This window comes from Gossypium arboreum, chromosome 1 (genome assembly GCF_025698485.1).
Source record: "Gossypium arboreum isolate Shixiya-1 chromosome 1, ASM2569848v2, whole genome shotgun sequence".
NCBI classification, from domain to species: domain Eukaryota; kingdom Viridiplantae; phylum Streptophyta; class Magnoliopsida; order Malvales; family Malvaceae; genus Gossypium; species Gossypium arboreum.
Genome location: NC_069070.1, coordinates 20615037 through 20687125, shown reverse-complemented (window position 1 = coordinate 20687125; position 72089 = coordinate 20615037). Strand labels below are relative to the sequence as shown.

General features: G+C 31.5%; 3 protein-coding genes across 7 annotated transcripts; 2 read left to right on the top strand and 1 right to left on the bottom strand.

The window, feature by feature from the left end:
- Positions 1-29874: 29874 nt before the first annotated feature.
- LOC108480812 (ADP,ATP carrier protein ER-ANT1) lies at positions 29875-32800 on the top strand. Its single transcript, XM_017783922.2, has 4 exons — positions 29875-30010; positions 30230-30516; positions 31661-32011; positions 32284-32800. The coding sequence occupies exons 2-4, from the start codon at positions 30250-30252 to the stop codon at positions 32593-32595; spliced, it is 930 nt and encodes a 309-aa protein (XP_017639411.1). The 5' UTR covers positions 29875-30010; positions 30230-30249; the 3' UTR covers positions 32596-32800.
- A 5948-nt stretch (positions 32801-38748) lies between these two features.
- On the top strand, positions 38749-45068 carry LOC108482186 (truncated transcription factor CAULIFLOWER A-like). Of its 5 annotated transcripts, none has more exons than XM_017785304.2 (8): positions 38749-39197; positions 43011-43089; positions 43258-43322; positions 43405-43504; positions 43863-43904; positions 44236-44277; positions 44391-44482; positions 44803-45068. In XM_017785304.2, the coding sequence occupies exons 1-8, from the start codon at positions 39013-39015 to the stop codon at positions 44885-44887; spliced, it is 690 nt and encodes a 229-aa protein (XP_017640793.1). In that variant the 5' UTR covers positions 38749-39012; the 3' UTR covers positions 44888-45068. The 5 variants fall into 5 exon arrangements, with proteins under 5 accessions (XP_017640793.1, XP_052883823.1, XP_052883820.1 ...); XM_017785303.2 differs by having other exon boundaries at positions 38753-39197; positions 44385-44482; XM_053027863.1 differs by lacking the exon at positions 43405-43504 and having other exon boundaries at positions 43258-43359.
- Positions 45069-67034: 21966 nt separating this feature from the next.
- LOC108482306 (dof zinc finger protein DOF5.4-like) lies at positions 67035-68686 on the bottom strand. Its single transcript, XM_017785429.2, has one exon. The coding sequence runs from the start codon at positions 68412-68414 to the stop codon at positions 67479-67481; it is 936 nt and encodes a 311-aa protein (XP_017640918.1). The 5' UTR covers positions 68415-68686; the 3' UTR covers positions 67035-67478.
- Between the last annotated feature and the right edge of the window lie 3403 nt (positions 68687-72089).

Below are 72089 nucleotides of genomic sequence, written 5' to 3'. Positions count from 1 at the left end.
GTTGACCAAAGTTTGGAAAATAGCCTATGTATATTCCCACAGTGCAGAGACACGACCATGTGTCTCAACCGTGTATGGAACACGACTTTGGGACACGGTGTGTGGAGCCTTAAAGCATGAAATTTCCAAGATTTTCGTAAGTTCTCGGTTTAGTCCCAAACCCTTTCTAAAGTATGTTTTGGGCTCCGTAGACTCAAATAAGGGACTATGTGTAAGAGAATGAACGCTTTGAAATATGAATAAAATTTTATGGCTCGTATTTTAGTTTAATGTTTGTATGTTTGTCTGGTAACGCCTCGTACCTTAACCCTCCTCGGATACGGGTAAGGGGTGTTACACTATTGAGTTTGTCTAGCTGCGGGCTTCTGTGTATCCGATTATATTCCAAGTGTTCAACGGGTAATTTGACGAAGTATTCGATAATGGTCCCAATGAGACAAGCCATTGGTGAGTATGTTCTTAAGTTAAATTACAAGTTGTACAGGTATGTACACTAAACTTATGTGTGATGCCTTGATATATGAAGTATATAGTATTGGTGAATACTATGAAAATGACATGATGAGGAATACGTCTTGATACTTGATGACATTGAGATTAGGGATCTATGCCTATGAAGCATAATTATGTGTTCTTCCCATGATGGATGAAATGATATTGTATGGATTTAGTGGATAATAGTTGTGATTGAGTAAATTTAGCCTTGGCAGTTTTGGGTTACTATAGTGATGCAACTTTGGAAATTCACCATAAATTGTGGAAATTGAGTTAGGGGCTAAATAAAATATGAGATTAAATCTCAATGAGTTTAGTTTCACATAGAGGAAACGGTACATGCAATTGAATTTTATGTTATGAGATATTTAAATTGTTGTGAGACAGAGTGTGAATGACTTTGAGATCCCCTGTTCCTATTTTAGAAATTCACTAAAAATTGTGAAAAATAATTAGGAGTTATAATTTACATTTATAGATTACTTATTGAGTATATTTTTAATATAAATAAACGGCATAGCCCTTTGAATTTTGTACAGAGAGAAAATTGATTCGTAACGAACAGAGGTAAGAGTAGCCGAACACTGAAATAGGGAAAACTTTAATGAATAAACTGTACTAATTGGCTAAGTAAACAATTCTTAAAATTTTATTGGAGAAAGGTATATAAGTCTAGTTTCAATAAAATTAATAGAACTTAATTTGGAGTTTTGTAGATCCAGATATAAATGATTTAGTAACTGTAACTCGATAAAATAGCTTAACCTGAACATGTGTAATTGTACAATTATAGTGTTTTATCTTAAAAAGCATGTTAGTAATTGCTTATTAATTTCATATGGACTTACTAAGCGTAAAGCTTACCCCTCATCTCCATTTCTTTAGTATTGGCAGGTCGGCTCAGGGTTGGAGATCGTCGGAGGCATAATCACACTATCAAGCTATCACTTTTGGGAGAATTAATTCAAATATTAGAAATATTAAGTGAGTGGTATGTATAGGAAGTTAGTTTTATGACATTTATTATTATTATGATTTGGCCTAACCTATTGATCTATGTCGAGTTATCGTACATGGCCATGGGATGTGGCCCATATTCGCTATGGTTTGAAAGCTTAATTAACCATGTCATGTTCTATGTTTCTGGTGTGATGAGGTTGATAGTCATGGATGTTGGTTAAAGTGAAATATGTTTAAAATGAAAGACTTGTTGTTGCGTGAAATTTTCTAGGTTTTCGTAAGTTCTCGGTTTAGTTCCGAAACCGTTCCAAAGTATGTTTTGGGCTTCATAGACCCAAATAAGGTACGTTATGCATGTGTCTGAACAGTTTTGAATTAAATGAAATTTTAGGGCCGGTTTTTGTTTGTGTCCATGTTTAAGTCCAGTAATGCCTCGTATCTGGTCCCAGCGTCAGACATGAGTAGGGGGCATTACAGTGGAGGCCATGGCCTAAGCACACAGGCATGTGACTTAGCCGTGTGACCTCAATTTAGTTGATGATGTCATAAACAGAGAGTTACACGGGCTGAGGACACGGGCGTGTCCCAAGCCACACGGCCTACCCGTACAGGCGTGTGACCCTTCAAAATAGGAAAAAAATTTTAAGTGTTGTATAAGTTCCGAGAGTTCTCAGTTAAGTCCCAAACCACACCAATGTATGTTTTGGGTCTCTAGGGCCCATATAAGGGATGATATGCATGTGAATGAAAAGTTTTAAATTTGGGCAAAATTTTATGGCCCAATTTTGTATGATTGTGTGAGTTTATGTTCGGTAACACCTCATACCCTATTCTGACGTCGAATACGGGTAAGGGGTGTTACAAAAGTAATAAATAGTTCAATCTCTACCAAAATTTTAAACACTAAAGTAGAATTTCCTTTTGTACAAAAACCCAAAATAAGAAATCTCAACTTATTAAAATCTTTATCCATTCATAATTGGCAAATCAATAATTTAATTAATCATAAACAGAAACAAATCTCTTTTACGAAAGAATAAATATGTTTTAAAAAATTGACTAAACAATTAGAAAAAAGAGAAGTCCAAAAAAGGATAAATCAAATTAAAGAATAAATAGAATCAACAATTTGTTCTGACATTCTTAATACTTTTGGGAATAGGAAAAAACACCAAGTAACATTACCATGTGAAATAATTTTGATGAAAGAAAAATACCCATAAAAGCAAGTCCAATACAAATGAAAAAAGAAATGGAAGAATTTTGTAAAAAAAGAAATACAAGATCTTCTTAATAAAAAATTAATTAGGAAAAGCAGTTCTCCTTGGAGTTGTTCAGCATTCTATGTTATAAAAAATGCAGAACTTGAAAGAGGAATGCCAAGATTAGTAATTAATTACAAACCTCTCAATCAAGCCTTAAAATGGATTAGGTACCCAATACCAAATAAGAAAGATTTGTTACAGAAACTTTGTAATACAAATATTTTCTCAAAAATTTAACATGAAATCTGGATTTTGTAAATCCAAATAAAAGAAGAAAGATATAAAACGAAATTTACTGTACCATTTGGACAATATGAATGGAATGTAATGCCTTTTGGATTAAAAAAATGCTCCATCTGAATTTCAAAGAATAATGAATGATATTTTTTACCAATATTCTCAATTCACAATAGTATACATCAATGATGTATTAGTGTTTTCAGAAAATTTAGAAAAACACTTCAAACATTTATCCATCTTTCTAAAAGTCATAAAAAATAATGGTTTAGTAGTTTCTAAATCCAAGATAAGTTTTTCTCCAAACCAGAGTAAGGTTTTTAGGTCATTACATTACTGAAGGAACCATTACCCCAATAGAACAGTCTATAGAATTTGCTAGCAAATTCCCAGACCAAATCCTTGATAAAGTCCAATTTCAAATATTCTTAGGAAGCCTCAATTATGTCATAAACTTTTATCTAGGCCTTAGAAAATTAAGTAAACCATTATATGATAGGCTTAAAAAGAATCCACAACCATGGACAAATGACCATACCAATATTATCACCCAAATTAAAAAACAAATCACTAAGCTTCCTTGTTTATATTTAGCTGATCCAAATGCCCCCAAAATAGTAGAAACAGATGATTCTGAAATAGGATACGGTGGGATCCTAAAACAAGATAAAGGGGGAAAAGAGCAAATAGTCCAGTTTACTTCCAGACACTGGAATCCAACTCAGCAAAAATATAGTACTATTAAAAAAGAAATTTATCAATTGTTTTATGCATTACAAAATTCCAATGTGATTTATTAAATCAAAATTTTCTTTTATGAATTAATTGCAAATTAGCAAAAAAAATTTACAAAAAGATGTTGAAAATATTGCCTCAAAACAAATTTTTGCAAGATGGCAGGCAATTTTGAGCATATTTGATTTTGATATTGAATACATCAAAGGTGAAACTAATTCTTTGCCTGATTTTCTCACTAGAGAGTTTCTTCAAAAATGTCATCCAAACTCCGAGACAAAAGAAAAAGAAACATAGGAGAAACATCCAAAACCCAAATTTTCTCAAAACCAATTAAGTCATGGTATGAAATTTGCCATGAAGAAGAAAACAAGAGATCATCATCCTTATCAAAATCCTCTAAAAATACATTCGTTCAAGCTGCACAAGATCCAAATGAAATTGGATTTCAAATCAAAAAATGGATTGAGTCTCATTCTCAATCTCCAGAAATGGCATTGGCCTTTTCTCAAATGAAAGAGGAAACTCCTCTCAAGCAAATTGTTGGTGAAGCAGCAAATATTTCAAAAAATAAAGAGATTGTTTTACACAAACTAAAATCTCTTAAAAATATTTTAAAAGAGACATCTCTCCAAAATGTTTTTTCAAAAGAAATATCAATGTCTTCAAAAACTACTACACAAAAATCCTCACAATATTTTCCAAACAAATGTATTGAAAAAATTATTATTGTGGAGGAAGAATTTTTAGAAAAACCTTCACATATACTTGCAGAAGAACTTTTTAATGGATGGCATTTCAAGCCATTAGATTCTCAAAAACCCCAAAAGTATTATGAAAACATATTGGTTCAAAATGGATCAGTACTGTTCAAATAATACACAAACCCAAAAGATCCAAATTTTATTACATATTCAACAGCCCAAATATTAAAAATTATTTGACCAAGGGATTGGGGTGAAAACCCAAATTCTCTAAAGAAATTTTTAGTTACATTTACTACCAAAATTGACCACCACCCATATTTTACATATTAGGATTACCAAATGGCATGGTACAACGTCTTCTTAATGAACAATCAACTTGTGAGACATTTTTGGCTCATATATTTCAAATACGGTATCCAATTCAAATTCCCAAACTGATTCCAAGAATTATGGAATTGGTAACCATTATCCTTCGAGATCCTACCAAAAAAAATTCAAAACTTATGGCCCAAATTCTTTGACAAATTTCAACCTGAACCAAACCAAAAACACATTTACAGAACAATCCATTTTTTCTCAAAACTGTGCATTTCTTGGATTGTTTCTTGGAATTATTCCTATGAACAATATCAATGTACTAGAATTCCATTATTAGTTCGAAACTATAGAACTAAATGGTGAGACAAGTTTAATGATGAAAAATATGATTCAAAATATTTGGATAATTTTTTCAACAAGAATCTGAAATTATGTAAGTCCGCAGCCTCGGATCAAACCGCAACAAAATTCCTTCAAGCAAAATCGATAGCTAGTGAGACCAAGAAAGAATACAAAAAACTCATGGCTGAAATGCTCAGCTCAATGGATTCTGAATCCGAAGACGAGAAATCTTCAACGTCTTCAATCAAAAAGGTAGGTCTTGCAGACGATACCACCTCAGTAACCATTACAAGGACCAAGAAAAAATAATGCAAAAGAAATAAATGAATGAAGATGAACAAGAAATATTCTCTAGCGAGAACAATAAATATTCCCAGCAAGGAAAGACAAGTGAATAGGAAATATTCTCTAGCGTGAACAGTAAATATTCCCTGACAAGAACAGTAGAAATCTCTAGCAAAAACAGAAATATTCTCTGGCGCATGAATAGTGGATATTCTCTATAGTTTGTGTTTTTGTAACCAGAGAATATATTCTCTAAAAAGTTTCAATTATGTAATGAAAGTTTCAATTATTTAATGATGTAAGGGATTGAATGTAACATCCAAAAAAATCAGAGGTTAGTAGAATCGAGTTTGTGAATCAAGAGAGAGTGGTAATGCCTTAATTTTTTTAGATTATCTATGCATTTTAGGAAATAAATGAGAGATTGGTTTGTTGGTGAAGTGTTAGTGAAATGTTCCTTGAAACCCAATTATAAATCCCTTCCCTCTCACCATTTTTATTATTTTGTAAATTTTTCCTTAAACACTAGTTTGTGACATGTCTTATTTTTTAAAATAAATATTTCAAAATTATATCAAGAATGAGTTATTTTTTTGATGGTCAAACATTAGTGAATTTATCCTTCAGGTCCTAACTTCAATTTCATTCTCATGCAAATAATTTAATTTTTTTTTTACAAAAACCCCTTATTTTACTGTGTGGGCCATCCAAGCCTAGTTAACCTAGGTATAAATATTAATTTTTCAATAATAATCAGCCTTTAATTCTCCTTCTCATTTCCCTAGCCGTTCCTCCCCCTCTCCTTCTCTTTGATTTTAATTTTTTTTCCCTTCCTCCATTGTTGTCTTCTCCTACACCTAGTTTTACACCTAGTTTTACCATCTCTTTCTTTTTTTCTTTTTGCCACAACATTTGTTAACACATTCTCCACCATATTGCTGTCATTTTTCCTTATTAAAATCACCAAATCTGAAATCTTGAACTCCAAGATCGATCCCAAACATTGCCAAGAAAGTGTCATTGCAAATTCTCTCGATTTTCTCTTCAATTTCTTGATTAATTTTGTCAATTAAAATCCAAAATTTTCAGATCTTGAATTTGGGATATTTTAAATGATTTCAAAGGAATTTTTCAAAACTTTATTGAAATTTCAAACCATTTTAAAATTCTACCCCAATTTTGGCCACAATGGGTGGTGGTGCATACGCCTAGGTGCAAGAAAGGGGGCTGTTTTATTTCTTGGTTCTCTCTTATATTTTTCCAGCCTTAATTTGAGTTATTAACCCTACTAATCAGATTTTAAACTCATTTAAATTAGTGAAAAACATTTTTGATCGATTGGCCATTCGAAACCCACAAATCGTGAAGCGTAAGTGCAAGTAAGGGTAACTAGTTTGTTATTTCAACATAGTTGTTGGGTAAAGGTTATGAATTAATTAAATGAAAGAATTTAACCATTAATTAGCTACTGATTTTCCAGTATATTATTGAATTAGGTGCTGAGAAAAATGCCCCAAATCATCCGTAAAGATGAAGAACGATTGTACGTACGGTTCGCATCGATACAGCGTAAGGAATCTAGCTAGTTCGGATTCATAAAATAGTTATAATTTCAACGATTGGTTTCACCTCATAAGTGGGTGTTTGGGGGCTGGTTAATGGTAAATTTATTGTATTTATATTGAATTTTGGTTTATGTTCGTTTAAGGAATTGTTAAGGAAACTTGGAAGATTCGCTAGTGTGTTGCGAGGAAATGAAAAATAAAGTATGGGTCGTAAACTCATAAAATTATTTGAAAATGTTAAATATCATGTTATATTTGATAATTAGCTTGCTGTTTAGATTGGCTTAATAGCCAAATTATTGATTTTGTGAGTGGCCGAACCAGGTATGTTTTGAGCCTTAAAAGACTGACATGTTTGCAAAATTACTAGATTGATAGTATGAATGTTTGATTGCGTTTGTAATTGCATGTTTGAATTATGAGATATGAGAATTTTTCACTGAATGATATAATGTATTGAGATATTAAGCTTATGTATGATTTAAATGCATGAGATGTTTGTTATATTGTATATTGAAAAGGGTGTTATTTATGCACAATGAAAATCCGTAAAGTGTGAGAAATTGAACGATATTGATTGATATCAACACAATGGTAATTTGAAAGATTGAAACATAGTTTCCATTTACTAAAAATATGTGATTATTAAGGACATGTTGAGCATGTCAAATGAATGTGAAAAGTATTGAGATATGATTATATATAAGATTGCATGGCATATTGCATATGCATTGGATTGGGATTTTGTGGTTGACGAAGGAGTTTCGTGGAGTACCAGTGGCATATTAAGTCTACATTATTCGTAGTTAGTGTACTGCACCTGGAGTACCGAGGGGAATGGCAATTTATCGCATTTTTACTAGCAACTTGTCTGTATTTTTACTAGCAGAATTTTCTGCATATTGTTATCGGTGGTTTTAACCATAACAGGCTTAAGCCATAATATTTTGGAGTTCGAATGACAAGTTCTGGGGAACTCGTGGTGTGTAGCAGATGGTATGGGTAAAAACCTTTTTGCATTGCATCATGCTCACGTCATATTTGATTTATGCTACGTATTGTGTTGTGTTGTATTTAATGGTATCGAAATTAATGATTGCTACTCGAATGAATGATTACCCATGCTCATACACTATTTGACATCGATATTGATAATGGCTATGTAATGATGTGAAATTCCAATGATGGTTCTGTGTTCTTCTGTTAATGCTAATATATTTTACTATATTCGATTTTTATGTTTTTGTCGTTTAAATAATTGTTCGACTCACATTGAGCTTTTCATAAGCTCAACCCCTAATAGTGTTTAACTTTTTAGGTAAACCTTAAAATTAGGATCGGACTCAACATTCAGAGGATCACCTTGGACCTCGGATTATTTTTAATAAGTATTAATTAGTCTCTATTGGTTTTGGTTTGTAATTTTTAAGTATTTCTAATCTGTGGCTTGGTAAGTTTTCATTTGGGTATTTTTGCATGTATGGATTACTCAAGCATAATAACCGGGAAATGCATGATATCTAACTTAAGTAAAATTTGACATTTTTCCGTAATTTTCGCTGCATTGCAAATGAACCGTTTTTGAAAAATAAATCGATAAGGCAACTAAGTTTCCAAAATGACTTGAAAAATGGGTTTTTTTTTCCTGCATTAGTTTAATATCGATTTTTTTTAACAAAAGCAACAAGCAAACGGTTTTTCTAAAACAACACTATCAATAATAAAATGAATCCTAAGTATACACGACCTAATGAATGAATGGTTTTACGCTAACACAAAGTACAATTGCGGTTTTCTATAAAATGAGTTATTAAGTTCTTCAAAAGTAACATAAGTTAGCTTAGCAATTTCTGTGGCTAATGTAGCCTTCTCAATTTAGCTATAACGTCTAGGCTAGGTTTGGGAGGTTACATTGAATTTCCTGTTTCAAATGATGTAAAGAGACAATGGCCCTCTATAAAAAGCTATCAGATTTAGAATGAAAGGCACGACTTGAAATACTCAATTCAGAGATCAAAAATCGTTTCTTCAAATTTTAAGTTTTCAAAATTTAAGTTTTTAAATTATTTTCCTTTTCAAAATTTAATTAAACAATCTTTCAAATTTTAATTTCAACTTACAAATTACGATTACGATTACCACATTTCAAATTCCATCCTAGAAAAAATTCAAAACTTATGGCCCAAATTCTTAGACAAATTTCAACCTGAACCAGACCAAAAACACATTTGCAAAACAATCCATTTTTTTCTCAAAATTGTGCATTTCTTGGATTGTTTCTTAAAATTATTCCTATGAATAAGATCAATGTACTAGAATTCCATTATTAGTTCGAAACTACAGAACTAAATGGTGGGACAAGTTTAATGATGAAAAATAAGATTCAAAATATTTGGATAATTTTTTCAACAAGAATCCGAGATTATGTAAGTCAGCCCCGAATCAATAGTATGACATCTTCGGTAATATATTTTACCATTAGAAACATGTTTGATATTTTATATCTTTGTTGCATATTTCTGCATTAGGAATTTTGTAAGTAATTTTTAGCCTTTTACCATTTGCAGCTTTAAGAGATTCTGATGTTTTGTCAGAATATTTTGTTGGAATTATCCCTTCTCTAATACAGTTTTGGACTGTCCTGTATTAAAAGGGCAATTATTTCTAATTGAAATTCATTATTTATAACAATATTTATTTTTATTAAATATCTGTGGATAGATACTTCAGTTATAACCATTATATATTCCTGTGCATTTTCTTCAGGTTCAGGTTCAATTTCTGACGAATTATTTTCTAGGATTTCATGTTTTAAGGTTTGCATTTGTTTTTTCATTTGTTGTTGTTCCATCTTAAGCTAAGAAAGTTCTAATTTAATTTGTTTTATTTCTAATTGTAATTCATAATTTGTAATTTGTTTGGGTTTTATTTTTTCATATTTATTAAATATTATATCTTGTATATTGTACATTTGTGATTGACTAGAAATATTTTCTTTTTCTTTTTTGGTTTATCTTTTAATAAGGATTTTAATTTCAAAAGGTATTCTCTTTTAAGTTCGGGTCTTGAATTTTATCAATAAATTCAATCATAAATTATTGGTCTTTGGTAACCATATTAATTGAAGGTTCATTTTCATCATCAGAAGATTGGGATGTTGTATGTAATTCATTTATTTGTAATTCATCTGTTTGGTAGATGTATCATTTTCAAAAGAAGTTGTTTCTAAGATAACTTCATTTAATTTTTGTTCTATTTCTTCATGTAGATTTAAATTATTCAATTTTCTTTTAATTTTGCAATATTTTGAGAGTGTCCTGGTTTTCCACATCTATAACATTTTATTGTTTTATCTATTTTGTTTTTATTTTTTCTTTTCTTTTTCGTATTTTCTATATTTGGATTTTTATAATATTCGGAATATTTTTCTCTTATTTTTTCGTTTTACAGGGCAACATGTTTTTTAATAATAAGGTTCATTCCTAATGTCAAATTGGTGGCAGAATGATCTTAATTCCTTTCTACATTGATATATTTCTTTCTTAAGTTGTTTTTATAATTTTAAATCTTGACAAATTTTTAATCCTTCTTTTTGGGTGAAACTAATTAGTTCACCATATGTAAGTTTTTCATACGGAATTATACCTCTTTAATTTTCTCTTTTCGATTTCTAACTTTTTCTCCTAGTAAATAAATATTTATGGAATGCCATTAAGGTGGTATTAAATTTTCGCTGAAAAATTTTAACGTTTCGATAGTTAATTAAGCAAGAACGACTAATCGTAAAAGTTGAAAAAGTTAATCGTTGTTAGTTTAAAGGTGTTAATTGATTAAAGAATCATAATTTGATGACCTTAATGTGTAAATTGCTCATTCTTAAGATGGTGGATGGTTTAAGTCTTAACTTCCTTTAATTTTATATATGTTTTATACATTATTTTTAATATTAAAATAATATAATAATGTTAAAATAAGAAAACATAAAGTTTTCTTCTTCATTTTGGTTGTTCACCACCGAATTCACCAAGGGAAAAGCTTCAATCTTCGGTTCTTCTTTGGATGATGCATGGTAAGCCATTTTTCATCCATTTCTTTTCATTTTTTTTTTTTTTTTGTTTTTGAGATCGTTGTAATTAGGCCCAGCTAACTCGTACCTTCGATTTTGAAACTGTTAAATATTTTGAATATTGTCATTGATGAACCTTGTGATTTAGGTGTTAAATGATGAATTTGAGATATTAGTTTTTATTTAAAAGCATTTTATTAAGTGATTTTTGATAAATTTTTCGATTAGGGACTAAATTGATAAAATAGTAAAAATGCAAGGATTTAATGTGAAATTGTTGCATGAATGGGCTGTTTTGGATACCATGAGTATTTTGGTAGGCTCAATTTTGGGTAAAAATGGTTAATTTGCTTGTTTTCAGTTCAGGGGCTAAATTGAATAAAAGTAAAATTTTAGGGGTAATTTTGTAAAAATTAAAAATAACTAAATTGCATAAAATACATTATTTTACTGTCAAGATCGAGTGAAAAATCGAGGAAATAGAAAATTACCAAAATGCCCCTAAATTTTGGTATTTTTACAATTTAGCTAGGTAAGTTCGTATTAATTGTACTATGTATATTGTTGATTAAATTGAATGTTATTATAATGAACTGATATATATATGTTATTATACAATTTATCCTGTAATGAAACAAGGGAAATTCAATGACGTACGACGACTATCGAGTCTTGTTTGAACGTTAGGAATATATAGGATACAAATGACATGTCATTAGGGTTACCGAGTTTCAGGTGCTGGTCCTGAACGTCCTACCGATGGCTGAGTTTTCGGTATGTGTTGTGGTTATTTAACAACTTGTGTGAGCGGACCCAAGTTACCATGTTTCGGGTGCTGGTCTTGAATGTTCTACCGATGGCTAAAGTCTGGCATTAGTTGCGGATACTCGATAGCTTGTGTGAGCAGCATCGTGTAGCTTACATTTCGACCGATAGCTTGTATAAGAAGACCCATTTTACAACTCATATGAGCTACGACTATATGTTTAGCACACTTTATATGAGGTTTTCCGCGTATCCAGTATTATTCTAAGTGGTTCAACGGGCATGAAAAGGGATGAACCGGTAAGGGTTCCGATTGATTTCACTATGACAATTATGGGAAAGGTATGATGTATCGATGATTCAAGTAAGAACATTCATGATTATAAAAAGTGTGATTTAAGTGATGCTATGTTTATGTCTTATGTGTTATGCAAATGAAATGGTAAAGAAAATTATATGAATTAAGACATGAAACTATATGAATATCCTTGTAAGTTAAGACATGAAACTATATGAATATCCTTGTAAGTTAAGATGAGTAATAGATTCAAGTGATACATGTTGAGATTAAATGGCTATTCATATTAATGTGCTTATGATTTGTATCATGTATGCTAACATGTTTGGCATGAATGCTTAGACTTTGGCCAAGCTTTGGTTGGATCATACCATGTTAATTTATAGGTTATGCATTATAATGGTAAGTGCTGAAATGGAAATATGCTTGTGTTCATGAAAGAGTGGTAAGATTTAAATTATGTAATTTATTATGAAATGGTATATCATGTGGTTAATTCTAAAAGAGCTATGTTTAAATGCACTAGCTTGTGGCTATGATAGATTATATGCTTATGTCTTGTGTTTTATGCATAAGGAACGGGTATGGAAAGGTAATGAAATAGTAAGTTCATACTTGAAGTGTTAAATGATAAAAAAGGGAATGATGAGTTGAATCGATGTTGTTATTTAAGTTAAAGAAAGTAGATGCAATGGAAAGTAATGAAATGGAAATGAAAATAAGAAAATCTAAAATGGTTTAAAGTTTTATAAAATTCTATTATGCTAGGGATGATATCTATATCCGATGTTGTGGATTTATTCACTTTGTGAGTTGTTGAATATGGTTTCATGAATCTTGTGGTATCGATATAAGATTATTCTTCATATGTATAAATTTCATATTTGAAATGGATTGATATGACCAAAGTTTATACGAGCTTACTAAGCATTTATTGCTTACGTAGTTGTCTTTCCTTTACTTTTTAGATAATCAAAAGCTCGATTGGGTTGAAAGCTCGTTGGAGATCTATCACACTATCCAGTATTTATATCGGTAGTTTTCGATGTCTTGGTTGAAGTTATAATGGCATGTATAGGTGGACCATGTCTAATGTTTAATTTAATAGTTTGGTATATATGTCATCTTGGTTGACAATTATGGCATGAAATGTTGCCTTGGATTGAAGTACTTAAGGTACTACTGATATCTTCTTGGTATGTGTTAATGTATCCTTAAATGGCCAAATTGGAATGGTTGTTATGTATCAATTATGTTATATTTTGGCATGAAAACAAGTTGAGTGAAAATTGTTTAAATATGTACATGTATTGGTGTTTTGGTTGATATTATAGCCATTATGTTTTGGCTTGTAATTATCGCGTTTTGAGTAATTGAAATGGTTGTTAGGTTGGTATAGGTTTGTGGCCTTATGGTGGTTGATTTTGTCATCTTTATGATGCTTAAATGATGGAAGCTAAAATGGTATTTAAAATGTATTTAATGGTATGTTCTTTGACTTGGTTAAATGTGGTCATTTTGGTATATGTAATGTAGTTGACATATATAGCCAATGGTGCTAATTGTTAAATGATAAATTTGGTACATATGAGTGTGGATTTGATATGTGTACAAAATGGTAAGTTTTGGCTAAACTAAGCATTTAGTTATACATGTATGATTGTTGTGATTTGAGGTGCCCATTGGGCATATTGGTTGTGTGAATATATATACCTTATTGATTTAGCTTGTTGATGCATTATTTGATGCATTTTGAATGCTTGATTGCATGTAGAAAAATTGGTTGTAGGAGTGTGCATTACTGGGGAAGAAAAATGGCTTGAAAATGGCATATTTTTCATCCAAACGACCAAAGACACGGGCGTGTGTCTCAGCCGTGTGTGTCACATAGTCATGTGTCCCCTATAGCTTATTAAGGGTTACAAGTCAAGCAGTTACATAGCCTAGCACAAGGCCTGGCACATGGGCGTGTGAGGCCATTTCGAAGGGTACATGGCGTGTGGCTCGGCCATGTGACTCAAGTCAGAATGTTGCACGAGCACAGACACTGTAACACCGCTAACTCGTATCCATCGCCTGAACAGGGTTCCGAAGCATTAATAGAGATTATAGATTAAATATCAGACATTTCATTTAATTTAGCATTCATATCAGAAACCAATCAAAATCAATTATATTGTCCCTTAGGTGAGCCCTCGAGGCTCAAAATACACATTGGAAATAAGTCGGGACTAAATTGGGAACTCAAAGAATTTTTCAGAAAACTTCCAAAAAAAATTTCTAAGGTGCAAGGGACACATGCCCGTGTGGTCAGGCCATGTGAACAATTTGAGCATACTGACTTGAGTCACATAGCCAAGCCACATGCCAGTGTGTTAGGCTGTGTGAGCATTTTGTTTTGTGCAAAATTTAAGATACAGAGGACACATGGCCGTGTCACCTGGCTGTGTGTCACACACGATTGAGACACACGCCTGTGTCTCTGCCCGTGTGGACAAAAATAGGTCATTTTACAAGCCATATTTCTCACCCAATCTTGTGTCAACCTACAATCACCATTATACATATCATCAAGCCATAATTAGGCATCCAAAACAAGCCAAAATAAGTAGCTAATCTCAACAAATTACATATATAGGCCAACATTAAACAAGTTACCCATACATGCCATTATAACCAAAATCAAAACATTCAAAAGTACCAATAGAACCGATGGATAGTGTGATATAACTCTGAAAAAGCTTCCAACCTAATCGAGTTTTCGATAATTCGAAAAGTAAAGAAAAACAAATATGTAAGAAATAAATGCTTAGTAAGCTCGTATAAACTTTAACCATATCCATCCATTTCAAATATGAAATTTATAAATATCAAGAATAATCTAATATTGACACCACAATCCTCATGTGGCTATATTCATCAACTTACAAGGTAAATAAATCCATAGCATCACTTATACATATTATCCCTAGCATAGTAGGATTTTAAACAACCTTTAACTCTTCCAAATTTCTTTATTTTCATTTGTATTTCTTTACTTTCTACACTCATTCCATATGCATAACACACCAGTCATAAACATATCATTCAACCATAGCCACAAGCTAATGTATTTAAACATAACCTTTTTCAAATTAATCATATAATAAGTCATTTCATAAGAAATTGCATAACTTAAAACTTACCACTCTTTCATGAACACAAGCATGTTTTCATTTGAGCACTTACCATTTCAATGCATCTTATAATTAAAAATATTACCATTCAACCAATATCTTGGCACTTGCTGAAGCATCAAACAACAACACTTGTTAGCGTACTTGAACATATTTCATATAATTTAAACCTTGATAACCTTACTATCTTGACATGTTACACTTAAGTTTATTACTCGTCTCAACTTAAAAAATTGTCATGTATCAACATATCAAGATATTGATATATATACATATCATAATACGTATCATTCTCTTACCATTTCTTCATATACATATATCAATCAAGACAAATCCCGATATTTTACCTTTCGAAGAACGACTTACGAATTTGAGTATATCGTTAATAGAAGCTCAAAAGCTTAATAGAAGCTCATGAGAGCTAAACAAAAACCCATAAGGGTTGAGTAGAAGCTCGTAAGAGCTGAAAAAAAACTCATATGAGTTAAACAGAAGCTCATAAGAGCTTAACAGAAACTCATAAGAGTTGAATAGAAGCTTGAAAGAGCTGAACGAAAACTCATATGAGTTAAACAGAAGCTTGTAAATGCTAAATGGAAAGTAAAACATGAGAGTTTGCCGTCATTTTCCTCCAATGTCATTTATTCGCCAAATCACAAATATACTCAAATCCCACGTTCAATCCAAACTGAGCATTAATTTCTATAATATTTTTCCAACAACAAAACATATATATATTACCAATCACCAATTAACATTCATTTTAATCAAAATTATACAGAATACAGTTCATACAAACTTACCTGGTTAAATTGCATAAATACAAATATTTAAGGGCATTTTGGAAATTTTTCATTTTTCTCGATTTTCCGTTCGACCTTGATCTAAATTAATAATTTCATTAAATATATTAATTTATACAATAAAATAATTCATTTCATGCAATTCGGTCATTTTTTACATTCTTACAAAATTACCCTTAAAGTTTTATTTTTATTCAATTTAGTCCCTGAGCCCAAAACATGAAAACCATTTTTAATGCAAACCCATGCTATTTGAATACTCATGGCATTCAATACAGCCCACTTTTGCAATAATTTCACAACAAACCCTTGTAATTTTTATTATTTAATAAATTAATCCTTAATCGAAAAATTCATCAAAATCACTTACAAAATACTTTTAAATAACAACTAATATCTCAAATTCATCATTTAACATCTAAAATCATATAGATTCATCAATCGCAACATTCAAAATCTTTAACAGTTTCAAAATCGAAGGTACGGGTTAGCTAGACCTAGTTGCAACAATCTCAAAAACATAAAAATTATTGAAAACGAGGCTAAACTGAACTTACATGCAAGAATATAAAATGGCAGAACCTCCAAGTTAAACTCCCATGGTTTTTCGTCAATGAAAAATAGAAATTTCCATAGAAGATGTCTTTTTCTCCTTTTTATTTTGTTTTAATTTTAACAAATTTACAATTATACCATTGAATCCTTTTATTTTATTATTTTTCCTTCATATGCCGCCTCATCCATTTAATTTAGTCCTTTTTAATTAATTAACTATCGAAACGTAAAAAAATTTTCAACGAAACTTTAATACTACCTTAATGACACTCTGTAAATATTTATAAAAATATTTACAACTCGGTTTATAGAAACGAGGTCTTAGTACCTTATTTTCTAAAACCACTTGACCTAAATTATTATTATAAAACACAAATTATCAATTCAAAAACCTTTTTAAAATCATACTTGATTATTTAATATTTACGAACTTACTTGCCGGATTGGGTGGCCTCGAACCACTATTTCCGACACCATTGAAAATCAGGCTGTTACAGACACGGGCTGGGACACAGCCGTGTGACCCCTACAATTTGAAAATATTCATATTTTCCCGAAAAATTCTAAATGTTTCCAATTTAGTCCCGATTTATTTCTAATATGTTTTTAGGGCCTCAAGGGCTTGTATAAAGGACAATATGTATGTTATTGATTGAATTTGCTATGAGATTTTGTAAAGTAAATGATTTATATTTTTGATAGTTTTGACATGTAAACTCCGATAATGCTCTGTAAACGTATTGCGGTGATGGATACGGGTTAGGGGTGTTACAATAACATTGTTCCTTTATATACGTACCTTTTCACTTTAACCCTTAATTGCCTGTTGAACCAAATAGAATAAAATCGGATAGTTAGGAACCATACTCACACAAAGTGCACCTTTTCATGTAACCGTAACCATTTTAATAGTGCTCACACAAGCTATGAAATGGGCCTGCTCACACGAACTGTAGAGAATCCACAACAAATGCAGGACCTCAGCCATCAGTAGGACATCCAGGACCAGCACCTAAAACCTTATAATCCCTATTGACATGTCATATGTCTCCTAAGTATTCAAGGTTCAAACGGGACCATTTAACACATCCAAAGCCTTAATTTGCATTTCATTATGTCCTTTTCAAACATACATTTCTTTCATCATAATACCATTTTGAATATCTCATCTAAACCAAAGCATTATATCACCCAAATTGATTTTCATCCTATTTTGATCCATATTACCAAAATATTATAGAATTATTAACCTAATCTATTTGTAACATAAATATTTATAAACTTTACATACAAAACATTACATAATAATTTAGTCCTTATACGAACTTACCTATACTAAAACACTAAAATGGAGTCGACAACTAGTTCAAAACTTTAGCTTTTCCTCGATTTAAATCTGATTACAGCGTTTCTTGATCTAAATAATAATTCAACCCAATTAATATATTTCCAGCATTCTAACAAGTAGTTTTATGCAATTAAACACTTCCATTATCAATTTCCAAATTTACCCTCAACATTATAACTTTTAAACAATTTAGTCCCTAAACCCGAAACTTGCAAATTTACCATTTTTAACTAAAATTCTTATTAGCCGATTTTTACTTAGTCCTATAACATCCCATATTTATCATCAATTCACAATATTTTCCAAGAATTTTATTATTTCAACCATTTAATACCTAAACATAAATCATTGAAAATCACTTAACAAAATAACTATATTTTAACTATCAACTTTAACAATTTATCAATTAAAATAAAAAAAACACTTCAAACTCATTCATGGTAAGTCCCTATACTTTTAAAAACTTTACGAATTGACCTCCAGACTAGCTAGATTAAGCTAAACCGAGCCCAAAAACATAAAAATTACTAAAAATGGGGCAAAATTTTGTACCATGCATTCAAGACAAAGCTTTGCAGAAACTTCATACCTTTACCTATGAAGTATTTGGTTCTCTAATAAAGAAAAGAATAAGATAATGATTTCATTATTTTATCATCTTTTGTTTTCTAATTTCCAAATTACCTAATTACCAAATTTTTCTTTTAAATTAAACCAAATTTCATCAAAGATCGAGCCATAATCGTCCACTATACTTAAAATAGGTAGAATTATTACGTAAGGCCCTTATTTCATGCTTTTACACCTATTTAATGAAAATAAGCTTATAGTTATTAATTTTTGCAACTTTTACAATTTAGTCTTTTTACCTAATTAATTATTTAAACATTAAAATTTCTTAACAAAATTTTAATATGACCCTAATAAACTCCGTAAATATTTAATAAAATATTTACAGGTTAGGTTTATAGAAATGAGGTCCCGATACTTCCTTTTCTAAAACCACTTGACTTTAGGAAAATACCACTTGAACCTAATTATTTGTTCAAATGACATAAATTATCAAATTAAAATTTATTAAAACATTATATTTGACTCGTAAATATTAAATAAAAAAATTTTACGGACTCGCTCGTCGAATTTGTGACCCCAAAACTACTATTTTTGACACCACTAAAAAATGGTTTGTTACACTTTTTAATCCTATCTAACTTTGCTTTTTTATATAGACATACAATGTTGGCCAAGTCTAATCGCACCGTACTCGATGAGGTAGATAGTAACATTTCGACTTCCGATCAAGGAGTAAATCATAGTATACGTAATTCAAAAATACTTGGACGTGAGGACCGTGGTGCCTTCTTCCAAATGATGAATGAGTGGTTTGCCTAGTCTATACAAGCTAACCTTAGGACTCCGCAACCTTCGCCCTGGCTGTACCTACCCCTGCACCCTGTTGTCCTTAAAGTTCAAGTTTGATAACTGTTAATCGACCTCTAACAGATAAGATTCACAAGTATGGGGCAAAAGAATTTTGAGGTTTATATAATGATAATCCAGCAAAAGCTGAATACTGGCTGAAAAATACCCAACAAGCTCTTGATGAATTTTCTTGTTCTCTTGAAGATAGTTTAAAATATGTTATATATCTATTGAAAAAAAAAAGTGTTACCAGTGGTGGATTACTTTAACATTTGTGGTCCCGAGAGATAGAGTAACATGAGATTTTTCCCAGACTAAATTTAAAAAGATATATATCAGTAAAATGTATATAGAGAAGAAGAAATAAGAATTTTTGGATTTGAAATAGAGAAAATGTCAATTGTTGGATATGAGCTTAAATTTATCTATCTTAGTAAATATGCTCGAGAATTTGTACCTTCAAAGGCTGAAATGTGTACTCGATTCGAGTAGGGCTTAAATGAAGACATATGAATGGTTGTGGTTGCACTAGAAATAAAAGAGTTTATGGTATTATTTGGATATGGTCAAAAAATAGAGGAAATATGGAACGACAAGAAGCATGATAAGGCTTAGAGTGAGGACACTAGGAAGCGTAGTATGGCCAGGACTTTTTTTGACTCCTCCATCTAAAAAACCAAGAGATTTTAAAAGCCATTTTGTTACTACTATAGGAAACCAAAGAGAAAAGGTATGTCCAAGCAGAATTACCCTAAGACTCAGGCTACGTTAGTAGCGAGTGTTGATAGTGTTCGAAATGTAGAAAAACCCATTTGCAAGCATTGTGGCAAGAATCATTTTGAAGAATGTAGAGTGAAAAAGGGATATTACTTTTGACATAGTTCATTTGAACATTATCTGAGGGATTGTTCGAATAGAGCCGAGATAGGTTCATAACATATTCCTAGACCAGTGATATTTCATAGAGGGGTCAGAAATTGAAACCCAAAAATATTTTTGGAGCTAGCTGCAGTGAGGCACATGTTGTGACTGTTAGATCTGAGGGTCGTGCACCAACCAAAGCTTATGAGATATGAGCTAAAGAGGAAGCTACGGCACCTGACATCATTGTCGGTACCTTTTCTCTCATTGATGTTACTATTTATGCATTGATTGACCCTGGATCAAGATACTTTTATATATGCACTACATTAGTAACAAAAAAGAATTTGTTAGTAGAATCGACAAAATTTGATATAATGGTGTCAAATCTGATAGGTTAGAGTGTTATTGTTAATAAAGTGTGTAAAAGTTACCTACTAAAAATTCAAGATTTTGAATTTCCTGTTAATATGATGTTATTGTCATTCAAAGAATTTGATGTTTTCTAGGTATGGCCTAGTTAACATTACATGATGTAATTGTCAATTGCAAATAGAAGCGAATTGTTTTGAGATATCAAAGTAGCAAATTGATTAGTGTTGAATCTAATAGAACTGGTTGTGTCACCAGTATTGGATCAGCCTTTATTACTCTAAAATTTATCCAAAAGGGTGTTGACGTTTATCTTACGTACATTTTTAGATACCCAAGTGTCAAAATTGAAGTTAGAACAAGTTCCATTAGTAAGAGAATTTACTGATGTATTTCTAGAAGAGCTGCCTAGGTTGTCATCGAAAAAATAAGTTAAGTTTGTGATTGGTTTAGTACCAAGGATTACTCCGATATCTATCTCACTGAATAGAATGGCACCAATAGAGTTGAAAGAATTGAAAGCTCAGTTATAAGAATTAATTGATAGAGGATTCATTCGGTCAAGTGTGTCACTGTGGGGTGCTCCAATTCTATTTGTGAAAAAGAAAGAAAGAAATTTGAGATTATGTATTAACTACAGACAATTGAATAAGATGACTATAAGGAATAAATACCCACTACCTCGAATTGACGACCTATTCAATCAGTTAAAAGGGGCTGCCTTGTTCTCAAATATTGATCTACGATCGGGGTATTATTAGTCGCGAGTCAAGGAACCAAATGTATTGAAAACTACATTCAGAACTCAATACGGGTACTATGAATTTCTGGTGATGTCGTGAAACTCCCCAAAATACCTGTATGTGTATCTGAAGTAATTTGACACAAATTTGTGTCTGCTTCAATGGTTAAGTGTTCTAGGAAGTGTCTAAGAGGTCCCAAGTTCAAGCATTAGCTTGGGTAAATTTTGGTATTTTAATGAATAAAGCCTGAACTTGGTCCATTAAGCTTATATTTTATTGTTTGTAAAATATGTAAGAATGGCATTACTGGTCTGATGGTTAAGTGGAGTGTTGGTGTGATTGAGATGCTGTGTTCGATTCCTTGCGTCGGCTTTATTTTTGTGCAGTTACGGGGAAGAGTTTGAGTTGGATCAGAAATCTGAGTAGTGGGTAGTTAGAGGAAAGAATTGAGGAGAAAAAGATTGAGGGTTAACAGTTTCAGGGAATATTACTTTCTTTTTGGCAAATTCAGCTACCCTTTCTCCATTTCCTCTCATTTTGCTACTAAAATTCCCTTGCTTTCTCTCCTATTTCGGCTATTTTTTCTTTCTGCTTTTCAATCATTCTGTATTCACTGTTAGGGGCGTGTGTGGTAAGTTTTCGTTTCACTAAACTCGAATGTTACTCTGAGTAAGTGTCTAAAATGGTGTTTTGGTTGCTGTTTCGGGGTTACTTGTGAGGCTGGTACTAACGCTTTGTCGGCTTAAATTAGAGTAGTGCACATTTGGTAGCGATAAGTCGATTCTATGATTTTAAGATTGGTTGTAAGACTCGTTTTGCATTCTAAAAAGTTAGAATACTCTGGTTATAGGTATTGATGGTCTCGGGATAGCGACTACAGCAAAATTGAACCACGTGTGTACCCGAAAACACAAAAAATGAGTAGTAGAAAAAGCCAAAAAATGAAACTGTCAATGCCACACGGGCGTGTGGTCGCCCGTGTGGTAGGCCGTGTGGTAGTACACAGCCATGTGGTCGATGAACTAGGCCATGCGCGCGTAACACGGGCGCATGACATAGCTGTGTGACGGCTGGCGAGGCCATGTGTGAGACACGAGCTTGACCAATTGAGTCGTGTAGGCCACACAGATATGTGGGCCCACACAGGTGAACGACACGGGCGTGTGGGATTCTGGGCCAGGCCGTGAACGAAACTGTCGATGCCACACGGGCGTGTGGTCGCCCGTGTGGCAGGCCGTGTGGCAGTACACGGCCATGTGGTCAACGAACTAGGCCGTACACGCATGACACGGGCGCATGACACAGCTGTGTGACTGCCAATGAGGCCGTGTGCGAGACACGGGCCACGCAGGCATGTGGGCCCACACGTGTGAACCACAAGGCCTGGGCCAATTTGGGCCGCATGGGACACATAGGTGTGTGGGCCCATGCGGCCTGTGAGCCCATTTTTCTGGAATAATCTGTAAGGTTGCACAAGTCGTCCCAGTCGATTGTGACCTACCGTAGGGTTGGTAAGCATTACTTAGACCCTTGATTATGTGATCTGATTATGTGATGTATGTATTAAACATGTTACTCTTAGCATGTGTATCTGACCGATTGTATGATCTGTTAAATTGCATTATAGCATGCCATATTTTTATGACGCATTGCATCGGGGTGGGGTTGGTGTTATGATAGAGGAAGTATTCTGAAAGGCTCTCAAGCCTGTTATCTGGCAGCTCAGCTACAATTATCTGATTATGTGTCGAATTTTGGTACAGCACAGTGTGTTAGGATAGGTGGGTCGATTTTATCCCCACGTGGTGTGTTAGGTTGGACGGAGTTAGTGTGTAGGGCTGGTGGGCATGATTCTGTTATTCTACTCTGTTATGCATGTTATATCTGAGATGGGCTAAAGTCCAGTTCGTATCTGATTTTGTATCTGAGTGGACTAAGGTTCACACCGATTCTGTAAATGGCTCAGGCCCGAATTATCTGTTATTTGGATATATGACTAACTTCTGCTAGTATGTGTATTTTCTGTGGAGATTACACACTGAGTTGTGAAAACTCACCCTTTTCTATTTAATATGTGTAGGTAATCCCCAAACTTGATGGATTGGTGCAGCGGAGGGCTCAACAGTGACCACCACTATCTAATTGCTTATTTTCAGTTTTTGGCAGTTACATCGCATATTTCTTGCTGGTATTTTATGTATGATGGACTTTGGGACTATTTGGTTTTAATTTGGGGTTTTAAACTGTTGATTATGGATTTATAAACTGCAACATAATTAAGTACAGTTTTCTTAAAATAAACTGAGATTTTACGTAAAAGAAACAGTTTCCAAAAATTATTTGGGTTTCAAAAGCTTCTGTGTAAAAGAAATGTTTTAAAGTAAATCAATTAGTCCACATTTTTCCCGAACTTAGTAAAAGATAATAACTAGAATAGTTCAAGGTCAGGGCGTTTTCAAAAACACTCTTATGTGACATCACCAGATTCGGCCATAACATCCAGGCCAAGTTTGGGGTGTTACATTTTGTTTGGTTTGACTAATGTCATTGTTGCATCTATGAATTTGATAAATAAGGTTTTTCAGTCACATTTAGACAGATTCGCAGTTGTGTTTATCGATGATATTTTCATCTACTCAAAAAATGAGACCGAGCATGATTAGTACTTGAGAATTATGTTACAAACTATGTGAGAAAAATAATTGTCTGCGAAATTCAGCAAATATAAGTTTTGGCTATCAGAGTTTGGATTTTTGGGGCATGTAATTTCTGTGGATGGTATTCGAGTTGATCTAAAAAAATCTACAATTGTGAATTGGAAACCTTCAAGAAATGTTGCAGAGGCACGTAGTTTTCTAGGTTTGGCAGGATATTAAAGATTATGTGTGAAAGGTTTTTCAATAATTGCCTTACCATTAACAAAGCTACTGCAGAAAGATGTTCATTTTTTCTGGACTGAAAAATGCCAAAAGTGTTTTGATCAGTTGAAAGTTATGTTAACTAAAGCTCAAGTTTTAAGTCAGCCCAAATTTGGGAAAGAATGTGTAGTTTACAGCGATGCTACATTGAATGAGTGAGTTGTGTTCTAATACAAGAAGGAAAAGTCATTGCATATGCTTCTTGGCAGTTGAAACCGCACGTGAAAAACTACACGACTTATGATCTGAAATTGGCAACAGTTGTGTTTGTTTTAAAAATCTGGTGACATTATTTGTACAACAAGAAGTATCATATATTCACCAATCATAAAAGCCTAAAATATTTGATGTCACAGAAAGAATTGAATTTGAGACAACGTCAATGGCTTAAATTGTTAAAAGACTACGACTTGATCATTGATTACCATCTAAGCAAAACGTTCAGATGCTTTGAGTCAAAAGTCTCTATTTATTTTAAAAGTATTGAATACTCAATTGATCTTGGAGCACAATGGTTCTATTTGGATGAATTAAGAACTAGACTGATATTTCTACAGGGAATATGGGAATTATAGAAAAGTGATTCTAAATTGTAAACGAAGCGAGAACAAGTTAAAAATGCTTAGACTACCAAGTTCAGTGTTAGTGAATATGGTAGCTTGTATTTCTGAAACCATTTGTAAGTACCGAATGATTCAGCATTGAAATGGGATATCTTGTATGAAGTCCACATTAGTGTCTATTCAATTCATCAAGTAGCACGAAAATGTATAATGATTTGAAATAGATGTACCGGTGGCCAGGAATAAAATATGAAATCTCTTTATTTGTAACAAGGTGCTTAGTATGTCAGCAAGTGAAAACTGAGCATCAGGTTCCGTCGGGTTTGTTACAACCTGTGATGACTCCAAAATAGAAATAGGAATGCAACACGATGGATTTTGTATCAGGACTATCGTTGACTTCAAAGAAGAAAGATGTCATCTAGGTTATTATTGAAAGATTAACGAAGTCCTCACACTTTATTTCCGGTCAGAACCGATTATACACTCAATAAATTATCTGAGTTATATGTTTCTGAGATTGTGAGATTACATGGTGTACCACTGTCTATCATTTTTTATCGAGACCCGAGGTTTACCTCCAGATTTTAGAGTAAATTAAATGAGGCATTAGGTACAAAATTGAATTTTAGTACTGCATTTCATCCTTAAATAGATGATCAGTCAGAATAAGTAATATAGATTCTAGAAGATATGTTACGCTGTTGTATTATTGAATTTGAAGGCAGCTGGGAGAAATTCTTATCGTTGGCATAGTTTGCTTATAATAACATTTATCAATCGAGTTTTAAAATGGCACCGTACGATGTTTTATATAGACAAAATTGAAAAACTCCGTTGTATTGGCCTAACCTGAGTGAAAGAAAAATACTCAGGATTGATTTGATTCGGGAAACAGAAGATAAAGTTAGGGTTATTCATGATAATTTGAAATATGCCTTGGATCGTCAAAAATCGTATGCTGGTTTGAAAATAAAAGACATTGAGTTTCAGATAGGTGATAAAGTATTTCTAAAAGTCTCGCCCTGGAGAAAAGTTTTGCAGTTCGGTAGAAAAGGGAAACTCAACCCATGATTTATTGGGTCATACGAGACTCTCGAAAGAATCGAACCTATAGCAAATCAATTGGCTCTACCATCAGAACTGGAAAAGATACACAATGTTTTTCATGTGTTTATGTTGCGTCATTATTGTTTTGATCCTTCGCATGTGCTTTCTCTTGACGAGGTTGAGTTACAACCTAATTTGTCATACAGTGAGGATCTGGAAAAGATTTTAGCTCGAGAAGCGAAAGAACTCAGAAATAAAAGAATATCGCTAGTGAAAGTGTTATGACATCGACATGGTATTGAGGAAACTACATGGGAACCTGAAGAAACCATGAAATCTCAATACCTTAATCTGTTTTCAGGCAAAAATTTTGAGGATGAAATTTCCTAATGAGGAAAGTTATAACAATATAATTTTTAGTAGTGACAAAAATAGTGGTTTTGAAACTCTATTTTTTGATGATCGAGTCAGTAAATATTATTATTTAATATTTACGAGTCTATTTTAGTATAATATTGAATTTTGGTACAGTAATTTATTTGAATAGATAGTCAATTAAGGTACAAGGACTAAATTTTAAAAGTAGTAAAAGTTAAATTACTATAGATTTGTAAGTGGAAAACTTAAACTAAGGACCAAAGTGGTTACCACGTTGGAATTCTAGTGGACATTTTGGTTAAATTTTTTATATTATATATTATTATAATTTCTAATTAAAATAACATAAAAATCTTATAATTAAAAGAAACAAATATTTATGGTGAAAGGAGAGAAAAAATTATTTATATGGTGAAAGGAGAGAGAAAATTATTTATTCATCTTTCTCCCTTCCTCTGATTTCTCCGTTGAAGAGAAGCTCTTTAGGGCTTTGAAGCTTTCGACACTTATTTAGGTATCTCAATTTAGTCATTTTCTTATAATTTTTATGTTTTTGAAATCCCGGGAGCTTGATTTAGCTAACCCAAGGATTAATTTGTGAAACTGTTAAATTTTTAAAAAGTTATCATTGATGTATTTTTGAATTTTTGGTGGTTATTTGGTTAGATTTGAAGCTTAGATATGAAAAAATGACTAATTTGTAAAGTAAAAATTGTTAGTTCTGAACATAAAGACTTAAATGTAATAATTTAAAATTTAGAATGAAATTTCTATAAATATAGGTTTTGATGGAATGTAGAATGATGAAATTAAGATTGATTTCAAAATCGAAGCTCAAATTTGAAAGTTACAATATCTTTGATTTTATATCTTTGATTTTAGGGACTAAATTGAATAAATGAAAAAATTAAAGGATTAATTGATAGATGAAACTAAACTGTAATTTAACTTTATTATGTTGTTAAATAATGTTTGGAATTGATAATTGAATTAAGTTATCGTTTAGATCGAGATTTGCAATAACCGGAGGATACACGTGAAAAAGGGAAAATTGTTGAATAGTCCCTAACGCCTTATCCATTGTTGTTTTTGTCAGGTAAGTTCATATGATGTAAATGTGTCTAAGATATTAAATATAAGTGTTCAATTGAAAATTTGGATGAATTACAAATTGGTATAAAAGGTGATATCGGAGTAAATTGCAAGGAAATGAGGATGAATTTATATGTTGAAGTTGGCCTGATGAAATTAGTAAAAGTCTCATACACATGGTTACAGGTTGATTTTTGATGATTTTGAGATCCAACATTTGTTGTAGACTCGAAGATATATGTGACACAGGTTTAACTCAAACAAGTAACTTGATGTTGTTTTTTAGGTTTAGCCCGAATGGGTAACCTTACATGTATATATAGACCTGGACAAGCTATTATTGTGTCACTAAAAGGTTTATCCCAGATAGGTAACCTAATACCAATGTATATGATTAGATCGAATGAGCATCAGATGTGATTTGCACTTATGTATTGAGTTCTTTTACGATGTTTTATTGGGTAGTTTAAAAAGAAGTGGAATGTGGAATTGATAGGTTATGGAATGAGCTTAATGTTTAAATGAGGAAGAATGAAAGACTTGAATAACGGAATTTTGAGTATACATAGATGGAAGAAATGTGGTTGAATTAGATTTAAAAACTATGAAATGTCAAGCTTTCTATTTGATGTATTTTATGTTTTTTAAAGTATGCCATCTCACCTTGTTAGAATTGTGTTGGTATTATAGGTAAGCTTGTTAAGTATTCGTAAGACTTACCCGTCGTCACTACTTTCTCTGTAGATTTTGGACATTCAAATCTTGTCGATCAGATTTACGAGAAGCCCATGATATCTATCTCCTGATTCGGTAGACTTTTAGTGGTTTAACTCAGTTATACATGGCATGTAAATGGGAGTGTCTAATAGTTGTAATGGAAAGTTGTTTTGTGGCATTGTTGATTTTTGAACACTTATGGTAAACTATGGATGTGATGAATTGCCATGCTCATAGGCTTAGTATTTTGTTGTGCAAATGTGGATGGTTAATCATAATAGGTCATGCACATATGAACTATCTTGTGATATGAAATGGTTTGGAAAGATTTACGTGCATTTGTTGTGAATTGGTGTCAAATGTGACATATTGGTTTTGTGAATTTATTAGGTGATTATTAGTTATGTTTTGGCATGGAATTTGCATGTTTTGAGTAAGTTTATGTTTGCTAAAATGAAATTTAGAGGTCACGTTTAATAGTTGGTTTTGAAACAAGCACCAAATGACTTATTTTTGTTCTACACGAGCTCATGGCACGGCCATGTGATCACTGGTAGGAAAGTGTTTTTGGAACCACACGATTCTTGATTGTCACACGGGCCAACCAAACAGCCGTATGAGTACTATAGAAATGGTAAAATTTATCCATACGGTCTCAGTTTGTTACACGGCCTTGTGACTTTTGAAATTAAAATTTGGACGTTTTCACCACATGACTTCAAAGAGTTGCATGGTTTTAAGCCCCTTTTTTACATAATTGCCTTTCTTTTTTGAAAAAGTTTCTAATTGGTCCTTGTTTGATCCCGGGTCAACTTTAGAGCTTTCGTAAGCTCGTATAAGACTCGAAAGAGGTTTTAAATTGTACCAAATGATTACTATGACTTAATTTTGGTTTGAGTTTATTCTTAAACATTTGTATTTGTAATTTTTTGTGTTATAACATTTTGTAGCTCGAGTCTGGCAACTGGATCGAGTGAAGGGTGTTACATATGTAGACTTATTGTGAAAGCAACCAAGAGACAAGAGCACAATCTTATTGAACATACATAGCATGTACTTCATTTTGGACCTGACTTCTTTCACTATTGAACATTGTTTGTTGGAATCATCATAAAGCCATCAAGAAATTACTTAAGCCTAATATTCACCCTTTTATATGTGAAAGGATGATGAAACTTTATGGTAGTACGTGAATCTAATACTGCATCTAAAGTATCAATTGGATGTGAGATTGAAGGCAACGTAGCAATTTCTTAAGAACCACTGCCTTTTTTATCTATAGGTAAGAACCACGATTCGATATATGTTGAATTGAAGTTACCTTAAGAATTTACCAACAAAACTATTCAATGAAAATAAGAAAGAAAAAGAATTGGGTTTGGAGAAGAAGAAACAACAATGAAGGCTTTAGTTAGAAAGCCTAGAGAGAGAGGGAGTTTTCTTTTCATTTAAAAACCAATGCTCAACTGTCCAAAGAAACAACGAGTTACAACATTGAAGCAACGAATAATAACCTTCAACAACCTAATGCTATAGTTAACAAAGTAACAAAAAATAACTTCAATAACCAATTTGCAACTCACAGCTATTAATAAACAGGGTTCAATGATAAAGAACTCTAAAACCTTTAAAGTAAGTTTAAGTCTTATAAATTTAAATAAAAATTTCTCTCAATGAATTTGCTACCAAAACGGGTTCAACTTGATTCGATTTCAAACTTAGCTGGAACCATGTGGTCCGAACATCAGGTCTCAAGCCCCAAAAAAACCTAACCCTAAGCATACTAGCCTAAGGACTTATTTGCAAATTGTAATAAATGTTACGTAAGCCATCGCGATTTCCCATTTTATTTCCATTAATTTAATAGATTACAACAACCGGTGCCAGCCTCTCAAATTCTGTGAACTCCAAAGGAATCCTAAAGGAATCTGTGTCTTCGTTTCTCAGCTTCCTTCCCTTCCTCCCCTCGCTCTGGTAATTCCCCTTTCAATCCCTCTCTTTCCTCACGTTTTCCTTTTCTCTATTAATTCCATTCTTTTGAATTTCCATACTCCCATTCATATTACTCTGTTTTACTCTTCTTTTTTTTTATGGTTAATTAATCTCGGTATTTCCCTTTTTTCCTGGTTAGTTGATTTGTTCAATGGAAATTTATGGGTTTTCTTTCTGGGTTTATTGTATTGGCATTTGTAGAAAGATAGCCAAGAGAAAAGATGGAAATGGGTAAGAATAAATCTGAGAAATTCTCAATGGATTTTGTGATGGCTGGAATGGCTGCTATAATGTCAAAGAGCGCAGCAGCCCCCATTGAAAGAGTGAAGCTATTGTTGCAAAATCAAGGGGAGATGATAAAAAGGGGAAGCCTTCAGAAACCTTATAATGGTGTTGGTGATTGCTTTAAAAGGGTTTTGAAGGATGAAGGTCTTTTCTCTTTCTGGAGGGGTAACCAAGCCAATGTCATCAGATATTTTCCCACTCAGGTTGAAACTTATGATTTTCTATTTTGCCTATTGTTCACACTAGGAAACTTATAAAGAAATTGTTCTGTTTCTCATTGCTGGATTTTATGCTTCCATTTTATTTGTCCTTAATTTTGATCATGTACTTGAATAATATTGTTGAAGAACTAGGTAATGCCTGAATTTGACAGATTAGGGTATTTAAATGACATGGTATTTCTTTTTTAATTGATGGAGTCGTTTATGAACAATTGCAAGAATCAGTGTTAAAAACTACTTTATGAGCTTTGGTTGATTTGTGCTTGCTGCTTCAGATTAATCTGTACAACTACTGAAAGATGCCAATATAGAATCATCAATGTATGGATAATCATTATGCTGTTCTATTTAAAAGTTCCACTAATTGAGTGGTGTTATGTCATGAGTTTTAGGTTTTCCTATGCTTTAATCTTCTATGACTATGGCAATCGTTTGTTTGTGGGAAAGGTACTATATGCTATTCATAGATGAATTGCCTTTGGGATCTATCCCTGTAATGCATGTTCCATGAAGTTCTAAGGACAAAAAACTTAATGTTGGCATGTTGTAGTTGGTATGTACCTGGTTAGTATTAGTGATTAGACATCACAACTGATGAATTTTATCGATTAAGATCTTCCTGATGTACCTACACCAACTACTCGATTTTCTTGTCTTTGGCATTTTGAGACAAACTGAGGTTAAAGGAAAATCTCTTTACCTGCTAAGGTATGAAGGTTGCTGACAGAAGAACTTCTCCTTCAGTTATTACAGAGAGACTTTATCTTCATTTTCATATTAGTTTGAGACATAAACAGGAACTAAATGGAAGAAAGAAAACGGGTTAACTTTTTAGTAGAGAAGTTTTAGTTTCCTCAACCTAAGAAATAGTAAATCAAACTTGGGTAATTTGAACATGGCTCCTTTTTATCTTCCTTACCAATCCTTAGCTATATGGTAGCTTTGGGTTTACTGTTTATGGAACAAGTTAAGCTTTTGTCCCAGATTTTATATATCTGTACTGGGATGTTTTGAAATCTTTTGCTGCTAGCATGAAACATCTTTATTTACTTATTTTTACATTTTACCTTTGCAAGTATTTGTCCTGCCTAATTTTGTTACTTAACAGATGTTCGATTATCCATAGGCTTTCAACTTTGCATTTAAAGGTTACTTCAAAAGCATTTTTGGGCGCTCGAAAGAGAAGGATGGTTATGTGATGTGGTTTGCTGGAAATATGGCTTCAGGGAGTGCTGCTGGAGCAACCACATCCTTGTTTTTGTATCATTTGGATTATGCGCGTACTAGACTTGGTACTGATAGTCAACGCCAGTTCAAAGGGCTACTAGATGTATACCGTGAAACTTTATCAACTGATGGCGTTGTGGGCCTATATCGAGGATTTGGGGCTTCAATCATGGGGATTACTTTGTACCGTGGCTTGTACTTTGGGATCTATGACACGATGAAGCCTATACTTTTAGTGGGGCCTCTTGAGGTGAGCATCCAATCCTCTCTTGTAGAACTGTATTCTCACAACTGCTCCTATTTAGCTTTGTAGATGGTAACTGTTTATGTTAGATGATTGGATGCACAATTATGAACTATGATCTCAAATCTTCTTAATATGCATCTTGGTGCCTCGGGGCATAGGATATAGTTATTAGTTGTTGCTGTTTGCAATTTAACCAGTCATGATCATATAATAAATACTCCTAATTGCTGACTACATAAAATTACTTTGTATCATATCTTTTTTGTTCGTTGCAGGGGAATTTCTTTGCTAGCTTCTTCCTGGGTTGGAGTATCACCACAGTTTCCGGGGTCTGTGCCTATCCCTTCGACACGGTTCGACGCCGAATGATGTTAACCTCTGGACAATCGAAGAAGTATCGCAGTGCTATCCATGCTTTTCGTGAGATTGTTCATCTCGAGGGGTTTTCAGCACTATTCCGAGGAGTTACTGCTAATATGCTTCTTGGTGTAGCAGGAGCCGGGGTACTCGCAGGCTATGATCAGCTGCATCGAGTGGCTCATCGACAAGGTTATATGTTCGAGTCATATCAAGGTGCACTAAAGTGAAAATGCCATTGTCTCAAATGTACATACAAGTGTAGCTTTTCATACTGAGATGAAAGAAGAAAAGGAGCATGGGGAAGAAGTGGGATAGAAAGGGCCCCATGTGTGTTTTTATGTATACATTTGTACAGTTAATTAACTTTCAATGATTAATTTGTGATGTAATTGCAGATAACAAAGTTTTAGCAATAAACCTATGTTATTGACATTTCCCATGTAATGTGGAATTTCCTTTTTTTTCTTTTTTTAGTTTTTTTGAATTTATTTGACATCTAAGTCGTGGCATATATTGTATTGGTTGCTTTGGGCTTGTGGTTGTAAAGCAAACAATCTTCAATTTAGTGATCTTCAGTATAGTCCACTCATCAATTCAAATTCTTTGTTATCTCTTCTTTTCAACAAATTTGTTGTTGTTTTTAAATTAAAAAAGAAAGATATTTTAACAAAGTTTTCACAAACTGTGGTCAATGATTTAGTTTTGACAAGTATTTTATTGGTTTCGTCCACACTATAAATTAAATTTTAGATTTTGAGAAAATATTATTTTTTAAAAATTAATTAATTATATTTATGGAAATGTGTTAGCTAAATTTTTTTTAATGGACAATGTGCTATACTCTTGGTGTGCTAAATATAGTTCAAGTGGTATCATATTGTGGGATACTCTTTCCATCATCTTTTAGAATTCTTGAGGGAGGTGGGAGATAAATTCCCAATATAGGGACAATATTTATTTGGGGGGGGGGGGGGTTTGAGGGTTGCTTGATGAAAAATATTTTAAAAATTTTTCTCGAATGAGTAAATTTCTCAAGGTTAAAATAATCTCTTTACTCTTTGAAAATTTAAAATTTAGTTTCTATATTTTTTTATTTTAGGAACTTAGTTATCTGTTTTACAGAGTTTAAAATTTAAGTCCTATAACTAATATTGTTAAATTTTTTGTTAAATAACAATGTCTTTAATAATGTTAACAATTAAACTTAAATTTTAAAATTTAAAAATAAAAAGATCGAATTCATGAAAATAAAAATATAGATGTTAAATTTTAAAATTTTAAAAATATAGTATATTTTGATATATTTTAACCTAGTTAAAAATACTTTTAATATTTATTAAGTAATCCAAACTTATCCTCCTAGGTCTTTAAATGATTTACAACCCCTTAGTTATGTTCTAGAATATTCCAATAAACTTTTCAAGCAGCATTTGGAATGTGAATTGAAAGGATTTATGATTGGACGTTACCAAGAATAAAAATATCATGTTGCCAAAAGTAAAAAATAACTATCAAGTATTTATTATACTACATTGTTGGTTTACTTAAAATAATAAAATCGATGTTTTAAGTTTAAATTTTGTAAAGATAATATTTTTTCAAGAATTTTATAATTAATTGATGAATTCTATCAAATTTTAAAATAATAGTATAAATAAATTTTAATAAGTATTTATATTTAAAAATAGTTTGATTTAGAAATATGTATATATTTATTAAAATTTATATAAAAATCAATTTGATATTTTAGTTATAATATTAAAATTAATTACTAATCATGTATGATGTTTCATATCTATATTTATTTATGATTAAATTTTTATTAATTTATTAATGAAAAAGATTAAAATATATTCATAAAATATAACTGAATTTTATATATTAGATTCATAATAAAATTAGTGTTTAGATATAATGAATTATGGGAAACAAATAGCGACTTAAGGAACAAAAAGAAAAAAGGAAAAAAAAAGTCTAAGAACGTGGACGGTGACACGACGACGTATTAGTGGTTGAGTAATAAAATACCCACGTTCGCTACTCAACATATCACTACATTATCATCCACAAACGTAGAATCCGCTTAAGTTTATCCTCACCTTACCAAAAGTCCTTCAACGTCACCAAAAGGATAATGTATAAATTATTTATAAAAAAAGAAACTCCTAAAAGTTTTTGCCTTGTGTAATTAGTTTTTCTATTTTGCTACATCTAAATAAAGTAAACTCTGAAAAGTTTATTTATGTTACTGTTTTTCAGGTTAAATTATTAAAAAGTTATAAAATAAAAATATTAAAAATTGAGAAATTGATTTAACCAGTTCAATATTAATTTAATTGGTTAGCAGATCAATCCATTCAATCCTTTGCTTTAGATGATACTCCAATTAATTTTTAATCTAACTAAATTTTGAAAATAATTACTAGTCTTTTTTTAAAAAAGGAGTTTATTTAGATAAGTTATAAGATAGGTGTTAATTTTTTGGTATAAATCAATCATGAGTAAAAGGTATAGTAAATCAATCTATCTAAATAAAGGGATAAAGTTGAGAAACTTTTTATTATTTTAGTATTTATGTTATTCAAATTTTCCTTTTTTTCTTAAATATTTATATCTTAAGCATGCATTCAACAAAAGTTCAAATTTGTACATTCACTTTTGGTATTTGCATATGATTTTTAATAAATAAATAAAAATAACTTCAATAAATATGTACTAAAACCTTATTTTACGTGTATACATGTGAAAATTACAATATGAATATGTGTTTAAAAGTAACATACAATAAATAATCAAATGTATGACTTAAAATTAATTATAAAACCCATGAAATATGTACAATATTAAAATTAAAAAAATTAGATTAAATTATTTATCATTGTATTGTCATCAATTTTGAATCGATTGTCAAGTTAATTTGTGCCACCAAGCCAATGAATACATTATTAATAATAAAAATCTTATTGTAAACGTATGTGTTTAGAAACTACAAATTTAAAATACAAATGTATGTTTAAAAATAGCATACAATAAATAATGAATGGTATGGTACGAAACTAATTAATAATAATAAATGAAATATATATGTTATTAAAATGAACAACATTAAATTAAGTTGTTTCTCATGATGTTGTCATCAATCTTAAGTCGGTATCGAGTTAATGTATGATACAAACTTAATCAAATACATTATTAATATATAAAATTGATGGAGATAATAAAGCGTACATAATAAAATTAAAATATATAAAAATATTACAATAAAACTTCATTGAGTAGTAAATTAAAATTTTACATATATAATTGGTATGGGTTCAAATCCCACTACATGCATATTTTTATTGGTTTTTAAAGTGAAAAATAAAAATATTTTGAATAATATTATTTATTTTGATTAGAGGAGGACATTTTCATAATTTTTTAATTGAACCAATTCAATTAGGAATTTAAATAATAATCAATAGAGTTGTCCATGGATCAAGCAGGGTTCTGGCCGAATATTTTAGGCCCAGTTGATAGGCTTGGGCCCAGACTGTATTAATTTTTTAAAAATATTTTATTATATAAAAAATTTTAAAAATAATATATCAAAATCACTAAAAATATTAAAACAAATGTTTCTCAAGAAATTCAAAATACATTAAAAAGTCTTTATACTAATATAGTTGCAACTAAAATAGTAGCAAAATTAACAATAAAATAAAGGTTCTAGACATGTATTTGGGTCGGGTCGGGGCCAAGCAAAAAAAAGAAAGCTTACTCGAGACTTGACCTGTTTAAAAAACGAATCTAATTTTTTGTCTAAACACATATATTTGTCTAAATACTCATTTTTCAGGCAAACCTTTAAACTTAATCGGATCACCCGCTATGGAAAACTCATTAATCAATTAGATATTTTTATTTTGTGTAGTCAAATTTATTCATATTTTGATTACATTGATTTATTGCAAGAAAACAAAAATCTAAGATATTTTTCCTTAGTATTTAAACAACCAATCAAATTATGATTGAATTTAAGAGTTCCACCTCAAAAGAAAAGTCAATAAAATTGATTTAATAAAAAATGAATTTTATGTTATTATTTTTGTGAAATTACGTTGTGACCCTTAATATATATTATTAAATTTAAGTTTAATTATTAAGTTGAGCTCAAATTTATATGTACGAGTTTAATTAATCGAGCTAAACTCAAGTTTATCAAGTATTTAAATTTGGTTTGATTTTATTATACACCTAGTATCACTTATCATTGAGTCTCAGCTCAATTGTGAGATTATCAAAACCTATTATTTTATAAACCAACAAAATACATACAAGAATTATAAAATTTAAACTCAAAATATTATAATTTTCACTACCTTGATTTTACCATCTCAATCAAAATAATATTTAATTTTTACAATTTTATATAAATTTGTTAGGTAAAAATTTTATTCATGTGCTATAATCTAATATATTTTAACTAATTATGAGATGTGAATTAAAGTTATTGGTGTGATAGAAAAAAAAAAAGCTTGCAGTGATTTTAAATTTTCAATTTAAGAATTAAACCTTAGAAATCCTTCGTCCTTATCTTCAAAAATATAATTATAATATTTAATTTTTATTTACTATTAAAACCATACATCACATTTAATTTATTTTTACTCCAAATATGGAATGTAATTGGTGAAAATTTAAAGAACTTAATAATATATGGAAAAGAAGTTATTGATGGTGGGAAATGTTGGTAGTTAATAAAACATGGTAGGCTTTTTTTTCTTTAAAAAGTGAATTTAAACTAAAAATAATAAAAAGACATAATAATTAAACATATAAATATCTTGATGAAGACGCTCATAATTATATTAAAAATATTAATATCATAATTTACAACTTAGATTTATTTTTATAATGATTGATATTTGATTAAGTCATCACATTTTAAGTTGATTAAATTTTAATTCAGTTGATATGTTATTATTACAGCAATTAGAAAAATGTGTTTGAATGTGTTTTAAGTACAGATTTTATTCTAATTTAAAGATTTGAAGGATTATGAGTAAAAGTAGACATTGTGTCAAAACTTAAAAGATTTTATTTATTATTTATTTTTAACTTTTGATCTTAATATTTTTATTCATTGTTTTTCAAATAAAACAGTTAATTAATTAACTAACTATATTTTTTGTACTATGTCTAAATTATGTATAACCATCAAATTTTAAAGTAAAAGATTTTAAGTTGGAATCAGTATCTTTTATATTATAACAATAATATCAATTAAATAAAGATTCAAAACTACAATTACTTAATTGGACTTTTATATGGTCTTACAACTACAATTGGTTATTATTATTATTATTATTATTATTATTATTATTATTATTATTATTATTATTATTATTATTATTATTATTATTATTATTATTACATAAGAGAGCAATTAAGATCATGTTGATTTAATCTTGGTAAACTTGTAAGTGATTATAAGAATCAATGTTATATATTAAAGCGATAAGAAGAAAAATAAATTTTAATTTAATTTCACAATTTATATTTATTTGGTATTAATTTTTCCTAATTGGTATTTAAACGTAGGAAACACAAGTTAACATAGTATTTTTATATATATATATTAGACTAACATGGTTAAAATATATTAATATGGTGTTAACAATTAATAACATAATGACACGTGACAAAAAAAATACTTCATAAAAAATTATAACTTTTGCCATGCGTCAAAATGTAAGCCTCTCATCTATCACTATTCTATTGGTAATTAATGTCATGTCAATGCTATGTTAGTGTATTTTAATAGTGTTAGTCAAGTACCAAGTTGACTTATGAATTTTAAGTTTAAATACTAGTTAAGAAAAAAAATACCAAATAGATAAAAATTGACAAGTTTAGATACTTTTGTATATATTAACCCTACTTTTAATTTCATATAATTTTAAACAAATTAATATTTTGCGGATAAAGTAAAATTTTCCATTTTGGTGGTTGAACATTAATGTCGAAAATTGTAGTTTTGATTTCCTTAACATATATAGTACTTTAAAATTATGTTACGTTATCATTTTAATTTTTTAATTTAAATTTTTAAGTATAAAATTATTTTTAAAAAATGAAGTGAATATATGATACATTCCAGGACTAAATTGAAAAAATTATGATAAAGTTAAGTCCAAAAATTAAACATTATTTTATCCCAATATTTTTTAAACCTTCAAACTTTGTTGCATCATATAATTAATCTTAAATTTTTGGAGGTAAGTGATTTTTAATGTAATGTAGGAATGTTTTATTTACTTGGTTAAATTGTTGCGGAATTTACGGTAGACATAAAATTGGAATTGTACTTAACATTGGGGGAGAACTAAAAATAGTAGGAAATCAGAGACAAAATGTAGAAAAAGAAAAGTGACCATGCGGGGTATAAAAAGCAGACAACTAAGGCTGTTGCAGAGCATTTAAGCCAATGGGAATTCGACAACTCTTTTGATCAAACCATTCTTGTTTCTGAATACCACCTCAAATACCACTCTACACTGTACCTATATATACACACGCAGATTTACACCATTTCTTTCGCAACCTGCCCGAACATACCCTTATAACTCTCCTTCCGCTGTCAGTCGTATAAAGAGAAAGAAATGGGAAGGGGTAGGGTTCAACTGAAGAGAATAGAGAATAAGATCAACAGGCAAGTGACGTTTTCGAAACGAAGGTCGGGTTTGTTGAAGAAAGCCCATGAAATCTCTGTGCTTTGTGATGCTCAAGTCGCTTTGATGGTCTTCTCTTCTAAAGGCAAACTCTTTGAATACGCGACTGAGTCTTGGTACGATTCCTTTTTCATTTTTAATTTCTTCTTGTTATTTTTATGCTCAAGTTGGATGAATGAATATGGTGTTTAAAACATAAAAGAAGAGAATAATAATGCAGAAAAGAAGAAGACACACAGTGAAAGGCTCTTTGTTAGGGTTCAATCTCAAGAGTTTGTAAGAAGTAAAGGGGAAAAAAGGTGAATGTTATTTGCAGTCAAGTAGTGGCTGGTATAGTCGTAGATATAAGTTTGGAGGGTAAGGGAAATTTTAAATGCAGTGAATCACTTCAATTTCAGTGGAGGAGAGGTGAGGGTCCAATCTAGTAATTGAGAGTGAAAATACTTTATTTCATTTCTTTAATGTTTTTTTTTACTCAAAATACTATCATCATTATCTTAATTACCACAAATATTCACCTTTGCAATCCAAACACACACTCTATTAATTTTGAATTTACCTCTCACTTCAATTATTAATTTTAACATCATCATATTTTCAATCTGACCGCCTATCACAATATTTTCAGCTTTGTCTCATCAGGGATGAACCAAATTCTAGACTTCAATCTTTTCTTATTTTTATTTTTTGCTCAACTGCTAAAAATGTCTCTCATCTTTTGAAAAATCAATTAATTCAAACTCAGCTTTTCATATTAAAATTATATTGGACTAACAGTTTTCATCTTAAATTATTAAAAATTCCAAGTCTAAAATGAATTTGGACAAATGAACGTCTAAGTTCGTCTGAATTTAGACATCCATTTTATCTATATTCTTTTGGACATAATTTTAAAATTATAAAAATAAAAATATTAAATAATTATAAATTATATTATAAAAATAAAGTGAAAATAATTATAAAACATTTGATTCTATTATAAACATAATTATAAATTCTATTATAAATAAACATGTTTTTTAAAAATAAAAAAATATCATTAACAAATAATTACTATTGGTAGATATAAATAATAAATAATTTTAAAAAAATCTATACATAAAATTGGATTTCAACGTCACGATTAACGCTTTTGTTTTCTTCATGTGACCCAAACACATGATTACATAAACGACTCTTTATTTTTAAATGTCATTAATAATAATAATGATAAAATCATGTGAATTAAGGATAATATCATTGTTTAAACAAGGGTGATAATGATGATCTCCGGATAATATAAAAGATGGAATAATGCTAGTTATTATTATTATTTTCGATACTGTGTTTATTTTTCCCTTATATAGTTCTTTTAATATTGAAATTGAAAGAAAAATATGTTTAAATACATTCAAATCTATTACTGTAATAATAACAATGCTAATTAAGTTAAAACTCGATTAATAAAATTAAAAAGAATGCAAAATAACATAAAAAGCAACGTACCAACCCATACATTTACAAAATCAAACGCAACAACAATCCACACAATATAACTTAGCAAAAATTAAAAATACTTAAAATTAGCTAAAAAAAATTCAATCACAATAATGTTAATCTTCTTTGGTATTAGAATTATAAATCATTTATCATATATTGTGTATTGACATAAATAAGGAAATAATCCGTTCTTGAGTAGTTAGGTTATTCACAATTGTCAGAAACATCAAAAATAATTTATTTGAAGGTTTACTTACAAATTATTATTCATAATATTCCATATTATTTAATTTAAAGAAAAGGCAAAGGAAAGTCCAACTTTGTTAAAAATGCAAATATGAAAATTTTATAAGAATTTCTTTTATAAAATAAGCACAAAATTTATTTCCAAGAATTATAAACTTTTGGTCAACATTTACTCAAATAACCTAATTACTAATAATATATATAATCTTTATTAATTTCTGGTTTAATTTAAAAGACATAAAAAAAACAAGTATAATTTTTCATTCTTCTTATTACAATTCTCGAAATTTCTTTGAAAAATATTTCTATGAAAATAACGTAAACCAATATTTTTTTTTTTACAATAGTTGGGTTACTCCTCACAATATACAAATAATATATTATAAAGTAATTTATAAATAATATACTATTTATGAAATCTTAAAATTTTAAAATTTCCTCAAAATTAGTTCACACAATCAACCCGTTATGGGTAAAAAAACTTAGTTTTAAAAATTATAAATAAAAATTAAGGTTAGCTTGTTACACTATTTTTGAAAAATGACTTACTTTTTTAGAAAAGTTTTCTCTAGTATTTGGATAAATCTATGTCAAATATTTAATGTTATTTGGTGAATTTCTTGAAAATATTTTATAAAAGTTATTTTAATTAAACAAACATACATTTGAAATTTTTTATCTTGCCATTGTTTAATTGAATTTATTTTATATCTATAATTTTATATTTTATATTTTATATTTTTTGCATATAATATTACTCAATTATTAAACTAGAATATTAACATTCATAAATTGAAAACAACTAAAGCGAATAAATGATTCCTAATTGTGTTATAAAAAACAAAAAAAAGAGTAAAGATTGAATAATAATACATTAACTTCCAAACAAAAATTAATATTACATAACATTAAATTAATAATATTATCTAACTGCATAATTAGTAGTACACCACATGATGATTACAATATTTGTTTAAATAATTAATTAGCTTAAAAATAATAGAATAAAGATTAAATAAAAGCTAATTCATTATTATTCAATTAGTAGAATAAAGGGGCTTAGATTTATGGTAAAATCGTACAACATGAAGACAATTAGGGAGACGCTATTATTAAGGCTCCAAGCTTTTAGCTTCAAAATTCAAGCAAGTGATTGGTTATTTTCTTGTAAATTTTATTTATTTGAGGTCATAGGAGCTTGATTTAGCTAGCCCATTTACTAATTTGTAAAATTGTTGAAGTTTTAAAAATGTTGTCATTGTTGATTTCTTGAAGTTTTAGGTGTTAAGTTGATAGATTTTAAGCTTAGATGTGAGAAAGAATTAAATTGTAAACCTTAATTGATAGTTTTGCACATTAGGGACTAAACTAAATAAAATGTAAAATTGAATGTAAAAAGAAGAAATAGGAGGTATCTAATGTATAACAGTGAAATCATAATTCAATTTGAAGCTTTAAATTGAAAGTTATGTTAGTCCCGATTTTAGGGGCTAAATTAAATAAATTGTAAAATTTGTATAAATTGATAATTGAATGTGAATTGATTGATTATTGATAGTGCTATATATTTTATGTTAATACGTAGCTAAGGTCAATTGGAAAAAGTCCGAAGACATTTTGATAAATATAGCCTTATTAGTTTGTAAAATGTTTTATTGAAAAAATTTTGGTAAGACATTTTATGAGAATAAAGAGGTAATTTTACGTTGACTAAAAAACTTTTTACGTTGACCATCCTACATCGAAAAAGATCAAAAATATTTTCCAAGAAAACTTTTATTTGAAATATTGTCCAAAAACTCGTTATTTTTATAATCTTAAAATCTTTCACAAAATTTTAATAAATTTTGTATATTTTTCAGAAAATTTAACTTCCTTTTTAATTTAAAAATTACATTGAAAATCAACTTCAACCGGATATCTAAATTGAAATAAAGTTGAGTATTTATTTATTACTTGAAATTTTAATGAGTTTATATATTTTTGAATGCTTTATTATTGTTGACTTAAATTGTTACATCAACATCATAATACATTAATGGTGAATTGATGCATTTTGAACGTCTTAAGATTTAATTGAGTACAACTTTTCTAAAAAAAAAGACGATGAATTGATATTTTTTCGAAAAAGTATTTTTTTAACCCGTTTAAGGTTTTTTTTATATTTTTAAATTTTTGATGACCATCTTTTATTTCTTGTGTAGCATGGAAAGAATCCTTGAACGATATGAAAGATACTCGTTTACAGAAATCCAATGTGCTACAGATGAAATTCAACAAAATGTAAACTCAACCCTCCTAAACTTCATTTGCAAATCTTTTTTTTTTTAACATGCTTTTTTTGGTTTCATTTTGAAAGGGGATGTTCATGGATCAAACCATGAAAAATTTGAAGACACCAAATCTGTTCTACTTGTTAACTTGGGATGATTTCAATATGTTCTTTTACAGGGAAACTGGACCTGGGAACATGCAAAACTTAAAACTAGAATGGAGACTTTACAAAGAAACCTGAGGTACCCCCAATGGCTTCAAATTTCAAATACATTCAAGGCATGCATCTTTCTCTTTTACTAAAATAATTAATTATATTTCTAGGCATTACGAAGGAGAAGATATCCAGAATTTGAGTCTTAGAGAGCTTCAAAATTTGGAGCAACAACTTGATTCTGCCCTTAAACGCATAAGATCCAAAAAGGTTTAAATCACTCCAGCAATATATTTATTAAAACATTATTTTCCTTAGTGTAAAAGATTTTCATGATTTATATTTTAAATTGGTCCAATATTTTATCGTATTGATTAAAAATAGCGTCTCAACCACATAAACAATTAGGGGTGAATTCAAAAATCTTTTAAATAGACCATTTTTCATTTTTGAAGAGTCAAGTCCCTGCTTGCCTTTAAATTTGCCCCTCTAGTTAAAATTTTTTAATAAACTCAAAATTTGAATATCAAATCTTACTTTTGTACGAGAAGTTATGTATGCATGCATATAATTTTGTTTATAATTCTGCAGCGACATAACTTGGCTGTTGATAATGTTTAACTCGCAGAATCAACTTATGGTTGAATCAATTTCTGAGCTTCAGAAAAAGGTATGCCATGGTTTCTCTTATAAATATCTAATTTCTGAGCTCATTTTAAATATTCTACTAAATCAAAAATGTCAAAACCAGCTTTTATTGTATTATTTTAACATATATTGTGCTCTGATTTTTTCATTATTTCTTTTTAAAGAATCCGACACCTTATATTAAAAATATATCAGACATGATATAGGATATAATTCTCTAATAACTCTACAAATATATGAAAAATCTCATATTCCTGTCTAATACGAATCCATGTCTTATAGAAATATCCAAATCCAAGTAGCATATATATGGAATTATGAACTTGAGCTAGCTTGATTTGTTCCATATGCAGGACAAAGAACTGCAAGAACAGAATAACATACTTGCAAAGAAGGTAAAAAATTAACCAAATGTAATTTCTGTGAAGCTGATGAGTTTTTTATTTTTTATTTTTTTTAGCTTATTTATTGTGTAAGTTGTACTTAAAATGCCGTTCTTTAGCTGAAGGAGAAGGAGAAAACTAATGTGGAGCAGGCACATTGGCAGCTGAACAACAATTGCCAAGATTCATCCTCCATGCTTCTGCCCCTTAACATCAGGTCTGTCTCTCAATGCTATTGATGGCAGAGGTGATATCAATCTGACTGTTTACCGAGAATCGGTGATTTATTCGGTTTGATAAGTCAATAAATCCATTAAAAAATAGATTTGTTAGTTGAATCAATTTAATTAAAAATCGGCAACTGATCAATTGGGCTAGTTGAATTAAAAATTTGTGGTTTGTTCATTTAGTAGAATCATTAAATTAAAAATTAGTCATTTTTTCCCTACTAAAATTATTTTAAAATTCAAATTTCTCATAATGATATCATATATTGAAGTGATTAACTAAATTGGTGCCATGCATGCATTGCGACAGCTCCAATGGAAGGGAGAAGGAAGATAAAGAAACCACCAACAGTGGCGTCTTGTTGCCATGGATGATTCGCCACCACCTTGAATAACCTAAACAAATAATGGAGACTCTTTTTATTTTTAGTAAGTCTTTAATATGTATTATATGTTTATTTTGATGAATAGATACAAACATACTCAACACTTTGATGTGTGTAGAGTAGTACAACTGTTGATGTAATTATTAAGTGATATATGAATATTATATATAATTGTTATATTCTTACCCAATTTCTACAGTTGGTGATGTAAGAAGTCACTTGAGAAGTACCTTTAGACGGCTTTTCGCTTTTCACTACACGATTGGTCTTCCGGTGTCTAGCCACTTGCGTGCCTTAGACTTTCCATAAGTCTAATTATCCTGGGCTACATGCTATTACCGAGACCTCTATTATGACACATGTTATTAGTGGGTACGCACTTATCATTAAGAGAGAATATTAAGAGACCATTAAGACCTAACAATCTCGTATTACATTAACTAAGGGAACGTCAAACCAGGCTTTCCCTTGATGACAATAAACACAAAACGGATTTGCCACCTAGTTGACCACATTAGTGGGCCACCACTCGTATTGTCGGTGATAGGACACTACTGGTCATGAGGACCTTTCCCTTATTTACCCTGGGGCACGAATAAGAAAGGATCTTTTTCCCTTTAAGTTACCCTAAGCATTTTGCCCAACTATAGTCTTCTCCCCTTAACTCCCTTACTTTGGCTTTTTGCCTAACTTAGGTGAATCGAACCCTTGTCTCCATCATCATCTCCTTTCTCTCTCTTCCCCTTGTTGAACATTTGTACCTACAATTGATGCAGTGAGCGTGAATCAAACCATGACTCCTTCAATTGATAACCCTACTAACCCAACAAACACTACAACAGAGCTTCCTTCAAACCAAATAAAGACTCAACCACCCGCTTCGGTTATGGAGCAACCAACCCTCAATCCTTGACCAAATGACACCATACCAGTCTTAGCCTCCACTTAGTGCTTTATCCTCTTTCCCTAGAGCAGTGGCGAATCTAGAGGTGGGCTAGCATGGGCCTCGACCCCCCTAAAATGTAAAATTACTATTTAAGCTCTTAAATTAAAAAAAATTAAACTAGTAAATGTAAAATTGTACTTTGCCCCCCTAAAATTATAAAAATTTGATTTAATCCTTTAAAAATTATAAGATATAGACAATAAAAAATTAAAATTTCATTCGTCCCCCCTAAAAGATTATGCTGGCCTCGCGCCTACCTTAGAGACACTCTCCTGTTAAAAACAGATTTGGTTTGAAAACAGTTTTCTTGCACAGCGAAAAAAAAATGAAAATTGAGTCAGTTTGTGATGTTTATAGCAATAAACCCTTTACTGAAATCACATATGTGTTTTCGACTAGACAAATCCTTGTCTTTCTTGGCTTTCAACCGAACAACCTTTTCCACTATTCTCGTACCACGAACTACTTCGAGTGTGGGCTCAAACAATTCGAATCAATCATAGAACCGAAAATAGTTTACTTTACTTTTAGAGGGAAAACAAAATTCTTTCTAAAAAACTAGTAGAATTGCTATTTCGGACAATAGAACTAATACTTAGAGAATAAAGTCTCACTATTTTTAGGCAGAATAATAATATCTTAAAATTATATATTTAGCTCTACCGGTGCCATCTATTTATAGGAAGAAGAGTTTAAACCGTTGTTGAATTGTATAAGTCTATTTCAATAAAAAAACGAACTCCTAGTTTAACTAGGATTAGGTGGGGCAGCAACCCTAGTTAATTATACTAGGGTTTTCTATCCCTAACAATAACATGAAGGGCTTTTAGGCCTTTCCCCGTATCAATTCAATTACAAGTACTTTCTAAACTTTTAACCCAATCCAACCTAATAGTTGTTTTTCTATATCCCAAAATAAATATATTAAATTAGTAATTAATTTCCTAATTAAATAATTTTTCAACCTAATTATAATTCTGTTAAAACCATGATGACTTTACCATAAAAGAATATATGAGAAAATATATTTAATATTCCTACATTCAACAGATGCATTATGACCAATTAATTTATTTCCATTTTTGAACTTCAATTATTGAATTGATGAATAATAATTCAAAAAATCATAAATTCATTTTTTGGGTCATTTCCATTTAGAGAAAACCACATTCATTTCTAAATGTTTATCATTTCTCTGACTTTTCCATTTTTGTTAATTTGATTCAACTTGCAATTTATTTCTAGTTTCAACGAGCTATCGAAGGGACTGATTGGATATATGTGATTAAGGCTCAAATGATTTATTATTAAGTTCCAACTTTCCACCTATTAATTATAAACTCATTTAGTCACGAAGTCATTCCACTATAGTATCGTGACTGAGCTCTCCCTAATGACATACCATTACGAAAGCAACTCAATTAATGATCTTGCTGTAAGTGTGTTACCCTTATAAGATATTCTCAATCTCTTTGGGATAAATTCGTTCTCCTAATATGATCCTATTTTATTTCATAGTAACCATTGCATCTTCCTTCATGAAAAATCAATTACTATTAAGTTGTAATCAACTCATTCATCACAAAAACGAACAACCCGTGGCCACATTTACTTTTTATCAACCATGTACTTCCTATGAGAGGATATCGTTTACCCATATCTCGAGCTATGAATTCCACTGTCGTGAATGACACTACATATTGCAAAAGTCATATACCCAATGCATCAACTTTCAGTTCATTATCTATTTGAACTTAAACTTTTACTTACATCAAAGTATACGAGTCATGCATATATAGTTCTTCAGCCATTCAGGATTAAGGTATGCCACACTTTGAATATCACAAGTGAATAAATCTATAAAAGGATTTTGGATATATTCTTTTTGGGTCCTATATGATGTATTGCCAGTCCAGTCGGTCACATCTATATCTCTATCTTTTGAGAATCATCTGTTCTGACGTCTAAGACAAGAGATCTCCCCAATTGGACTTGATAGACGTCATATTAGTATTTCAATCGGTTTACTCATTTCCGATTAGACTAAGGATATGTTTAGGTTCATCCACTAATTTAAGCTGTTTTTTTGTATTACGATCCGACCACGTAATACCGCTTGGTATTAGTTCAAACATTAGACAATCAATGAGCTAATATTTGCTTCTATTTTGCTTTGCATGCAAAAATCACATGAAGAAATTATACAAAGTATATTAATGTAATCCATGAATTATTTTATTAACTAATTTCTTCGAAAAAATGACAAGTATACATAGATGAAAAATACTACATTTAGGGCACCAGATCCAACATCTCCCACCATACCATCGATACACTCTTCCACGTTGGTGGTTTAATCTACCTCTTTAGGTCACTTTTACCACCAATCCTATTGTCCAAGACTCTCAACACCAAAACTCTAATTCCCAACATAATCCTACGAGATTGATTTCATCCAAAAAAGTGGTCTGAGTATTTATAAAACTCCAGTCTAAGTTAACCCTACATAATCCTACGAGATTGATTTCAGATTCTCAAGTAACTTCAATTTTTTCTTTCAAATGATTGGATCTTCTCCATTATTCTAGAACTTACAGATCACACGATGTGTGGGCATTGTTCCAAACACAAGTATTGAATTAAAACTTTCTAAAGAAAAAAAAAAACTACTCCTAAGTATAGTTTCTCTTTTAGTTGAATGAGTGAATTGACAACTAAGGATTTTTATTTCTCATAAATTCATTAATTTTCATCGATCATCAATTCTTTCTCTTTAGCCAATATGAGATATTTATATAGAGAGATGATGTAACACCCTAAAAATCTCAATGTCACCAATAGGAGTATTACAAAAGATAATTAGCAAATTTTCCCAAAAAGTAAGTTTGTCAATTGAATAATGAGAGTAAATTCAAATTTTGACATTGGAAAGAAAGTATGAATAGTGAAATTTTAATAAAGATCAAATTGAAAATTAGTGAAAGATGGACTAAAGTGCAAATTTACCATTTTAGAAAAATGGGCAAAATTTTAAGAAATATTTTTATGAATTTGACATTGATATGAATTGGTAAGTGGGGTTGGAAATTTGAGATATGGACTAGATTGAAAAGGGATGAAAAGTATAGGGACTAAAGTGTAATTTTACCATTTATGAGAAAAGGGCTTGATTGCAATTATCCCATGAATAAATAACATTTACATAAGTAATCATTACTTAGGACATGTAAGTATGCCATGTGTCGAATGATAGAAAATGGTGAAATGACTATTTTACCCTTATGTCTTAAATACAACAAAAGATATTTTAAAGGGTAATTTGATCATTTTGTCATAAAATATTATTTTAAATTTTAAATTATAAAAAATATGATATTTCTATGAGAGAAATTATAGCCATTGAATTAAAATCATGTGACTAATGAGAACTTTTGATAAAATTAATTAAATAATTAAATGTTAAATAAAAAAGGAAAGAAAAATGATAGAAATATGAGGAGAAATATTCTCTTCCATAAAAGAACCACTAAAGTGGGATTCATGGAAAGAATAGAGTAGAGGAAAAAAGTTTTACATTTAATTTAATTTGATCCTTTTTTTTCATTTGCAACTTAAAATCTTTGAAATTTTCATGAAATTAAAGTGAGATTTCACACCAAAGTCTAATTCAAAGGTGTTCTTTCATATGAAACCAACCATGGAAGCATGAAAAAAAGATGGAAATGAGAGAAAACATGGGTAAATTATTTTATTATTATGTTATATTTATTTAATTGTATAATTTGATGTGAAATTGTAAGAATTAAGTATGCATAATTATTTTCTATGTTTAAAGTAATGAAAGTATATGTTTATGTATGAAGTGAAAGGTAAATGATATTATGAATAATTTGGTAGATGATTTTATGTGAATAATTGCAAGTAAGAAAGTGTGGATGATTTTACTATGAATATTTGAAATTAGAAATGATTATTTTGAATGATAATTATGTTAGAAGTGGTAAATATTTATTTTTACATTGTTTGGATGAATATGTATTAAGTGGTTAATTTGATAAGGAAAAATGACTAAATTGTAAAAAAGAAAAGTTTGAATTATGAGAATTGAGATATGGAAATATAGAATTTTGATGCATGAATTGTTTTGTGTGATTATGGGACATGAGAATTTGAAAAGAGAACATTGTTTTATAAGATTAAAGGTTGGTTACATGGACTAAATTGTAAAAATTTTAAAATATAGAAATTCTGGTAAAAAGGGACTGATTTGTAAAATATGGAAATTTGGACTATTTTTAGAAGGTATAAATTCTTTTTTAAGGATTAAATGATAGAATAGTGAAAATTTGGATTTTAGGGACTAAATTATAAAAATTACAAAATTGGAATTTTAGGGTTGTTTTTTAAAAACTGTTAAATTTGAAAGTCCATGGACTATTTTCTAATTTTGGAAAAAAATTAAGAATTAAATTGGACATAAAATATATTTACTTGTTAAATGAAATGTAACGCCCCAAAATATTTGTTTAGGTTTTTATATTTGTTTGACACAAATGTGTATCTGCTTCAATGGTTAAGTGTTCTGGGTGTGTGTGAGAAGTTCCAAGTTCAAGCCTTAGCTTTTAGCAAATTTTGGTATTTTTCTAACTTAAGCCATATACTTGCTCAGTGGGCTCATATTTAAATATCTGTAATTTCATATTAGAATGAGCCTGCTGGTTCAAGTGGTAAAGGAGTTGGGGGTTATGAGAATTAGCATCTTTTCTTTTTGCAAAATTTTCTCCCTCTTCCTAAGAAAAAAATCTGACGTTAGTCTTCTGTTCTCTATCATTCTTCCCTTCTCCAATTTGATTTCGAATTCTATTTATCGGCCGCCACCTCTGTTTTCTTTGCTATTCCTGTCTTCGTCGCACGTTCTGGTAAGTGAGGCTTTGCTGTGCTGTAACTTGTGCTTTTCCAATTTTGATTGGGGTTTTACTCATGTTTGGGAGGCAACAAATCAAGGAGTTCGCGATTATTCTTCTGCAGGATAGTAGCTACTTGTTTGGAGTGTTGGGGTAAGCGATAGGTGCTTAATTCGAGATATGATTGGTTTCGCGTTTTCGGTTTAATCGTGTGTAAAGATTAAATTTGAGTGTTGCTTTATAGACTTTTAGGTTTTGGAAAGCTCAGTAGTGGTTTCGCAACGAATCGATACTAAGTTTGTACCTGAAACGTAAAAAAAGGAATTCGGTGAAAGTTGAAATTGCAATCTGTCGACGCCACACGGCCGTGTGGTAGGTTGTGTGCAACAACACGGCCGTCTGATCGATGAAAGCCAGGCTGTGCATGGCCATGTGATGGCTAGGGTGTGGCCGTGTGGGCCACACAGGCAATGTCAAATTAAGCGTGTAGGCCCACACGGGCGTGTGATATTTGGGCCAGGCCGTGTGATCCGCATGGATAAGGCCAATCTGGGCGTATGGGCCCATTATACTGAAATTTTTCGTAGGGTCATACGGGTCGTCCTAATCGATTGTGGACCTACCGTAGGGTCGGTAAAGGCTTACTAACCCCAAAGCTATGTGTTCTGCTAGACTGATGTACTGTTCTGAGCATGTCTATGCCATGTATATCTATTATCTATTTTTATAAGCATGTTAAGTATGTATTATCTATAATTCTGTATGTATGTTCTGTTTTGTTACTGTTATTGGGTGGGATTGTTATAATAGAGGAAGTGTTTTGAAAGACAGTTTTGCCATGGCTGTGTATATCTGTTATGTGCCGCATCGCTATAATATGGTGTGTAAAGCTAGGTGGGTGTTTTAAATCCCATATGGTGTGTTAGGATGGTCGAAGATGGTGTGTAGAGGATGGAGGTAGGGTATTTGATTTCTGATGATGACTGTATATCTGTATTTGTATCTATATCTGAGATGGGCTTAGGCCCGAACATGCATCTGTGGCTGTAATGGGCTTAGGCCCGAATCTGTATCTGTCTGATTCTAATTTTCTAGTTGTGTGCATGCTTAATTCTATTGGGTTACATACTGAGTTTACGTAAACTCACTCCTATCTGTTTAATCCGTATAGGTAATCCACAGAGTTAGGCTGATCGGTGCTGAGGAGCCCCTCGGTGACCACGCGGATAGGTGCTGCGGAGCCCCTCGGTGACCACATGTTCGAACTTGTTATAAATACAATTACATTTTATGTTCTGGTTTAATCTGGGTTTATTTTATGTAATTTGGACTTTACGGACTATTTTATTTTAATTTGGGATAGACTGTGATTTCATGACTATATAACTGTAAAAACGTGGTATAACTCAGATTTTTCCAAAAGCACGGGTTTTCTAAAATCTTAAACGGATTTTACTAAAAGTTTTCTTTCAAAACAACGGGTTACTAAAAATAAGGTTTTCTAAAATGTGAACTATTTTCCTTAGACGTGGCGATTTTTTTAAGCTTCCACTAAAATTATATGTTTTGAAGTGAGTCATCTTTTTGAAGTTACAATTTGAATTAATGAAAGCAAATAAGGGTTTATGAGCTTAAAGTTTTATCAAGTTAGAGCCGTATTCAAAATTCCTTTTATGTGACATCGCCAGATTCGGCCATAACGTCTAGACCGAGTTTGGGGTGTTACGTTTAGTGGTATCAGAGTCAGGTTGTAAAACTCGGTTGTGGGTTTTGGGTTTCAAAATTTGTTTTTAAAGAATTGGTTTTCAAAAAGATTTTAAACATTCTAAAGTAACTATTTGGTACACCGAGTCTCCGGCGCCGATCATGTAAGTATTTCTGATAGAAAATTTTGGAAACATTATTGATAATATACTTGAAAACACTATAGTTAGTACACTCTGAATAGTGAAACAGTTCGAGACTAAAAATTTCGAAAACAACTTTGAACTTCTGATATTTTATGCATAAAATATTTGTTAATAAATATCGAAACTGATGCATAAAATTTTTGATATAAATAAAAATTTTAAGTAACAATGAGCGCACACGATATCAGTAGACATGATATTCGAGGCCGAGGTAGAGGCCGTAGCGCATTTCTGGCTCTGGACACTAGTGAGACACCTATGTCACCTGATACTGAGACTGGGTCTCAGAGTTGTTTGGCTGGGGACGACGCACTGTCCCAAGCCATGCTAAGGATATTGGAGCGGGTCCTTGGGCCCAATTCTGGATTTGGGGGTTGAGGGTCGGTAACTGAGCAACTCTGGTCTAATAGAGTTGAGTTGTTTACGGGTGCCACAAGAGTCGCCCCTAATGTGATTGAGTATTGGTTAGAGGCCATTGAGAGGATTATGAATGATTTGGACTGTTCCCCCGAGCAGGAATTGAAAGGGTACAGTCTCCTTACTTCGCGATGAAGCATATCAGTGGTGATTAACAGTTAAGGGGGGCACTCAGCTTGACCATCTGACTTGAGAGTTCTTTAAGACTACATTTCAGAGGCTAGAGTTTCTGAACCTCATGTAAGGTGACCAAACTGTAGCCGATTATGAGGCCGAATTTCTGAGGTTGAGCCACTATGCTTGAGGTATAGTGGCATCGAAATATGAGAGGTGTGTTCGGTTTGAGGACGGGCTGAAAGGTAATCTTAGGGTTTTAATTACTCCGTAGAGGGAGTATGAGTTTTCTGTTATGGTGGAGAAGGTGAAGATCGCCGAAGATGCTAAACACGCTGAGCGCCAGAATAAAGATAAGGAGAGAGGTAAAAACAAGAGGGATTTGGAGCCCTCGAGTTCTGTACAGAGGCCTAAGAAAAAGGTCAGATCTGAGAGGCCAGTTAGAGTGGGGACTTCTGCTGCTTCAGCTGAGTTGCAACCTTGTGGTGACTGTGGTAGGTGCCATCTAGGCGAGTGTTGGAGGAGGCAATCAGTTTTGTTTCTGAAAATCTAGGGTTATTGCTTGAGAGTACTTCTAGTGAGGTTACTGTGATAAGTCTGTTGGGGCAGTCAGTTTAGGTTAGTAAACTGTATAAGGATGTCCGGTTGGAGGTGCAAGGGGAGATATTTCTAGCTAATTTGATGGAGCTTCCATTTGGAGAGTTCGACCTGATTCTAGGTATAGACTGGTTAGTAGAGCACCGAGTTGGTTTGGACTACGCATCTAAGAGGGTTGTTCTAAAGACCAAGGATGATGCGGAGGTGGTTATGATTGGTGAGCGTTGAGACTATCTGTCGTATGTGATCTCTGCTCTAGTAGTTGAGAAATTGGTCTAGAAAGGATATGAAGCGTACTTGGCCTATGTAAGTGTTTTAGATTCTGAGGACTTTTCTGTTGGGAACATCAGAATAGTAGAGGACTTTTCGGATGTCTTTCCTGAGGAGTTACTAGGATTAGCATTGAATCAGAAAGTGGAATTTGAGATTGAGCTTCTTCCGGATACAACTCTGTTGTCCATCGCTCCCTACCATATGACACCGAAGGAGCTTACAGAGCTTAAGGCTGAACTGTAGGAACTTCTGGACTGTAGTTTCATTTATCCTAATGTGTCTTCTTAGAGAACACCAGTTGTATTTGTTAAGAAGAAGGATGAGACCATGAGGATGTGTATAGATTATCGGCAGTTGAACAAGCTGACCATTAAGAATAAGTATCCATTTTTGAGGATTGACTACTTATTTGATCAGTTCCGAGAGGCTTTTGTATTCTCTAATATTGATCTCCATTCAGGGTATCATCAGTTGAGGGTTAAAGAGGTAGATGTGCATAAGACTGCATTTAGGACTCGCTATGGGCATTATGAGTTCCTAGTGATGCCTTTTGGCTTTACGAATACACCGACTGCATTTATGGATCTGATGAACTGAGTATTTCAGCCCTGTTTGGATCAGTTCATCGTGGCCTTCATTGACGGCATTCCAGTATAGTCTAAGACTGAGGATGAGCATGATGAGCATATCAGAGTAGTGCTTCAGATTTTGCGTGAAAAGCAGCTGTAAACTAAATTCAGCATGTGTGAGTTCTGGCTCTGTGAAGTAACTTTTCTGGGACACGTAATTTCTGCAAAGGGGATTTGAGTTAATCCTCGAAAGATTGAGGCTGTGCTGGAATGGAAACAACTTAAGAATATATCTGAGATTCGTAGCTTTTAGGGTTTGGCAGGATACTATCGGCATTTCGTTGAGGGGTTCTCTTTGATTGCTGCATCGTTAACTAAGCTTCTCCGTAAGGGTGTACCATTTTATTTGGACTGATGCACAGCAATCAAGCTTTGAAAAGTTCAAATCTATTCTGACTCAGGCTCCTAGATACAACCTGAATCTGGAAAGGAGTTTGTAGTATGTAGTGATGCGTCGTATGTTGGATTGGTTGCATTCTGATGCAGGATGGTAAGGTTGTGGCTTATGCTTCTCGTCAGCTTAAGACACACGAAAGGAATTATCCGACACATGATCTTGAGCTGGCTGCTGTGGTCTTTGTACTGAAAATTTAGAGGCACTATTTGTATGGTGAAAGGTGTGTCATCTACACTGATCACAAGAGCCACAAGTATCTCCTTACTTAGAAGGAGTTGAACTTTAGGCAGCGTTATTGAATTGAGCTACTTAAAGATTATGACTGTACCATCAAGTATCATCCTAGTAAGACCAATGTGGTGGCCGACGCTCTAAGCCGAAGAGCGATGTTTGATTTGAGGGCGATGTTTGCTCGCCTTAGTCTGTTTGATGATGGGAGTTTGTTAGCAGAGTTACAGGTTAAGCCGACTTAGATTGATTAAATTCGAGATAAACAGTCGGGGGATGAGTCATTGGGTTTACGATTTCGTCAGGTTGAGAGTGACAGCACTTCGGATTTTGGACTGAATAATGATAAGGTACTCTGTTTTCATGGTAGGATTTATGTATCGAATGATGTGGACCTGAGGTAGTAGATTCTGAGGGAAAAGCATAGTAGCCTTTATGCTATGCATCTTGGTAGAAATAAGATGTATCGCGACCTTCATGAGTTATACTGGTGGCCGAGTTTAAAACATGAGGTTACTAACTTTGTGGCTCGATGTTTGACGTGTCAGCAAATTAAGGTTGAGCACCAATTGCCTTAGAGTTTATTGTATCCAATCAAAATTCCCTTATAGAAATAGGAACGAGTGACTATATATTTCGTTAGTAGGTTGCCCTTGACACCCACTACGAAGGATTCTGTTTGGGTCATCGTGGATCGATTGACCAAATCTGCTCACTTCATTCTAGTTTGAACTGATTACTCTTTGCAGAAGCTAGCGAAGTCGTACATTTCTGAGATTGTAAGACTACATAGGGTTCCTATTTCGAACATTTTTTATAAAGATCCTCGCTTCACTTCTCGGTTCTAGAAGAAATTGCACGAGGCTCTAGGTTCAAGTTTGGACTTCAGTACTGCGTTCCATCTTCAGACCGATGGTCAGTCTGAGAGGGTGATTTAGATACTAAAGGATATGCTTTGGAGTTGTGTGATTGATTTCCGAGGTAATTGGAAGGATTATCGACCTCTAGCTGAGTTCGCCTACAATAACAGTTTCCAGTCTAGCATTCAGATTGTAATATCCTGAATTAGGGCTTAATCTGAATAGTGGTTTCGTGACCACAAATCTGAGATAGAAATAATAATTTTATAATTATTTTGATGATTATGATATGATTGCATGATTGTGTGAAAATTTCGTGATGAAATTCTATGCCTAAAGTGCTTAAATTGAAAGTAGGGACTAAATCGAATAAGTTGCAAAACTTGCATTCTAGAAGTTTTTAGTATGAAATTGTTTTAGAATATTAATGAGGAGGTCTTAAATAGCAATTTGACCAATTTTAAGTTCATGGATAAAATTAGGACATGGAAGGAATTTTTGGAAAGTTTAGTAGTAAGGGTATTTTGGTTATTTAGTTATTAAAATGAATTAAAAACAAAATTAAAAGCCAATTTTTGTCCATCTTCTTCATTAGGGCGAAATTTCAAAGGTTCTCCATAGCTAGGGTTTGTTTCAAGCTTCCAAGCTCCATAATCAAGAAAAACGAGATTCAAGTCGCGATCGAGGAAAAGAAAAGATTGTGGACTAAATTGCAAAATCTTTATATTTTGGTACCAAGGTAAGTTCATGTGTAAATGTAGTAACATAATTGTCATTTTAAGCAATTTAATGTTGTTTATATGATATGATGCTGATTATTATCATGAAATATTATGCTTTGTGGTTATTGTTGAATAATATGTAATTATGTGAATTACTTGATGAGTATGAACTATCACCGAAGTACCGATTTCGATATTCCGTGGAAGACGGCAAAGATGTGTGATCAAGGAAAACGCCCGTTTAAACCTTAGGAATAGATTAGGATACAAGTGACATGTCACTAGGATGGTTGAGCATTCGAACTCGTTGAGTTGAGTCCGAGTTCACTTATGGATGCGAATGTCCGAACTCGTTGAGTTGAGTCCGAGTTCGTGAAATGTAACTAGGCATCCGAACTCGTTGAGTTGAGTCCGAGTTCACTTATGGATGCGAATGCCCGAGCTCCTTGAGTTGAGTCCGAGTTCACTTATGGGCTGGTTACATGGTAGCTTGATTATATATGAGGCACTTATGTGCAAATTATCCGTGTATCCGAGTTGTATTCCGATGTGTTCAACGGGTGAAATTTCTAGTGAAATGGAAGAACACTTAAGATGCAAGCGACATTTTGGTAAGTGTTGTGAAATGGACACTTTGGACAGGTATGTTCTTAACCCTCGGGTTGAAAATAGATACAACAATGATAAGGTGGTAAGATGAGGAATGATGTTTAGAAATGTGATATATGTTTTGGTGATACCATGCTAAAGTTGTTTGGTATATTTGTATTGTTATGTTACTTGTTATTTACATATGAACTTACTAAGCATTTATGCTTACTCCCTCATCTTTATTTACTGTAGTTTTGAACAAGCCAACTCGGGAATCGGGACGGGTCGAAGGTTCGATCACACTATCCAAAGGATTTTCATCTGGGTAAATGGCTTGTAAAACTTAAGTATGGCATGTATAGCAATATACTTATTTTGTGTAAATAATTTTATGATATGGCTATGTTTGGTTGAGAAAATGTTTGATATTGATAAGTCATGGTGATGGCTAATTTAGATCATGTTTGATATTATGGAAGTTTAATAGGTTATCTAGTTCATAAAAATTCATGGAAAGATGAAACTTGCCTTAAAACAGAATATTGCTGCAGTAATGACATGAATTTGAAAAATCACTAAAAATAGTATAAATGGAACTAAATGATGAGTAAGTTATGAAATTGAAGCTTCATGAGTCTATTTTCATGTGGATTGAACAAAACAGGCATATAAATTATATTTTATGAGATATTTAAACTTTTGTGAAACAAGGCCAGAGTGATTTCTGGATCCCTTGTTCTGACTTTAAAAATTCATAATAAATTTTACAAAAATAATTAGAAGTTTTTCTTTATATGTATAGAGAAATATTTATGAAACTGCTCTGACCTCTGTGTATTACGAATCAGATATTTCTCTATACAGAAATTAAATGACTATGAAACTCCATTTCTTTTCGTTTCAAATCTGCATAAGATTTCTGTCTATCTGAAGCTTCGTAAATAGTAAATGACTATGTGTAAATAGATATATGAGTCTAGATTTAGGGAAAATTTACGGATCTAGATTTCGAGTTTCGTAACTCGAGATATGATTTTTCTTGTAACTGTGACGCGGGTAGTTAGAAAGCTGTGAATGTAGAAATAAATGATTTGAAGTTCTTAATTTGATAAATATTGTTCGGTAACCCCTCAAGCTCGACTCCGGCGATGGTCTCGGGCGTGGGGGCGTTACACAGATGGCACCTTACGAAGCTCTGTATGGTCGTAAGTGTCAAACACCTTTGTGTTGAACTAAGTTAGGCGAACGATGAGTTTTGGGTCCTGAGTTGGTTTCTGAAATTGATGATAAGGTTCGACTGATTCGGGATCATTTAAAAGCGGCTTTTGATAGGTAAAAATTGTATGAATATCTGAAGAGATGTGAGATTGAGTACTCTGTAGAGGGCTTTTTGTTTCTTAAGGTCTCTCTGTGGAAGAAACTTCTAAGGTTTGGCCAGAAGAGCGAGTTGAGCCCAGGTTTATTGGACCTTACAGAATTCTGAAATGTGTGTGACCTATTGCTTATCAGTTGGAGCTTCCCTCTGAATTGGACCGTATTCATGATATGTTTCACGTCTCGATGTTGAGGTGGATCCATCTCATATTGTCTCAATGGAAGAGATCGAGGTTAGACCAAACTTGACCTTTGAAGAGGAGTCGGTTCAGATTCTAGAACGTGACGTTAAGGTTTTGAGAAGGAACTCCATTCCATTGGTGAAGGTCCTGTGGAGGAATTATGGCACTGAAGAGGCCACGTGGGAACCTGAAAACTTGATGCATCAACAGTATCCTCAACTGTTTTGATCAAGTAAATTTCGTGGTCAAAATTTCTTTTAAGGGGTAGAGTTTTAACGCCCCAATATTTGTTTAGGTTTCTGTATTTTTTTGACACAAATGTGTATCTGCTTGAGTGGTTAAGTGTTCTAGGTGTGTGTGTATGTGAGGTCCCAAGTTCAAGCCTTAGCTTTAGTAAATTTTGGTATTTTTCTGACTTAAGCCTTATACTTACTTAGTGGGTTCATATTTAAATGTCTGTAATTCCATATTAGAATGAGTCTGCTAGTTCAAGTGGTAAGGGAGTTGGGGTGTTGGAAGTCCTGAGTTTAAATCCCTGCGTTAGCGTGGGTATTAATTTTGTTCTGCTGTTAGGAAGAGTTTTAGTTATATTGAAAGTATGAGAGTGAGAGTTAGTGGGAGGAAAATAAGGGATTTGGGGGTTATCAAAATTGACTTTTTTTTTTTTACAAAATTTTCTCCCTCCTCCTAAGAAAAAAATCTGACATTATTCTTCTGTTCTCTATTGTTCTTCCCTTCTCCCATTTGGTTTTGAATTCTGTTTATTAGCCGTCACCTCTGTTTTCTTCACTATTTTTGTTTTCGTCGCACGTTCTGGTAAGTGGGGCTTTGTTGTGCTGTAACTTGTGCTTTTCTAATTTTGATTAGGGTTTTAGTCATGTTTTTAGGCAACAGCGAATCAATGAGTTTGTTATTCTTCTTCTGCAGAATAGTAGCTACTTGTTTAGAGTGTTGGGGTAAGCGGTAGGTGCTTAATTTGAGATATGATTGGTTTCGAGTTTTCAGTTTAATCGTGTATAAAGACTAAATTTGAGTGATGCTTCATTGACTTTTAGGTTTTGGAAGGCTCGAGAGTGGTTTCGCAGTGAATCGATACCAGGTGTGTATCGAAACACAAAAAAAAGAGGATTCGATGAAAGCTGAAATTGCAATTCGTCAACACCACACGGCCATGTGGTAGGCCGTGTGGTAGGCCGTGTGATCGACGAAGGCTAGGCTGTGCGCAAGACACGGCCGTGTGATGGTCGAGGTGTGGCAGTGTGGGCCATACGGGCTAAGCCAAATTGGGCGTGTAGGCCTACACGGGCTTGTGATATCTGGGCTAAGCCCTGTGATCCAAATAGGCAAGGCCAATTTAAGAGTGTGGGCCCACATATACTGAAATTTTTCATAGGGTCGCATGGGTCGTCCTAATCGACTGTGGACCTAACGTAGGGTCGGTCAAGGCTTACTAACCCCAAAGCTATGCGTTCTGCTAACTGATGTACTGTTCTGAGCATGTCTGTGCCATGTATATCTACTATTTGTTTTTATAAGCATGTTAAGCATGTATTATCTGTAATTCTATATGCATGTTCTATTTTGTTACTGTTATTGGGAGGGATTGTTATAATGGAGGAGGTATTCTGAAAGGGAATTTTGCCTATTATCTGGCAGCACGGCTGTGTATATTTGTTATGTGCCGCATCAGTATAATATGGTGTGTAGGGCTAGGTGATTGTTTTAAACCCCACATGGTGTATTGGGATGGTCGGAGATGGTGTGTAGAGGATGGGGGTAGGATATCTGATTTCTGATGATGACTGTATATCTATATCTGTATCTAAGATGGATTTAAGCCCAAACATGCATCTGTGACTGTAATAGGCTTAGGCCCGAATCTATATTTGTCTGATTCTGATTTTCTGGTTGTGTGCATGCTTAATTCTATTGGGTTTCACACTGAGTTTACGTAAACACACTCCTATCCGTTTAATCCGTACAGGTAATCCACAGAGTTAGGCGGATCGGTGCTGCGGAGTCCCTCGGTGACCAAATGTTCAAACTAGTTATAAATATAATTACATTTTATGTTCTGGTTTAATCTGGGTTTATTTTATGTAATTTGGACTTTACGGACTATTTTATTTTAATTTGAGATAGAATGTGATTTCATGACTATATAACTGCAAAAATGTGGTATAACTCAGATTTTTCCAAAAGCACGGGTTTTCTAAATCTTAAACAGATTTTACAAAAAGTTTTCTTTCAAAATAACGGGTTACTAAAAACATGGTTTTCTAAAAATGTGAACTGTTTTCCTTAAACGTGACGGTTTTTCTAAGCTTCCGCTAAAATGATATGTTTTGAAGTGAGTAGACTTTTTGAAATTATATTTTGAATTAAATGAAAGAAAATAAGGGTTTATGAGCTTAAAGTTTTATCGAGTTAGGGCCGTATTCAAAATCCCTTTTATGTGACATCTCCAGATTTGGCCATAACGTCTAGGTCGAGTTTGGGGTGTTACATGAAAATATTGAATATTGAAATTAAGTTAAGATATTAAATTCTATCAAATGGAAATAATCATATAAAAATTTAAAATTTGCTAAGTTAGGTTGGCTATAATTTGTATGTGATTTGGAATACTTGTTTAGGTTACGTATATGAATTTTGTGATAAATTAGTGTGAAAATTAAGTTTTAAGGTTACGAAATTAAATTTAAAGTTTGAAATTGAGTCCAATAATAATAAATTAAGTGTTTGAATGTTATGAAAAGGTTTTGAATTTTTTTATGTGAAATTTGTTGTTTGGATATGTTATCAAATCGAGTACGGAGTAATAGATGATTAAAAATCTAATTATAAGAAGCATGCTTTTTATAATGGGAACTTTTTTATTTAATGTTTGTTTTAGGGTCAGCTAAACCTGATCATAGGTTAGGCCACCCACCCAGGCCTGAAGGCTCTCTCGAAACATAGGAAGGTTTGAGGAAAAATATAAGCCCTAAAAATTGGCTTGGATAAAAAATAAGATCTGCTTTCTAAACGAGTCGGGCCTCGAGTAGGATTTTTTTGATCCACAGCCCGACTCAAATTAGCCTAAACTTTCTTTTTTGTTGTTGTTTTGCTGCCATTTTGCTACCGTTTTAATGCTATTCCGCTATTATATTAGTACTATTCTATTATTATTGTTTGGATATTGTATAACTCTTATTTTATTGTTAATTTTGCTACTATTTTAGAAGTATTTTTAATGTATTTTCAATTTGTTGGGAAACATTTATTTTAATATTTTTAGTGTATTTGATGTATTATATTTTTTAAATTTGTTTTTATATAAAAATAATAATCTAAAAAATTTAATATGGGAGGATCAAATCGGGCTTGGGTTTAGCATTTTTAATCTAGGCTGGACTTGGTAAAAGTTTAGGCCTATTTTTCAAGTTGAGCCTAGAAAACAGGCCTAAAATTTTTCATCGGCCTATCCGAACCCAACTCAATCCAATCCATGACTATGTCTAAGGTCAGTTCATTATTGAGGTTCAAAAGTGTGTTTGAAAAGTTTGGCAATATTTCTTGGTGCAAAATAATGAGAGAATATTTATTAACATAGTTTGGATTTACCAGTCCTACTCTATGAAATCTCGCTTAGAGAATGATTATATTCAATAATTAAACCTAATCACCTATTAACTAAAGCTTAATTTACCTTTACAACAACGGATAATTGTAACTCTAATATTGAACCCAATTATTACATCACTATCCTAAAATATCCTCACATGCAAATCATGAAAACTCCCCAAGTAATACCTAAAAGGAGTGTTGAACTAAACAACAATGAATACTCAATAAATCAATCAAACAAGATGCGTTGACACCAAATCTTGGTAAAGGATTTGTAATATGATTTTAGTATACCAAAATTTTTAATGAGGATCCATAAAATATTGGTATTCTTTTAGAATATGTTATATATATAAAAAAATCTAAGGATATCCTCTTAAAAGTTTTAATAAAAGCTTGTGTAATATGATTTTGATATACCCTAATTTTCATAATTATCCATAAAGTTATCGGTATTTTCTTAGAATTTTTTATATACCGTAATTCCTAATTATTTTTTAGAAATTTTGGTTTAGAATACCAAAATATCTAAAGATATACTCTTAGAAATTTTAGTATTCCTTTAAAAAATTTGATATACACTTGTAACTTGTTGAATAGATTAAAGTTTTTCCTAAGTTATTAACACGTACGTGATGAGTGTAATGGTAAGGCATATTATATTCCTAAGGAGAAATGCAAATACCAACTTTAAAAAAGACATTGTCGAGAAGGACTATCACGAACTATAAACACGAATGGTAAAACATATATGAAAAATACCAAAATAAGTTTCCAAAGTTGTTTTTTTTTTTGAGCTAATACCAACTAACGATATTCTTTCAATTACTCATGGAATTGGAAAAGTGGTAAAAAAGAGTGGAGCTCACACATCCATTAAATGAGATGATATAAGTGCATATTTTTAGGCTATCAATCTCGATATTTATATTGTAGCCTTAGCTGATTTAGGTTGTGTTTGGTTGGAGGATTTTTTATATATATTTTAGTTATTAATTAACTATAAATTAATTACAATTTATAATTTTAGTCACTCACATATTTTATTTGTTATATTATTATATTAGTAACAAAACATAACATTAATAAGTAGGTAGTGAATTTTTTTCTTGCTTCAAACATATTTTTAAATTTTTTTTACAAAAGTGTGAAGAATAATTTTTAAATATAAATAATACCATCTTTGTACATACTTACAATACATAAAATTAACCCATGCATACTTACGAATAAAAAATCTAGTTTTATGTGTTAAAAAAAATGTCATCAATTAAGCAATTTCAGCCGACATTCCAACCTATTAAAAAGTCAAACTGAAAAATAATGAGAGAAGGAAAGAAGTGCAAACCGTCCATATTTGGAACACGAAAGCAATCTTGGAGAGACAATGGGCAATGAATCTAAAAATGGTCCCATCCATAGCCTATCAAGGCACTAAGATAGGGCAACCCACAGGCCCATAGCTCATGTCCACTTGCAAAGCTCAACCCCGACCATTGCAATGTTCAATGTCCCCAAAACCAGCCACATAAGTCCCTCATCTAATTTAAACCACCCTAACCCACTAGACCTAGAACCCTATGGTCCAAAGCCCAGTCCCAAAGGGTGTCCAAAACCCACATTTAATATACGCACACCCATTGACGCAAACGTTGCTGAAGTAGTGAAATTCATTGTCATGATCCACAGATGGCAAAAGACTTTAACTTTCCAAAGAAAAATATGTACTTTTGCTTCGGCACATGCTCTGGCGAACCCACCCCCTCGCACCATCATCCTCTCACCCCCCATCAATATCCTCTTTCAACTTCATAAATCTTTCATTTAATTCCATGGCCATTCTCATAAATATTATAAATTTATTTCATCCAAAGCACAAATGACCGAAAGAGATAGCATAGACAAAATATATAAATTGGTAGATCTATATTATAAATAAAGTTACTTATTGAGTTGGTGAAATGAGTCAATTCCACACTAATTTAACTATAAAATTACTAAAATACATTTACTTTAAAGGGTAATTAACATTATTATAAAAGTATTTTTATTTTTAATCTTTTATATAATATTAAAATAAAACAAATTAATAACATTATTTGGAAATCGGACACAACACCAATAAATTAATATAAAAATTCTTGTTACTCCACTAATAATTATTTATTGACATATTTCTATAAAAATATTTTTAATAAAAATATTTTCATTCACTCATCGTATAGATGTGATAAAATCTAATAATAATAAAGGCTTTTTGAATTGGTGCTTAAAGGTTTTGTTTTTTAATCATTTAATTTGATATTTTGTTAAATACCGTTACGTATAAAATAAGTAAATTTATTAATTGGCTTAAGGGTGTAAAAACCGTTAAACTTAAATAAAAAAGCAATTAAGCCTCTCTTTTTTTTTACTCAATTGAGCACTTGAACTTTCAAAATGCATCAAAAAGGCCATCAAAAAAGGCAATTAAACCCCTAATTTTTTTCACGCAATTGGGTACTCGAATTTTCAAAATGCATAAAAAAAAACTTCAAAATTTTTCAAAAAAGCAATTAAGCCCTTGCTTTTATTAAAATTATAAAAATATATAAAATAATAAATAATAAATTTTATAAAATTATTAAATTTTAATAAAAATATAAAAATTTGGAATTTATTAAAAACTTGAATTTTTATAAAATCATAAAAATAAAAAAATTGTAAATTTTCATAAAAATCATAAGAAATTAATGACCTATAGTTTTTTTTCAATTAAAGTCACCACGTGTTGTAATACAATGTGACATGTGGCAAAAAAATAAGAAAATAAAAATCAATAAAAGTATTTTATAATTTCTTTTGTTATAATAACTTTTATAATTTCTTTTACTGAAATTTATATTTATTTATATTTTGAATAATTTTCTTATGATTTTATTAAATATTATAATTTTTTATATTTCTATATATTTTATAATTTTTTACGATTTTGTAAAATTTTATATTTTTATATATTTTATAATTTTTATATTTTTTCTAATTTTAATAAAAGCATGGTTTAATTGATTTTTCTGAAAAAGTTTGAAGTCTTTTGATGTATTTTGAAAATTCAAATAATTAATTTAATAAAAAAAGTAGGGCTTAATTTTTTTTTAATTTTAAGAGTTTTTTGATAAATTTTAAAATTTAAATACTCAAATGAGTGAAAAAAATAAGGACTTAATTATTATTATTATTTTTGAAAAAATTAAGAAGTTTTACAAGCTTAAACCAAAAATATTTAAACCCAAATCTGTTATGGGTGAAGCTGGATGAATAAAAAAGCTGTTTTACTATTAAAAATATTTAAAACTGAAAACAAATTCCGGTGCAGGGCATGATGTAGTGTGATAATTGTTTGTACGAAATTGGATGTGAAGTTACGGCATCATGTACTCGTCTTCTCTGGCGAGCAGGCGAGAACATTTTTGTCCCCCAAGTGAGGCAGCCCCACCCGCCTCCCCTGGTAGAGTCAGCCTACGAGGTTAACCCACTTGCCCCTACCCATTAACACCACCGCCACGTGGAGTCATAGTCGCAATGGGACCACTAACTACTTTCCCGGACCCACCATATACAACAACTTCTTAACTACATCATTAATAGTAGGCTCTACTCCCTCCATTTTGCCAGTACCCATCCCTCCCTTTTCCATTTTCAATATGCAATAGCCTTGGCTTTTCTAAGCTTTCACATATTATTATTTGGTTTAATTAACATTTACATTTTTTTCAAAATTATCTTAATTATATTTTTGATTTTTTGTCATAAATCTTATTTTATTTTTCAAATTGTTTTTTTTAAAATTAATGAAATATAATTTATTATTTAGATAACTCAATAGAATAATTATACATAAAAGTAATAAAATAAATAAATAAATCATGAAGTTAAAAAATAACTTTTAATTTTAAATAAAATAAAAATAATTATCTAAAAAATTAAAATAAATGTAGACATTTAGTATTTTAAATTTAATTTATTAATTATCTTTTTAATTTTATGCATGATTTATTTATTTATTATTTTTTATATATAATTATTTTATTAAATTACTTAAGTAGTAGATTATATCTCATTAAAAATATTCTAAATATTCTACATTAACTTTTTAATATATTTTTATCAAATCTATTAACAAAAAGAATTTGAAAAAAATAACTAAAAATACAATTAGAGTTATTTTGACAAAATATATTTTATTTTATTTTAAGTTTTATAATATTTAAATTTGGATATATTTTAGTGATTAATTTGATTTTTTTTGGTATTATTTATGTTTGGTGATTATTTAAAAAAACTGTTATCCTTCACATAATTCATTATCAAAATTAACAATGCGTTAAATATAAAATAAAATTCATAATAATTACATCCATATGTTTAAAATCTCCTAATATCATAATTAAATATAGAGGAATATTTAAGTAAAACTATTACATTTATATCAATCATAAATTAAAACCTGAAATCTATATTTTTATCTACATTAATGGAATTCAGATACACCATCAACAAAATCCTGCTCCCCAAAATATAGTCGTATTAAAAAAAACTGGCATCAACAAACTGGAAACATCTTCAAAAATCACCAAAATTCAACTTAAATATTAAGTAAAAAATTTAAGAAAACTTTCAAACGTTTTACACAAGAAACAGTCGGATCTATATATCAATTTAACTCTCTTTCACTTTCTTTACTTCAACCTTTGAGCCTTTCTTTGATTTTCTTTTTCTCCATTTTTTTCTTTGTTTCATTTTTTTTATAGTTAATAAATAATTTAAGGAAACAAAAAAAAAAAGGAGGGGGGTGAGAGTGAGACAATTTACGGTAGATAGAGGGTCGTATGTTCTTGATCAGACCATTGACTTTGACTCCAATACGATTGGTCAACATCATTAGGAAGATCAAAGAACGGTTGATCTCCACACCCTTGCCAATCCAACGGTCCAAATCCACTCTCCGATCTACCATGCAAATTTGAAAGCTCAACCTGCATCGTCTGGTCGAGCAATTCCCCGGTGATTTCCTCCCCTCCAACACTCATCATCTTTTGCTGCCGCCACTGTCCTTGCCCATTTAATACCGTACCGAAACCAAACGACGACGTTTCATTGTTTGACGAAGTAACCAAGCTCGTAAAACTCCCAATCTCCGGAAAAATCCCCGATTCTGATCTTTGTTCCAGTAATCCTGCCTCGAAGACTAAATTGTTGGGGTTTCCATACAACTTCGACTCGCTTACATTTATATTGTTTGAATGAGACGTTACTGCCGACACCGCCTCCGCCATGCCGCCTGTAGAACTATCGTTGTTGTTGTTTTTATTTGTCACTGCAACGTTAGAATTAGCTGCAATAAGACTCGAACTGTCGCTGCTAGAATGAGAATTCGCTTTACGTTGATCAAGGTGTTGCTGTGATTGTGGCTGTGCAAGGGCCGCGGCGGCGACTGTCGTGGATTCGGATGAAGGCTTGGTTTTCGAACGCTTGGCTTTGCGGCAACCACCACCAACGGGGACGTTACGAAGGACACCACCTTTGGTCCAGTAACGACGGCAGCTCTTGCAGAAATGACGTGGCTGAGAGAGATTGTAGTTGTTGTAGTAACAGAACTTCGTGTTAAGTGAGTCGCAACGTGGGCACTTGAGTGCCTGGTTGTTTTGTTGTTGGTGTTGCAGTCCTAACCTTCTATCTCCTCCGCCACCTCCGCCGCCGCCGCTGAATACTCGGCCACCTCCGATCAAGTGGATGTCTTGCATTATTCAGAACAATATTCGACTCCAAAGTTAAAAACAAAAATAATTAAATAAAAAGAAAACCAGTGAAGAGCACAGAACCCTTCACATTTCTCATTTCTCTCATGTGACGGGTGTCATTGTCGTAAGCCACCAAATTTTGGGTTCAGACCTTAAGGGCAGGCCCAGCTGGTTGGACTAGGGACATCTTCTTAGCCTCAGACCCCACACTTAACACCCCACCTACATCACTTGCCTCCTTCACCCACTACCCCCATCCACATTACACTACGTCTAGGCTTGGGTAAGGTTTACATAAAATTGAATTATTTTTTAAAAAAATATTAATTTTAAAAATATTGAAATAAACTAAAATCGAGGTAAACCTTTTATAAATAGCTCCCATAATAGTTAAATATTTCAAAATAGTCATATAAAGGTCAAACATTGCTTTTCGAGTTTTAAGTTTCAAATTTTATTTTTATTTTTAAATAATATTTAACTCAATTTTCATATGTTGTATTCTATGCACGTCCAGTATTCACTTAATTTTATATTACAAAATGAAGTGAAGTGCATAATTTTTTTGAGTACCTTTAAAAAATTTAATCATTATTTGATCATTTTGAAAAAATTACTCTTATGTAAGTAGTTCTAAAAGTTTATTTAAATATTTAACCAAAATAAAATGATTTTTTTTAATTATGAAACTTTCTTGATCAAATTCAGATAAAACACTAAGAAAAATTTCAAATCATGACTCAATCCAACTCATAAGTAAGTTTGATACATGCTCCGCTACGGTTTCTTTTCTTTTTCTTAGTTAGTAAAAACAATATAGATTTGGCTCAAAGGCAAATTCAATTTGGTCCTTGGTACTAGACAACCTTGGTTTTGCATTTTAATTACGAAAATTCCGTTGATTTTTGCAAGCAGTGTTAAGAGCAATGTCATGAGCGGTGGCAACAAGAAGTGGAACTACGACAAAACAAAAAGGAATATGATATAATTGTTTATGTGATTCGATTTTCTTGTATTTGTAGGTTTTGTCTAAAGATATACTTCACTATCTTTAACATTATACAAACAGCGATTTAAGTGTTGGAAAAATACGGTTTAGAAAATGTGTTTGATGCACAACGAAAATTTTAAAATTTTCTATTAAAATTGAGATATTGTGTTATTTATAACAATAAACTTTTTTACTCGAATTATAATGTGTTTTCTAGATAGGCAGATTACGTCGTTCTTGACTTTCAACCTCTCAATCTTCAACTCTAATCTCGACCTTAGTTGGCTAGAGTGTAGGCTCTATTCTCGAACCGATGAAAACGTTCTAGGGCTGAAAATCGGTTATTTAAGAAAAAGGGAATTATTTAGTATGAAGTAATTTCGTTGTATTTTGAAAGAGTAACCTTATAAGTGAATGTGTAATTTGACCTAGCCCATAAAATCTATTTATAGAGAAAATAACAAGAGTCTCACTTAAATAAGGTGTAACCCAATAATAATATTTTAATAGGAAAAACACACTCCTACTAGGAGTGATATATATAGGCAATGACAACACCCTTTTCTAGGACTAGTTATGTACAAAGCCTAGTTGGGCCTGATCATGTATTGGATATAAATATATGCATTATCTTGTCTTTAAAATAACTCATATAATTTATTCAACCCAATAAACAATTTTTCTATACTCAAAATATTATTTATTCAAATAAATAAATAAATTCAATTAAATTATTTTCTTAACTCAATTTCGATCTCATTAAAATTGTTAAAATCATGATGACTTTATCATATTAGAATCTATGAATAAATAAATTTAATTAACTTGTTCTTATGAAAGCGCAATGACTAATTAATTTAATTTCCTCTTCGAACTTAAATTATTTAATTATCATCCAATTAACTAATAATTCGAATAAATTAATTTCATTTCTAAGTCATCCTTTATTTGTGGTGAGAAAACACATTCACTGCGAATAGTGGTCAATGCAATCTATTTTCCTTATTTCGTCGTTTTCATATTTTCACATCATCGAGTCCAATGCAAACCATCAATAATATACCAAGCTAGCAGAGGGACCAATTGAGACATATATAATTAAGACTCAAATAAGTTGTACTTAAGGTTTGACTTTTCGTCTATTAATTACAACATTATTTAGTCATGGAGTCATTCTACTAAAGTACCATGATTGAGCTCTCTTTGTTATACCATTACAAAAGCTGTTTATCAAGTGCTTGTCCAATGACCTTATCATATGTGTGTTACCCTCAAAATATTATCATATTTTATCTCGTGGTATCCATTACATCTTCCTTCATGAAAAAGTCAATTACTAACACATAGTAATAAAATTATCCATCTTTAGACAAATGACCTGTGACTACATTACTTTTCCATCTATCATGTAATGTCGATGAAAGGATATCGTTTACCTTTTGTTGCACTCTAAATTCCACTATTGTAAGCGAAGCTATGTCATGCAGAAGTAGTACACCCAACATACTAGCTTTCGACTATAGTATCAATTGAACTCAGGCTTTTAATACATCAAAGTACACGAGTCACGCACACATAGTCCATCACCTTACTCAAGATTGAGGTAAGTCACACTATTAACGTCAAGAGTGAATAAATCCATGAAGGGATCTAGGATTTATTCTACTTGGATCCTGCCTGATGTACTGTCAATCTAGAAAATCACATCTATGTTTCTATCTTTTTGCAATCATCCACTTCAATACCCAAGATAAGGTATCTCCCTAATTGGATTTGATAGATGATATAATAGTCTTTTAATTGACTTGCTCAAATTTGATTACACTATGGACCATTTAGATTATCTACTAATATAAGTTGTCTTCTTGCATTATGATCCAACCACATAATGCAATTTAATATTAGTTAAGCATTGGATACTCAATGAGCTAATATTTGTTTACGTGAAAAAATCGTTGATGACATTATACAAAAGATAGTAATGTGAATGATGGAATTTTATTAAACCAATTTGTTCGAAAAATCAAAAGTACATTGACGATATTACTACATTAACGGCACTACATCCTGACGTGAAGTTTTATTACATATTGGTCTAAATCACTTTTGTACTTAAGATTTAAATCTCTCTCCATTAAGTTTTTAAGGGAAAAAATTAGTTTGTAAAACCAAGTGACTCACTTGTTTTACTTACAAAAATGCATACTCTAACAAATTCCTTAATGAATAAAATACATGCTAACTCTCATCCCACTTCTAACTTACACAAGATATTAATATATAAGTTAAGATCTCGCTAAATTGACTTTATAACAAGGCTTTATAAGTTTAGAATAAATTGAAGATCTACAATATATGTCTTTAAGTCATTCAAGTCATTCATGTCAATCTCCACAAATCAATAGATCTGATTTTCTTGATTTGGATCAACCCAATCTTCAAAGATTTGATTCTCTAAAAGACCAAATCTTCAAATATGGGCCATCATATGTTCACAATATCATTTAAGTCATAACCAAACTATTTTGGTTCAAAAGATTACCAACTCCAAATAAGGCAAGTTAAAAATCTCGAGTAGTGCCAAGTGCAAGTGAAACTGCTCGTATTACTGTTCAGATAACAGCTTTATCACAATTTCTACTTTTAAGGTTAAACAAGGCTTCAATATTTAAAGAATACATAACAAC

What these genes read in the sequence shown, in the direction of transcription:
- LOC108482306 (XM_017785429.2), bottom strand. Translation starts at nt 68,414, where the DNA reads ATGCAAGACATCCACTTGATCGGAGGTGGCCGAGTATTCAGCGGCGGC.
- LOC108482186 (XM_017785303.2), top strand. Translation starts at nt 39,013, where the DNA reads ATGGGAAGGGGTAGGGTTCAACTGAAGAGAATAGAGAATAAGATCAAC. An exon ending in AACGCATAAGATCCAAAAAG is followed by an intron (nt 43,505 to 43,862) that starts GTTTAAATCACT and finishes TTTAACTCGCAG; the next exon opens with AATCAACTTATGGTTGAATC. An exon ending in ATAACATACTTGCAAAGAAG is followed by an intron (nt 44,278 to 44,384) that starts GTAAAAAATTAA and finishes GCCGTTCTTTAG; the next exon opens with CTGAAGGAGAAGGAGAAAAC.
- LOC108480812 (XM_017783922.2), top strand. Translation starts at nt 30,250, where the DNA reads ATGGAAATGGGTAAGAATAAATCTGAGAAATTCTCAATGGATTTTGTG. An exon ending in TCAGATATTTTCCCACTCAG is followed by an intron (nt 30,517 to 31,660) that starts GTTGAAACTTAT and finishes GATTATCCATAG; the next exon opens with GCTTTCAACTTTGCATTTAA. An exon ending in TTTTAGTGGGGCCTCTTGAG is followed by an intron (nt 32,012 to 32,283) that starts GTGAGCATCCAA and finishes TGTTCGTTGCAG; the next exon opens with GGGAATTTCTTTGCTAGCTT.